The sequence below is a fragment of the Gavia stellata genome, chromosome 4, assembly GCF_030936135.1.
Source record: "Gavia stellata isolate bGavSte3 chromosome 4, bGavSte3.hap2, whole genome shotgun sequence".
Taxonomy (NCBI): domain Eukaryota; kingdom Metazoa; phylum Chordata; class Aves; order Gaviiformes; family Gaviidae; genus Gavia; species Gavia stellata.
Genome location: NC_082597.1, coordinates 41,113,804 through 41,185,508, shown reverse-complemented (window position 1 = coordinate 41,185,508; position 71,705 = coordinate 41,113,804). Strand labels below are relative to the sequence as shown.

Genomic DNA, 71,705 nt, shown 5'->3' with positions numbered 1-71,705 from the left:
GGCTAGTCCTAGAAACATGCAAAGGAAACTAGGAACACTTAAAAAATTAAACTTATTTCAGCAAGCCACTGGGTTCCCAAAATAATGTTTTTTAATAAAGAACAATATATGCTATCCATTTTTGTATTTAAGGAAAGGTAGCCACATGACGTGCGAGTCGGCTGTTATACAGTCTGCTTTCCACCTGAATATTTATCCTCAAGCAAGCCTGAAGTTATGTAGTGCAGTTTTCCTTGTCCTGTCTGTTTCTCTAATCTACAGAAAATTTGGCTTAGCTGAGAATCACAGATGATTTAGACTTCTTATTCTTTACTTTGCATAGCCACTCTCGACCGCAAACACACGCACACCCTCTTCCCAACCTGGCAGCAGTATAGACAACTAACTGCACACTTCGGTCTGGAGTGTTGCAGAGACTTGTTGAAAAGCAAGCTGCATGCAACAATTTCATGTCTTGTAGTATGTATTTACTGTCAGAAATTTTTTCTTCTCTGAGGATTTTCTAGACTAATTCTTTTCCGCTTCTATGTTCCACTGCCTTCCCTGTTATTTTTTCTCAATTTTATTTAGAACAGCACAATCAAACAGATTTAGCGTCAAGAGAGTTTCTTTTCACTTGTACAACATGTTCGCATGAGAAATATTTTCTTTGTGGCATGGTATATTCAGCACAGACTGAAAACAGGTATTTAAGCTAGGAGATACCTTTCTTTTTCTGTGAAGTAATGTGCTGCACATAATGGGGGAATCCTTTTCACCGATTTTTTTCTCTGACAGCAGCTGCAACTGAATTGCCATATTACTTAAGTCCCTCCTTGTGATTTCTCATCAGTATCGATTAACAAGACAGCTCTGAGCTTCCTCTTTACTTTGTCTACTAGTCAAGATAATTTAATCAAACTGAGTTTCCTGTGTTACAGCTATTCAAATATTTGATTGTAGGTTATTGGCTTTCTCACAGAGCTAACAATACATTGCATGGTTTAAATCGATGGATTCCTTGCTTTCATATGAAAGCAATTCTACATAATCAAAGCTTCTGTATTTGGAAAGTATACTGCTTTTCGGGAACTGAAGAGAAATAAATTATTTCAGGTCTAGTATTAACATCTATACAGAAATGGCTCACCTGTTATCCTCCTTGTTACACAGAAAAAAACCCCAACTTAGAATGTTTTGAAGTATTTAACTGGAAATTAGTCAAACCCAAAACTTTTTACAAGAAAGGATTGCTTTTAAATGATATTCTTTGCTCACAATTATTAAATTTGAACTGCCAAGACAGACCACTTGAACAACTCCCAAACAAAAAAATGCTAGTTTTCAAAACTCTAAATGCTTTACTTTTAAAAACAAAACTGAATAGAAAAAAATCAAGCTATTTTCTCATCAAAGTATCTACAGAGCTTTCTAAAAAGTATTTTCTTGAGTTCCCAGTTTGTTCCCTCTGCTTAGTCATTCAAGTCACTATGATCTGAATTTAAACAAGCTTGCAGAACAGGAAAACAATATCCCCCTCAGCTGTCATAATTCCACACTATTCCACAAAGCACTAGTGTCCATAGCAACTTATCTTCTAAGGAGACAATTTATGAATGTCCTAAACATATTTGTTTTCTTCTAAAACTGCAGAACATTTACTAAAATAAAAGCAGTTGTTGAAGTTAATAAAGGAGTTGTTATTGTTCAGTTAAAAGGTATAGTATTTTAATCATAAAACTGACTCAATAAATTATCGCAGTAGAACTCTTACAACCTTTATATTCTATCACCTCATTTTGACTTTAAATTGTAAGACACAAACTTCATTGCAATAGATGCCAAAAGTACATCTTAGAGAATACTGAAGTTTAGAAGTCTGAGAAGAAATTGTTCCTTAATACTACAGTTTAAAAGTCTTCCATTTTGCAGTCAGAGAGAAAAGAAAGCTATTGATTATATCCTGAACTACACTACTTTGAGAGAATTTCACTACCAGAAAAAATGACAAGCCAGTCTACTAGGTGAAAGTGGCATGACCACATTCTAAAAAAATCAGCCCTTCCAACCCTTTTGAACTTGATGTAAGGCTCTCAAAAAAATACTTTTAAGTTGATGACCATCTCAGTAAGTAGTCAAGCGACAGTTTTTGTTAAAAAAACCCTACAAACTTTTAAAAAGTAAATCTAATTGTTAATGTAGCTTTTGAGCGAAAAAATACAAATTCATGAGAAGTTATTTATCACATCTGCTACACAAGTGTAACAGATCACATGCCTAGAATTAAAGTAGGTTTCAAACTCATAGACGACAGATTTCACATAGGCACAGCAGCTTGTGTTGCTGGAAAGGTAAATGTGATGGTTTTCACTGAAAACTTTTGCGTCAGCAGTACCTAGAGCTTTGCAGATATACAGGCTCCCCGTTACAAAGTAGGGCAAACACATTTCACAGTAAGCCACTTGTCATTGCAAGCACAAAGATTCACAAGATGAAAACTTTTCTTCAGTGTACTAAAAAGCCCCAATGCTGCAGAAGGTGTGCAAGGGAGTCTTGCAGCCAAGAGTTGACTCAAAAACTCAGAAGACAAGCACCGGCTGTGTATGAAGAGATCTCCAGTGCTCTACTCTGGTATCGCTAATCACAAACCAAGAAGGTTCTTGATATTAACTTGACTGTGACCAGTACCAGAACACAAAGGGGTTCTTTTTGGTTGTTTAACAAACAGAATTTTCATCTTTTTAAGGTCATTTTTAAGCTGACCTTTTTCTATTTCCTTTGGGGGGGGAAGAAAAGTATCGGTACTAAATTACTACTAAATGTAAGCAGTTAAGACTAAGAACACGTTCATCAGTTTGTTATGGATTCTTCAACACTCCCATTTTATCAACATTTTGGTCACTGTTTGGTGCTTAAGCATTACTATGAACTATAAACTATAAATTAATAAAATGTATGTTTGTAGATTTTTATATTTATGGTTAAGGACTGTGAATTTCATCGCTTTTATGGGCTGAACTTAAGTTATCATTCCCACTTCATTAAGCCCACTCCTACTATACACTTCATTCACTTCCTCAAGCCAAGGTCTTTCCACAGTCTCAGGCAAACGGACAAAAGTTGTTATGTCCTTCTTGTTCCACAGTCATTCTCCACAAAAAAAAGAATTTGTCTGCTGCCTCCTCCTTTGTATCAGTCCCTATCCTGATTCACCTGATACCAGGTCTCTCCACTCTATGCTGTCAATTCTCAATCACATTAGATAGCAAGGAGCAGAATACCCTAATCATAGGCAAAACTCAGAGAGCTATACCTATGGAGAGCAGACATGCACAAATGAAGTTGCGCGTTTCAATCCAACTTGGCTAGCTCTAAATGACACAAACAAAACCTGTTTGTGAAGCCTGCTTCTGCATACCTTCTCTGCCTCTGGCATCTCACTGCACGCCAAAGTAGAAGTGTCCAGACAACACAGATTTAATGCTGTATCAGGATTAATATTCCATCCTAAAACCTGAAGCACTGAAAAACACTGAGCACAGACATCCAACTGCCACTGCAAAAGCCAGCTTATACTGGTGGGATATTTATTCTAGCTTCTTCTGGATCCAGGATGACACTAAGCAGTTGAGGGTGTTCATACTGCATCCCTAGGCACTCTCAGCAGCACTGCAATGACACTGGAGCTCTTCCTGCATGAAATTAGCTGAGGTCTTAAGGACAGGTCTTTACCTGACCTGGGAAAGCAGTTAAACTCTTCTAGGCTTGAACTGATGCTGGAGGCAGTACTGCTGCTTTTGCACACTGCTGTAAAAATGGTCCGAGAACTGAAATGATAGACCACAGAAGTACTAGTGTCCCTGCAACTACACACAACTAACCCACAGCTTGCCTGAGTTGCCTGAACAGAACACTAGGCTGACTGTATACACCCATGCCAGAGACTCTATGCATACATCCCTCTCTTTTTGTACCATTTCCCCTGTTTCTTTGTTCCTCGACGAAGGAACGCTTCTTGCGTGCCCTGTTCAAAGGCTGCGTGTGCATTCCTAAAACTGTTTTGAAGGCTAGCACACTCCTCCCATGCTGTCACTAAATCCCCTGATAGAGAAAGACATCTATCAGCTCGCTCTTTCTTTTCACTTTTTCATTTTTATCTTATTTGGTTTATTTTAGGGAGATAAATCACAAAGGATACCAACATTTTAAATACAACGGGTTCCCCAGGCAGAGCTGCGAAGAAGGGTACAGTGGCTGTTAACACCTCCTAAACCCTTATCAGCTACTGTCAGGACGGAGGTTTTCAGCTCCACTGACGATGGAAGGGGCTGTGCACACCCCTCTTCCAATCCTCCATCCCCACCAGCCTGCAGGGGCTGGAGGGGAGGGCGGTGGGGGGCGGGAGTTTCGGCTCGCCCCTCGCCCTGCCCTGCCCTGCCGACCTCTCCCCAGCCCCCGGCCTTTGGACTCACCGTAGTACGTACTTGCAGTTATGGACACGATCCAGAAAGCCAGAGAAATACAAATGAGCAAGTTCAGGACGACAATATTCGCCATCATCTTGAGGCACTCTTTGAAGAAGTCCTCCTGGGAATAGGACATAGGAAGCCAGAGGGAGAACACCTGGCGAGGAAGCACAAGGCGCAGCGCATCAGCGACACCGCTACCTCCTCCTCCTCCTCCTGCCCGGCTAAAGCCTTAGCCCAGCCCAGCCCAGCCCAGCCCGGCCCGGCCCGGCCCGGCCCGGCCCGGCCCGCATCGCCCCCGCGGCCGCCTCTCGCCCCCGGCGCCTCGGGGCGCTGCGAGGCGACACCAAGGCGGACTGAGGCCACCCCCCGCCCGCTCGGGACTGGGCTAAGCTGCGCGGCGCTCGGTGGCTGGAGGCCCCCGCACTGTCTCCCCTCCCTATACCGCCCGCCTCCGCCATCGACCTGCTGCCCCGACCCGCCGCCGCCGCCACCATCTCGGCCCGCCGCCGCTCCGCGCATGCTCCGCTGGCCGCCGCGCGAGCGCCTGCCCCCGCCTGCGTCTCCGTCGGCGGGGAGGGAGAAGGCACCCTGCGTCGCGCGACGGTACGGCGGGGCCCTGCCCGCGCTGCGGCCGCGTCGAGGCAGTGCCCTCCCCTCCCCGCCGCGGAGGCGCTCTGGCGTCCCGTCCATCGCGCGTGGGCGCTGTTTTCCCTTCAGTGGAGACTTCTCCCCTGCTAGCCCTGGCGTGGGGCCGCCTCCCTCCGCCAGACGCTACCGCCCTCCCGGCAGCGGCCCGTCGCTTGCCCCTCTGCGGGGAGAGGCGGCTGCTCCGCTGCCCGGCGCGGCTGTTGCAAGCGAAAGGAGCCAGCCGGCCTCCCCAGCAGACAGAGCCGTGTCTCCCGCCCCGAGCCGCGGCGCTGCCGAGGGCCACCCCACCCCTCTGATCCGGCCTCTGCCCGCAGGCCGCCCGCCGGAGAGCCAGGCTGACGCCCGGGCCTGCAAGCGCATCACCCCTCCACAGGCCTCGGTACAGAACTGGGGCTGCTCTCCCCCACCCGGAGCCCTTCGCAGCCGCGGGTGGGCCCCCTGGTAATAGTCCTCAGCGCGACCAGGATCTGGCCTTTGCAAAACCCCATGCTGTAAGCGTGCCTCCTCTGCGGCAAGCGACCATCCCTGCGCTGGCCATCTCCCCACCGCCGGGCTCCTGGGCCCGTGCAGGTCCTCTATGCCACAGTGTTTAGTTCTTTACGTGGCGGGCTCAAATAGCAACAATTAATGTACATGCCAAAGGACGAAACACTGGTTAAATATAACGCCAATTTGCCTGTTTGTGAAATGAAAACAGGAATGACACCACTGTTAAAAGTATGAGGTCGGTTGATAATTAGTGATACTGATGAGCACTTGGATAGAAATGTGTTGGAACATTGCGAAGTTCATTAACACTAGAAGAAAGAGACTTGAAACATTTCCTAAAGTTAACTTGGGATGAAAACAAGCCAAACCTGCCTGGTAGCTTTCCGATGGGCATGCCGGGCATACCAATATTGCTCCCAAAACACTCGACTACAAATGAAGCTCACATGAGTTACTAGAAGGACTGCACAGCTCCCACTTCCACACATCAGAAGCTTTGTCAACAAAGCACAGAAAGACGTGAAGCGACACAACTTTTCAAAAACGCTCCCTTCATTTTGAGGCAGCTGCCTATGAAATAAGACTTTAGGCATGACAGAAGATAATTTTGAGGTAGCATTTATATATTCAACATTTGTTCAGTAGAAGGTACACCAAAAACCTTCAAGTTTACAAACAGTGGTACAGATGAGTCACTTCATGAACATCAATAACCTCAGGTGCTTGTTTTCATGGACTTGAAGCAGCAGCAGAATAGAATATTTATTTAAGGATTCAGTGAGAGGCTGAGTAATAGGAAAATGTGAATTAAAAGATCTTCTACATATAATAGAAGTAGTTTTTAAGCTCGAAAATTCAAGTGAATAATCTTGGTGTAAAAGTTGATAATTTCTCTACTGAATTTAAGACTATTTCTGGCTTCTTGACACCCATTCATCTTTGAGGCACATTCCGTTATTTTTCATTCAGCATCTGGAGTAAGTAACAGGATGTGAACACAGTCCAGGTTGTGGATTCTTTTGGAACAGAAACTTAGATATATTTTTGTATTATTGTGGAAGAAATACTCAGTTATCACTCAGAGCTGCTTCTTCAGATGTTGTCTAAACTAGGGACCATATTCTGCAAAGATTTACAGATACTTGGTTTTAGCTGAAGACAGTAGGCCTATTCCAGAGGTTAAAGTTAACACTTGGGTGTTTACAATGTATTGGCTCCAGGCATTTACAGCCGAAATTTGGACTAGGTGCCTTAGACAAGGGTATACAGGCTTTATCTTATTTTCTGCTATATTTATTGATAATAAAGACTGGGAACACCCAAATTTTCTCTGAACTAGAGATCCCCAAAACATTAATACTAAAGTAGCTTGACGGACTTTGGTATATCTGGTCTTCCTTCTTACCTCCCAAATTTTCATTAAACCTCCATCTGAGATCTGGATTTGAAATCTAAAAATCAGGGACTCAGTAGCTGGGCTGCTTTGTAAGAGTAGGACACCTTTTGAAGGATAACACAGTACGACATCGCTTAGATGCTCCTGCCAAAATCTAAGTAACCAAATTTTTCAACCAGAAAAAGATCAACTCTACTTAGACTGGTGGCTGAACAAGTAGCTGCTTGTTTAGGTGTAACCAACTCCCATATATTTGTTCATTCAAACACACCCTTAACTGCAATAAATTGCTTTGTTAAATTTATTGCTTGCTTTTTGTTTTCTAAACTGTAACAGACTGATACGGGAAATTTCTGGTGGAGAAACAGAGGTTCCTGCAGGAATCATACAGCCCTGGCTGATATCTGTGGGACTGTACAACCGTGGGACCATGATTAATGGTAAGACACAAGCTGGTGTGAAGAGGGGGCAGGTTTGCGGAGCTTTAAAGGACCCTTCAGCTTCCTTCATAGATCCCATACCTGGGTTAAGTAGCACTTGCACTGATTTAGAGAGACATGCCAGACTATTGCACTGGCTTATCCACAGGCCTTGCTTGCATCTTGGCTTAAAGCCACAGATGCTGCTGCTGCTGGAGTTTACGTGAGGAAGAGAAACAAAAGAGAGTACTGCTGTCACTGCCTGGTGTGAGAGAGGTGGTTCTAGTCATGAAATCTGTAACAACACATGAATAACGTTGGCTTTGACTCCTCTTTCAGCTCTTGAGACTTTTGTTAGTGTGGCTTCATACATTCCTCTTCCACTGTTTTCGATTATATGAAACCAACAAATTTTCCTGCAGTTGCTTGGTACACATTAAATGTTAGAAATAGTTTAGAAAATGAAAATAAAGGAACTGAAGTTAGACTTCTTTCTACATTTAGAAACCGAAAGAAGTAGCCACATTTTTGAAAGTAATGTCTACAGCACTTACTGTCATTGGCCCGAATACTGTGTTTAAACTCCTCTTTTCTAGATGTTGCCCTTTGTTTTTACCAGGTCCTGCAATTAAAAAAAAAATTAGAGCATTTTTTAATGGGCAAAAGTTTTTTTTTAAATTTAAATGTCCATCTAGATGTTTACAATATTGTGAATTTAGAATTTACGTACTTAAAATGCCACCTTATTATGCATATTTAATACATGCAAAACATACACTTCATAAACAATTTTTACTTATAAAAACCACATAACCTCATTCACACTTAATAATATTGCTAAGCTTGATAATTAAAAAAATGGCAAGTAACAGTTTCTTGAGACAAATAGACCTGAAAGCTTTTCCCCACACTTCCCCATACCAATACATACTTGAAATAAGGAAAATCTGAGCAGTGTAAATAAAAAAAGTCAGAATTATAAGATGGCCAATATTTAGAAGAGTTTCTTCTTACCTTTTACCTAGATCTATATGATGCAAAGCACGACCAGTGCATAGTCTCGAAGTGAAAATAACTATGATTTAACAGGAGACAGGAATGCGAGATGATTAAAGGCAGCATGACAAACTGAAGATAAAGCATGTTACTGTACATAGCATGCTAATCACTCTTTTACAGTAATTCTTTTCCTAGGAATACATTAGAATTTAGTAGATTCACCATAATATAGCATAAAATTTCCAAATTTTCATGAAGATTTTAGAAGTAGAATTTCTGCTTTGCTTTTCTGGCTCTTTTTTTTTTGTATCTCTCAGGTAGTACTCCCCATTTCTCTTCACTGTTTAAAATATTATTCATGTTTGTGAGGGCTCTGTTTTCGTTATGCTATTGTTTTTTCTTAGTGGTATAACGTGAATAGGAAATGCTGATCTGATCATGGAATAATCCATTTCACCTCCCTCAGTAGTCTTTTTCACAGGATAACAAATGTTGTTTATAGTAGAGGCAAGAAGAAAGATAAAGGGAGCGGTCATTGGTTTTTAAAAGCTGAACAGATGACATTATTAAAATTCTGTTTGGAGACAAGTATTGTTTGTGTTACAGCTAATACGGCAACGAAAGAAGAAAAACCCCTTTGATGATCTTGATTTTTACTTTCTTTTACTTAGTTATTACAGGATAAAACACCATACTTGGACTTGAACTTTTATGCTCTACTTTCCTTGTTACACTCCACAAGAATTTTTATATATACATACATTTACTTAAGGGAATATTGCTGCTTTTTATCAGTTGCCTTTATAGTTTTTGTGCTTGATAGAATGTGTTATGAATAATATAGCTTGAAACTTAAATAATAATTTAAGCATTTTTTTAATTCTTCTTTGTCAAACATGTCTTTATTATTTCAAAAGCAGACTTACAGTGAGAATTGCTTTTTATTAAAGAAGAGATTGGTTTTCAAACACCACTTAAATGCATTTATTTTCTTGCCTCTACTTTTTTGCTGCTTGTTCCTTATTAAATTTCCACTTGACAATTTTTCTTTTAATTGCTTCTGAGAAATAAGTGGAGGTGGTATTTTTTATTAGTGACAAATGTTTTCAGAGTAAATCACAAGATGCCTGGGTTTGGGTTACCTCTAAGTTGTGGATATATCTCCTTTAAATGAGTGGAGGAATTATGCTTAGGTACTTACTAGACAGCAAAGCTATGGGCTACAAAGCCAGCTTTTGCTGAGCTGATAAAGACAGATGACAGCGAAGAACAGATGACAAAGGCACTGCCCCTGCTAGTATATTTTGCTTTAGTTGCCTGAGCCATTACAGTTTGGACTGATATTAGATGCATGGATGAAAGTGATACAATTCGTATTTCCAGTGATAAGTGTGTTCATTTCAGTTGAATCATATGATGAATACTGATGTGCTCCTGGTGGTTCTGAGAGAAGAAATAAAGTAGTCATCAATTCACTTCATCCATTGTTGAATGTAGTCTTCATTTGTATTTGTTTCAGTTGATTAAGATTAGAGGTACAATAGAGTTTACAGCATATGTAATAAATTCAGGTCTGAATAGGGAATTATAGAAAAATAGCTTTCACAACTCTCTTCTGCAGTTATATATTCTTAGCTTAAATTTATATTCCATAATATAAAATCTAGTAAAGCATGTAAAATGCCTCTTAAATCAACTTCAAAGCAACTTTATTTCACTTTTTTTAGATTACTAAAAGTATGGGATAGATGAAAGTGAAGTATCAAAAGCAATCTGAATTTTAAATGAATGAATTATAGTATGAAGGAACTATTAGTGTAACATGATAGCTGGATGTTAGATGCATCTGAGAGGCAGGAGCATCAATTATGAAGACACAGCTTAAGTACTGAGAGTATTCTGTCTCTCTGAATTAGTAACACATACTTTGTATTTCTATAGCCATTCAATTGTAAGAGGTTAAAAAATTTTACAAACATTACCTTTTGGCACAGTTTGAGGGAGGGAAATAATATTGGTAAACGTCTTGTTCCAGACCACATGGGAAACTTAAGACCAACATAAAACCAGATGATCTGCCAGTTCTTTCATACACAATGAAATGTTACATTAAACATTTTATTAAACATTTGTAAAAGATCCTGTAAGCCCTAAGCAGAGTCTCTGGATCCTGTAATAAAATGAATTATAAAATCATCCTTCAAAGCTTACCTCAATAACTACCAAAGAAACTGTAAGGAAAGTTCATGTAGGAATTATCCAGCTGAGGGCTGTACCCGGATTCAAATCTGCAGTACTAAGGGACCTTCCACACATTTCATACATTGTAGAAGCCTTGTCTTGATTTGGTCTCAGGACACAGAAGACCCTACACATTAGTAGTAGCCTATTAAAAACTACTGCAGACAGCAATGGTGTCTGATGTGTTTTTAAAGAGGGTTATTTTTCTTACCTGCACTGCAGCATTATTATAAAGATATAAAGTTTATAATATACATTAAAACCCATAATTCTTAGATTTCTAGTAGATTCTAAATATGTACTTGTAAGGTTGTACCTGAAAAATTATATGTTGTGTAGTACCTGGACAGATGTTCAGTTTTCTGTTAAACCAGATAAATATTATTTCCTTGGAGACATATATATAACACACTTGTTAAACGCATACAGATTTAGCTACATTTTGCAGATAGATGAAAGCAGCAAGTTCTCTGTGGCCAACCAACTGGATTTCAGGAGATTTGCTTTTTAATAAAGAACAATTTTTGTATCATTAAATACTTTACTCATGCAAATACAATACTTTTGATTTTGGCAATACAGAATTTTAGTCCTGGTTCACCCAGGACAAACACCTGCACATCTAACTTCAAACACTGCTAGGGACCTGAAGACTTTTTCACTTTAGAAACTGTAAGAAATTTATGTGAGAAATGTGAAGATGCTCTGGAAAACTAAAACTACAGAGTAAGGAAGGAAAGTTTTACCTAAAAGATATGGCTATAACAATGTGCGCTCAAAAGTTAAGCAGAAATATCCCTTACCTTTCAAGACTTCTGTTCAGTCCAAATTCAGTAGAACTGGTGCAGAAAAAGTATTTCAAAAGCAAGATGAGTTTAAGTCCTATGACGAAGAATTGAAGATTCACAACATTTTCAGCAACTGAAGTTTCTCATCAGAAGGAACAGTTAGCTGCCTATTCTGCTGCTTTGCCATGATCATTTATTCCCATTCTTTCAGTCACAAACAGTACAGTGATGCCACGGCAAATCATCCTGTCATGAAGCAGATGAAAAATGGAGAAATCAAGATGCTAACAAACAGGGTGGAGCCCAATCCACTCTTCTCATGCCAAGACAGTGTCAATTAAAGATTTCTTTTCTTGTTCTCCTGACTTCAGAAATCCACCCAGTGTCATAAATTGGTATTGAAGTTGCAGAGCGCCCTATCACTGTACACAACACTCTAAAGTACCACTGTTTTAATCTCAGAAAAGATTGTCATTTTGACTAGTTGTGGGGAAAAAAAAAAAAATGCATTCTTAATCTGTGAAAGAAGTCTGTATTTATTCCCTAGCATGGTCATAACAAAAATAAACAAAACTTGGTGCTCTGCTTTTCCGCATAAATCTGAGATACTTCAGTTTTGGGAAGTCTAGGACATCACTATAACAACCAGAGGTTATCTCACGGCTGCCAAGTCTTGCTACATTTGATATTTTTACTTGATGACATAGACATTGGGTAATGTGAATGCAGAAAGGAGAATAACTTGAATTCAAACAAATTCTTCTCAGGAGATACCTGAAGACATAAATAAAATGAGTATTTTTAACATCCATGATTACTTTAGAAGAATGGATCCTGATTTTTTGATATATTTTGCATTCTTCTGTCTCAAGACTTCACCTAGCCTATTTTTATGTTAATTATTTGAGCCTCCCACTTTTAAGTCTGTTCAACTGTCTGGAATTCATCTTAGAAGTTTAATTTCTCATATGTCAGCCACTGATTTAATTGTAAGCCTTACGGAAGCTGGAGCTGTTCGAGTCTTTGTGAGCAAAGAACTTGTATTAAAAAACCCCTTTTTTTGGCCTAAAAATTCAAACTTCTGTCAAAGGCTTTAGATTTCTCTCTTGCAAATGAGGAACTTGAGAACTCTTCCAGAGTCAGTACTGCCACACAGAAGAGCTTCTGAATTATTTTTTTTTCTGAAAACTGATCTTATGGTTTCACTAGAAAATGTTCAGATCCAAAAGATAACTAGTAATGAAAAGTTCTGAGCTTTCCTGAAGATAGTGTAAAGAAAAGATGTTTGGAGCTGGACAAAACACTGCAAATTCTTTAATTTTCCTACATATTCATAGTTCAGATTAGGCTGAAGGATAACAGTAAAGTGCTGCAAGAAAAGCTGAAAAAATTGTCCTGGCACTGAGAGTCATGTAACACCTCTTTATATATTGGTTTAATTCTCCAGGACTGCAATCTCAACACTTCTCACAGCTACCAACTGAGAAGTAACATGCAAACTCTTTTTTTTAAATATAACTTTTACAAGGCATTCATTTTGGAAAGTCTGGCTCCCTTGTTAATATGTTTAATAGTATAAATACCCAGGTAACCTGGTGGCCCAGGTCTAATGTGGTGTCTTTTTCAGCTGGTATGAAAAGCCATCCAATGGAAAAAACGAAATCCCAAACAAAAGATACCACAGAAAGTCACTGCTGCTGGTTTTTTGATTGAAAAAACCCATGGATTCTTTGGTCCTGGGTCACCCACTAACTGTTGCTGTTCCCCACCCTGTTGCAGCTTTCCTTTTAAAAGGGAAAACCCATCATATTTCCAACTCGCACAAAGACATTTTCCAACAAAACCAACTCCTGTCAGCAGCCAACATTTCTCTTGCTGTTCTGTCCTTAACCCTGCCCTTAACCCTGCAGCATTACATCCTGCCCTTGCTGATGGAGACCGCCATGACTGTCTTTCTGTCACAGAACAACCTCTGCCACCCCTCCATGACCTCGGAGATGTTCCCCTACAGAAGCCAGACATAATCTTTTTTGTAGATGGGTCCTGTCCCCATGGCTCCACTGGGCATCCAGCTGCAGGGTGCGCTGTCTGTACTTCCACCAATGGTCTAGAAGCTTATTAATTCCCAACAAATTGCACTTGTCCTGACTCATGCCTCTGTACTTGCACAAGGGCAATCAGCCACTGTTTATACCAATTCCCCATATGCCTTTGGGGTTGTGCACAACTGTGGGCAACTTGAAACACAACTCAGCTTCTTAACACAGTCTGGCACTCCGAAACAACTGCTATGTTGAAGCTCGTCTGCTGGTGTTACTATTACCCTCTCTTTTAGCAACAGTAAAATGCTAAACTCATGTTTTCCCTCATGATGATACCACACAAGAAAATGCCTTAACTGATCAATCAGCAAGGACAGTGGGCCTTTCTGGCCGACACACTCCTAAACATGCTCTCAGCAGCCTTTCCACAGAGCAGTCCCCGCCTACTTCTCTTTCAGAACTGTCTTACTTTACAGGACCCAGCCCTGGGAGAGGAAAACGCTGTCTGGCTGCGCCAGGGCTGCCAGTTACACCTCAATTCCTTGTGGCGCTCCCCGGATGGCCACCTCGTTGCACCTCAGGTTCTCCTCCCTTACCTTGCTGGTGTGACCCAGCTGGCGGCTCTCACTGGCAAATGGGGGGCGATTGCAGCAGTACAACGAGATTGGTTGGCTCCAAATTTCTATGTAAGAGCACAACAATATTGCAGCACTTGTCCTGTTTGTTTGGTTCCTAACATCAGACAAAGGGTCAAAACCAAAGTTGCAGCACGCCCAAAACCATGGGGTTCCTTTGTAAATTTACAAATGGATTTTATACAGATGCCCAAATGCTGTAACTACAAATCCATTCTGGTAATCATAATCATGTTCTCAGGATGGGTAGAGGTCTACCCATGGAGACATGCAGATGCTACTACTGTCACCAAGAAACTCTTCAGAGAACGCCTTGTTTTGGAATATCCCTTGTACTACACAGCAAGCAGGGGACTCATTTCACAGGACAAGTTGTCCAGGTGTCCAGGTGGTCGGTAAAGCCTTAGGAATCCAACAGCATTTACGCTGTGGAGCTGTTGAAAGGAAGAATTTTGTTTTAAAACTAGCCTGGCCAAAATGTGTGAAGAAACTGGCCTTAAATGGCCAAACACTTTACCATTGGCCCTAATACACATCAAGAGCACTGTGAATAAAAACCACGCACTATCCCTGTATGAAATTGTAATGAGTAAACCCGTAAGGTTACTGCATACCACACGGAAGCCACCTCATAGATCCCCGCTACACATGACTGATGATATGTTGAATTATTGCAAGGCTTTAATGAAATGTGTGAGGACTATTCACTCACGGGTAAAAGAAGCCCTTCCAGAACCCTTCTCTGAACGTGCCACTCTTGGGAATCTGGAGACTTGGGTCTACACTGAGGTAACACACAGACGACTCAAGATCAACAGAATGGAACCCATAAAGATGCCCTATGCTCCAAGAGTTGAAAGTCTTTATATCATCACATAAACTATTAAAATACCTTTCTTCAGTTGGCCTACCATTATGCTTATGTATGTTTCATATATATATGTTTCATATGACTTTTATGTTTCAAAATGTTGGGTCTTTTCCCATATCCTTCATCACTCTAGTGAAGGTGTCACCATGCTTCCTATAGCATGGAATTCATCAGTAAAAAGACCAGTCCGGAACCCCCAGAGGACAGAAATTCCTTGTCCAAGATCATCCCCACTGACAATAAATGGGAACTGATCCAAGATGATCTAATACAGGTGTGCATGAAGCTCCAACTCCTACCCACCACGTAGGATTAGTTGCCCCTGGGAGCACTTCTTACTTGAAAGCAAATGCAACATGCTACATGAAACAGAGTAATTGTACCCAAACTATTAATTGTCAGAATGATAATACACGTTTATTAGATAACTTACAAAACTGTGAGTTGACATCACCTTCTATACATACTTCTCTGAGAGCCTGTTTCATTCGTGGTGTATTAGCATATCTGTGGCTCCCATGGGACTGGTTTGGATCATGTTATATCGGGTACATAACCCCAGCTGTTAAAGACTTGTTGTCTCTCCCCTCTGAATATTCTTAGAAAAGGCAAGCTATCTCAGAGCCTGAAAAATATGGGACTATTATTCTTCCCATGTATGAGGTGGCAAGAACTATTAAAAAATTATTAGCAAATTGGTAATAACACTGCAGATTCTTCTTACCAAATTACGACTGAAATGACCACTATTGGTGCAGTCCCCCTTCAAAACAGGTTAACACCTGACTTTATGCTGGCTCATAAGGGCCAGCAAAAAAAAAAAAAAGTCTCATGTGATGTTAATGTGAGGTTTATTTTTTTCTGTTCTTTCTCCTTCCAATGTTCTGTGTGTGACCCAACCCATGGCAGTCATTACCTGTCAAATACAAAAGGTACAATTGCTTATATTATTGTAAACCATGCTAATTTGAGCCCTTAGTTTCAGATTTTCTGTTTTAATGAATATTTGAAGTATTTAAAAAGCATTTAGGAAAAACATGAAAATACCAAAATAATGGAAATTGTTGCACTTAATCATCTACGTATGTACTTGCATACCTATTAAAGGGTAAAAAATGACCACAGACATTTGATCTGTTAAATGTCTCTAACATGAAACTGGCTGTAGCATCCACATACTATAAATGACTCTCTTAATCTTTTATCTGAAGAGGAATTAAACTACAAGATGTTTTTGATTAGTAAAAATACATGCATATGGTAGAATGGGAAATGAAAGGAAAACACTCCCATATATTTCTAGTTCTTTATTTTGATCAACCATGTACAAAATTTGAAGAATTAGGGAACACTAATCATCCCATCAAAAGGCAAAAAAAGAATTACACACTCACCACAGTCTTTGGGGTTAATCTTGGGCTAGAGGTACCAGTACAAGTACAATACAAGTGCAAGCTTCAAGTACAATACAAACTCAACAGAAAAAGCCTACAGTTTTCTTTGCCTTAAAGAGGGCACGAGTTCAATGGTTCAGTTTCTGACCTTGCTTGCTTACTTCTCCTCAATGTGCCATTCATTTCTATGAGTCCTTACAGAGAGGCTTGTGTAGAGTCTCAAGTACCAATACAGGATCCTCGGCTGTAGATCTCAGGGGATAAAGGAAAGGGTGCTGAGGTTCCGTAGCGGAAACTGTCATTCTTTTTAGCAACATCTAACATGAGGAAGTTAACTGCTACTTGAGTAAGTGTGTTCCATCTGAAGTTATCTGCAGTGATTATTTTATGTTCCTAAAAATAAAGCCTCTTCCAAAAGAAAAAAGCTTCTTGTATGCACTGTGGGAAAGACTGAACTCACAGAACCAGCTCTTACATCAGACACTATTATTACCTGTGGTGAGAACCTAAAATCACAGTTTAACATCTTCCAGATTTTAAAGAAGTCTTCATTAGTAACTGAAAGGTACTGAATAATTAAACAGCCACAAAAAGGAGATTTTTCTCATCACTGAGTGAATGTCTGAGAACGTATCAATGTGACTGATTCCTATTTTAACATTAACTCAGCATAATTACCAAAGTAAAGATTGCAGACTACTTTTTGATTTTAAAAGCTTTTCTAAATAGTCTTCTGCAAAAGATCTCATTTTAATCTCATAAACATATCATATTTTTATCTTGTATTTTTAACTCATCCAAGGGAAGACTCCTTAAGGCATTTAATATAATTTGCTCAGATATATCTCTTGGTGAAGTATTATTTGATTTTAAGCTTCTGATGAGGCAAGTATTTCAATTTATCATTGTGCAGTTCTGCCTGCTGTTAGAATGTGATTCTTCATTCTTTTTATCAATCTTACTATGTCCTCTAATTTTTACTTCTTTTTACTTTCACATGTCTTTTGAAGGCATTAACTGTGTTCAGTAAGAACTTGTTTACACTTAATGTTTATTTTGAAGTTGGATGTTCCTTCTTGGATATAAACATCTTTCTTCTTAGGAAGATTTCACACAGGTTTCTGTTAAAAAAAAAAAAAAAAAAGATGAAAACCAGAAGAAATCAGGTAGGAAACAGAAAAACGAAGTGATGTGAAATTGTGTAACTTGCATAGTGTCAAATTATGGATTAACTGAACATAATTCTCAGAAATTCAAATACAATCTATACAGTGTTCAACTATTTCTGTAGAATGCCTTCATCATAACATTTGACTCCCCCAGAACCTATGAAGAAGCATTTCACAGTCACATACTTTGTCCTCACCATCTCCCCACATTCAATTTTTAACCACTTCATGTTTGCTTGATTAGGAAAAAAAAAAACCTCATTATTTAGAGTCCATTGTATTTAAAATTATAATTGTTTGAATACCAAGAAGAAAACAAACAAATAAAGAATCAAGCAAAAGGCACTGAAGTCTTTTAGTTCCAGAAAGGTTTATTGTAGACTCTCATAAAAGATATTGCAGTTCAACCTGTCAGAAGTTTGGGTGGGAAAAATCGGTGAGTATGAATAAGCACTAAGCAGCAACACATATATACACTGGGCATATAGTTTACGTATCCAGCTGTGCTTGGTTGGCCCTTGCCAGCAGCTAAGCACCCACACAGCCGCTTGCTCACTTCCCCCCACCAGCATGATGGTAGGGTTAAGAGGAAGAACAAAAGCGAGAAAACTTATGGATTGAGATAAAAACCAGTTTAATAGCTGTGGTAAAGAGAAAAAAACCCAAGCATCGCAAAGGGAATCACTTGCCACCTCCCACAAGCAGACTGACACCTAGCCAGTCTTTCAGCAATGGTCAGCTTGGAAGGCAACTCCCCCACCATCCTTCTTCTTCCTCTACTGGTTTTTATTGCCAAGCACGAGGTTACAGGGACTGGAATATCCCTTTGGCTGGTTTGAGTCACTTGTCCTGGCTGTGTCCCCTCCCCATCTCCTGCCCACCCCCAGCATACTCGTGGGGGCAGGGGCAGAGAGGAAAGAAGAGCAGAGCCTTGAAGCTGTGCAGGCAGGATTCAGCAACAGCCAAAACACTGGTTTGTTATCTACACTGGTAGCCACAAACCCAAAATACAGCACCGTACGGGCTGCGATGAAGAAACTCCACCCCAGCCAGACCAAATACACCAAGTTTCAATTGAATATAAAGTGAATTCAGCTTAAACTTGGCTAGATTAAATCTTGTGCTGGTTTTGGCTGGGATAGAGTTAATTTTCTTCATAGTAGCTAGTATAGGGCTGTGTTTTGGATTTGTGACCAAAACAGTGTTGATACACAGGGATGTTTTAGTTACTGCTGAGCAGTGCTTACACAGAGTCAAGGCCTTTTCTGCTCCTCACCACCAGCGAGTAGGCTGGGGGTGCACAAGAAGTTGGGAGGGGATACAGCCGGGACAGCTGACCCCAACTGACCAAAGGGATATTCCATACCATATGACATCATGCTCAGCATATAAACCAGGGGGAAAGCTGGCCAGGGGACCGCTGCTTGGGCTGGGCGTCGGTCAGAGGGTGGTGAGCAATTGTTTTCATTTGCATCACTTGCCTTTCTGGTTTGTTGTTGTTCCTTTTCATTACAATTTTTATTATTATTATAATTATTATTATTATTATTTTATTTTATTTCATTTCACTTATTAAACTGTTCTTATCTCAAGCCACAAGCTTTCTCACTTTTACTTTTCCGATTCTCTCCCCCATCCCACTGGGGCAGGGGGTTAGTGAGCGAGGGGCTGTGTGGTGCTTAGTTGCCAGCTGGGCTTAAACCACGACAGTCCTTTTTGGCGCCCAACATGGGGCTTGAAGGGTTTGAGATAATAACAGATTCAACAGAGCATATTAGAAGGGATTTCTATCTGTTAAAAGTTACAGGTCACAATATTGATATAACTGTTCTCGACATTAGTTTATTTGATCCGCACCATGCTCTTTTTTTTTGCTGTACCTGTTAAAGATTGGTGTTGGCTTTTTCAGTTTGCTGTGCTCTGTAGTGATTAGTGATGTTTTGCCTGGGACATTCGTTATTAAAACACTGATCTTGAGCTTAATCTGGTATTTGGTCTCAGTACTGAAGCCATTACTGTACTTCGGGTACCATCTCATGGAGACAACTAACAATTATACTTCTTCCTCTGAGTGTTTTTTTGTGGAGGAAATACAGAATGGCACCCTTGCTACCTTCTTCTGTGATGTTGTCTCCCTCGTTACAATAACTTCTCAGTATCTTGCACATCCTTGGGTAGTTACAATACTTCTGTTGGTATTTCTTAGAAATATTGCTTGAGTTTTGTCTCAGGTTAACAAGCAATTTAGGAATATGACCCAGGTTCCACGAGAGTATGGTCATGGGTGTCACGGCATGTGCGAGAATATGGGAAGGTATCTAGAGAACTTCTCCCCTCCAATGGTCTGGAACTTCACTCCCGAACAACTATCAGACAATTGTAATTGACACTTACAACGCAGGGAGGGAACAAAAATAATCATATAATTAGCCTCAGTCAAACATTATAGTACCAAAAGATACCAAACTTCTTTTATATTCTGAAATGTGGCCCAGTCCTTAAAGATTGAGTTTCTGAAAAACAAGATTTCACTTTACTTGTAGTCATTTAATTTATGTGGTAAACATGTTACTAATTTTCTGCCTCAAACTTTGAAAATTTAAAAATTTTTTTTTTTTAATGTTTTGTGGACCAGAAATGAGGTCACTTAAAGCAAAAACGTCATTGAGACCACTAACTCTAGTATTGTTTTTCAGCTCTGGATAAAGAGCTTGAGACACATATCATGAGAAAATGAGAATATGGTAAATTTTTATATCAGGGATATTTAAAACTTTAACAGAAATAATACTGCTAGGATTAGGATAGCTGCGCTAATGGTCATAATTCACATTTGTAAAATATGCAAATGAGTCTTACTTGCATTAAAGCTGTGTAACCATCCTGTGACCTTTGATATTTAACTTTAAATACAGAACTTGTTACCAACTGCAGGAGCTGAGTCGCAAGAAAAGATCTGAAGATATCTTTTAATTCAGTGAGTCTTAGCTGCTTATGTACACAAATTTCAGTAATTCAACTCCATCTTCACAAACATGCTATTTCTCCAGTGCTTTTTTGCCCATGTCTAGAGGTGCAGATAATATTCAGCAAAAGTGATAAAGAATAAATCAAATTCTGTGTTCCAGTATTAAGACATATGCCTTCCTATATTTTAAATAATTCCATTTGTATTTTACTGAAAACATATTCAGTATTTAACACAAAAATCTGTGCTCCAGCAGCAATATCAGGTCTCTTTCAAAGAGAAATGAAGTCAAATGCAGCTAAGATAAAATCTCTTTACTTCGGATTTTGTCTTAAATTTACAAATTGCAGTGAAACCTCACAAAAAAATTCTTCATCTATTACCCATGCTCTGAGATGCCCAAGTAAGCAAACGTCTGCTGGGAGGGAAATTGCTGCAGCTTAGATGTAGTGATATTGAAACTTCTTTGTAACTACAGATCAGATTTCAGATGCGGGCATAGGCACCCAGCACTGTTTAAGAAACCTGCCTGATGTCCACCTGCTACTTAGAAAGTTTTCAGTAGGTCCTGTGTCATACCTGCCAGCCCTTTGCAGATGTTTTTAGTATTGTGGGATATGTAAAATAGTATAAGCCACCAATGAAGCATGATTTCTAGAGGTAACATCTATTTGAACAGAAAAACTGATAAAAAGAACACACTACTGTAGTATGATGGATACCTGAAAAAAAAAAAAGGCTTTTAACTTGTTTCATTCTTCCTTGTAAATATCTTAATAGAATCCACAGTTTTAAATAGAAGAAATAAGAGAAATTTATGACATGATATACACATTCCATTACTCTACCCTAAGTTTTGTATGAGGTCAAGTCACTGGAATGGTATCTATTCTAAGTCATGTAGTTTGTCCAGTTAGGCCAAAACACGAGGATGCAAAGTGTTTTGAGCAAAGAAACGTAAGTTTGTTTGGCACAACATTTTGGACTTTACAAAGCATATGCATTATGCACTTGAAACAACAAAGTCGGTACCGACCCCATGATCGGGACGGTTTTCCGAGATGAGTAACTCAATAACAACTAGTTTGTTATTAAGCAGGCATTCTTTAATACAGCGCGGGGCAGCACTGGGGATTCGTCCACCACGATTGCTCCAACGGGTTAGCAAAGCACCTCAGTTCATATACAGAAAAATCATGCATATTAATCAGAATTCTAAAAAGGGTGGTCTTATGTGGATGAGTTCCCGGAATTCATTTGCATAGTCCAAGCATGCGCAGTCGTTCATAGTCTTCCTCACACCGTCCGCTAATTGAACTTCGGGCTTCCTTTGTCCATACATGGTCATGGAATTAGTTCATCCATCCTTTGGCCTCGGAATGTTACAAAAGGGTCAGTTTGAACTAGTTCTTTAGCACTTATCTTGACACAAACGTCTCGAGTCCCTGTTATCAATGATATATTCAGGAGGCATAACGAGCTACCTCAAGGCCCATTTGATCTTGTCAGGAAGGGAGTTACACATCTTGAAACATCCTATTATCAACTCTGCTCAGCAAATAACTAAAACTATGCAAGTAAAGCTTTTATGTATCACAGTAGGGTCTCAGCCAGGGACCGTCAGTGATTTAACCCTTCATTCACACTCTCTTGTTCTTGTTGGATCTAAAAAAAACCTAGAGAGAAAGGCAAAGAAGAAACATAAATAGTAACATGATACTGAATTTTATTTTTGGTACTTGTGCTTTCGTAGCACATTATTCACTGAAAAAAACACCTCTTCATAATTCACCCTCAGGAAAAGCACAAAAAGGCAGCAGTCATTCTCCAGGTTTTAGAACCATGGTAAGTCTGCACAGACATTTAGCATGCATTATCATTACAAAGAAATTCTCAGGGACTATGCCAGAAATTTTAAAAGTCAAGTTTTGTGAGTTTTCCAGGAGACACCAATTTGACTCAAAAAGGCTGAAAGGCTTATTTAAAATAAAGTTTCTCCTTCTACCCAAGCAAGCCATCACTGCTCGCCTGACAACACCCTGGTAGGAGGCCCAGTCCCTGGAACATAAGAGGAGGTAGCACCAGAATACACAAAAAAGTGAAATTAAAACAAATTATTTAAGGAGTTTATGTAATTGCTTTACCCTCTCCGATGCTTACTTTTCATTCCTGTCACAGAAGCCATTAAGGCCAATCTGAACTTCAAAGCAATTACAGGTCAGGAGAGCTTCCCAGACACTTCCCTCTCAAGAATTTTTACAGCAGTTTAGCTACTGGGGGAAGCCTGGCGGGTTAACAATGCCTACCAGGGTGCTGGGCACTGACAGGACACCCGGTGCTTTTCTTTCTTTCAAAGCCTGTGCACCGTTTGGGGGGAGGCAGGACATGGGCCCCACCGAAGGAGAAAGGGTCTGTGGCTCGGAGGAACAAGCACCCACGAGCACCCAGGAGGACCCGTGCCCTAGAAGGGCCATGGTTGGTGCTGCCCCGGATGGTGCTAAGGGAAGTTGCCCTTGACACTCTTGTGGTAGAGAGCAGCACAGCCGGCCGCCATCCAGCCGCTCAACATCGTTTCGCACCCTCCTTCTCCAGACAAGTCACTTCTCTTCAACAAGATGGCGGCCTTCCCATTCGCCTCCTTTACCAACATGGCGGGTCGAATCCCCATTGGCGTCCGCCACCGCCCCGCTATAGGCTGAGCCACCGGCTTTCCCCGCCCCCTGCCTTACACGGCTTCGCCCCCCGTTGGGAACTACATTACCCAGGATACACCACGCTCCCTTACGTAACGCACCACCCTTCCCTCCCGGGCAAGCGGGCCTGGGGCGCGGTCTCGCGAGAGTTCGCGCGGGCCGGGGCTGAGCCGGGCGGGCGGCGGGGAGGGGGCGAGGCGAGGCGTGGGGCCGCCCTGCGCAGGAAACGAAACCGCCCGTGCGGCTGGGAGGGCCGCGCTCTGCCTTGCCGAGACCCTTGGCCTGGGCCCCATGGCGGCCGCGGAGGCGGCGGCCGCGCCCGCGGAGGCGGCGCTGGATCCTAGCGGGCTCTCTCCGAAGGAAGAAGGGGAGCTGGAAGACGGTGAAATCAGCGACGATGACAACAACGGCTTCGGGCCCTGTGGCGGCGGCGGTGGCTCCGAGCCCGGCGGCGGCCTCGTCAGCAGCAGGCCCTACTCGAGGCGCAGGCCGCCTCCCGGCCTCCGCGGGGGCATCTCCCTCTCCTCCTCCGGTCGACGCTTCCCCCGCTCGCGGCACCAGCCCCCGCCGGAAATGGGGCACTTGCACGGCCACGGCGGGTACCGGCCCAAGGACTCGTTCCGCTCCCATCCGCCGCCCATGCCGGCGCCGCGGATGCCATCGGGGTCGCACTCCGAGACGGGCCCCCGGCTCTCCTTCTGGGAGCGCAGCCACAATGCCCTGGACCGATTCCGCTTCCGAGGCCGGCCGTACAGGGGCGGCGGGCGCTGGGGTAGGAGCCGAGGCAGCGGCGATCGGGGAGGCAACCCTCCGGGGAGGCCGCCCGGAGGGGGAGGCGGTGCCGGATTCAGCAGCAGCCAGGGCTGGAGGGAGCCCTCGCCTCGAAAGTGTATCCTTGAGACGTGAGAGGGAGCGGAGGCGGGGAGGCTGTGCTGCTGGGGTGGGCCTGGCTGTGTCAGTGCCGCGTTACGTGGCCGAAAGCCCTGGGAAGGGATGCTTTTTCCTCCCAGTGCCAGGGGCTGGCTGAGGCAGCGGGCCCTGCTTCTCAAGTAGAGGCTGCTGGGAAGCCGGATTACTGCCGTGACCTGGCTTGCAACCTGGCCGATCAGTCCCATGTAGGGAAAAAGAAAAACGGTAGCCTGAAACAAAGCCTTGGTCGATTGGTGGCTGCTTTTCTAGCCTGAAGTGCGAGTATTGTGAAGCGGGGTCAGTCTTTGGTGCGGCAGCTTTAATGTATGTAATTAAAGTGTCACAGTTGTAAAGCTAAAACCCTAAGCTTGTTAATTTCCCTTATTGAGCAACGAAGGATCCACTGTTTTTTTTCATTTTCGCTTTCAGCCCTTCAGAGGCTGTTACACATAGCTAAAGCTAACTTTAAAGCTAAGCCTAAGTCGAACTGGGACTGTATGCATAGAATGTGGTTTATATGGGAGTTTGGGTAGCATAGGAATGCTCTATTTCTCTATAAAGCCATACCCAGCATTCCTTGTAGGATGTTCTCCACTGATTGCTTTTAGAGTTGGTTAGGTGGCTTTTAATAGAGTTCTAATATTCCATCCTTTTAGGAATAGGTACTGTGAAAGTGATGGAAAAAGCTCTTCTAATTTTCCAGGTTTGCTTTAGAAAAAAACCATAAAGAACAGACGCCACGTGTAACTTAGGGGCAGCCTGGTACTGAAACTTGATGTAACTGCATTGTTGCCTAACTGAAAATGTAGACAAGTGTAAAAAAACGCTGAGCAAGAGAACTAGTGGTTAAAACCTACCCTTCAGAATCTTACAGTGTTTTATTGTCCTCTGTACCAATAATCAAAGGATGTGCGTTGTTTGCTTGACTGTGCTGGTTGATCCTAGGAACAGGAATTTTTCCTGCTTGTGCCAGGACTTAAGGCTTTGAAAGCTACTCATTGGGTCCATGTGTTATTTTAGATACAAGATTATTTATCCATGTAATTAATTTTTTTTTTAGTGTGGATGGACTATGTAAACTAGTGATAAAGAGATGCTTTTATTTAATCTCATCTGGTAAAGTTACAGCATTACTGAAGTCTTCACAAGAACTCTTCATTCAAGATTCTTACTTCGAGGCAGCGAGTGAAGATGTGATTTGCCCAAGGTCACACAGTAAGATGGTTCTAGTGCTGAAAATAGATTTTAAGTCTCTTAATTTGCAGTGTTGCTTTGAGTACCAGAAAACGGTTCCTTTCTGTGTAATGAGGAATTTGCAGGGCAAATGTACTGATCATCCTAAACAGACCTTGCAGTGCTTGTTAATACTGATATAGAGTCTTCTCCCTTTTAATAAAAAGAGCATTCAGAAACCAGTAATTCCATTTTCAAACCAAAAGCAGAAAATGAGGAAGTCTTCCCCGCCCCCCCCCCCCCCCCGATACTTAACATGCACTCTTCTGTTTAAACATAATAGAGAAGGTTCTAATACTATTGCTTTTTAAGTGACATTAGTTGTTTATGGATCATATAGTTAAGGAAGGCCCATGATTTTCTCTCCATGTAAGTTCTTTTCTCTATTTTTCATATCCTTGCCACTTAAAGGAACCAATATTACAGTATTCCTAAATATTAAGGTACCTCCATGTTGCTAGTATTAATGGATTAGGGGCATAGTTCATGGGCATGTGACTTCCACAGAGGCCTTCACATCAACAGCTACAAGGACACTTGTGTCCTGGAGTGGTATTTAGAATTCCCCCAGCGAAGTGAAATGTTTAAGTGTCTTCTAAGAAAGAGATGTCTTTTTTCTTTATCCTTGGAACTAGTACTTTGCACAGTGCTTTGCAGAAGTATATGTCTAGGTGGAGTAAATGACACGGTGGAGCACTTCCAGAATTCTTGTTACTTTTCTTTGGGTATTACCTTTTAATAGGCTTTTCTCTTTTAATTCCTAGCAACTTTAACGTGAAGCTGTTGCGATAGTCATTCTGCAGAAATTCTTGCATGGAGAATTGTGGAATTTTGAGTCTGAAATATTGGGCCAAAATGTGACTTTCTGTTTCCGTTGAATTCTGAACTCTTCACAGTGTACATTTTTCTTCACTTCTAACACCCCGGTTTCTTCAGTTGGTCTCTTTTTTTGATTGTAGGATGAAGTTTCTCTTCAGTTTATTGAAGAATCACTGTTGTATTAATGTATATGTGCCTGTCTGACTTTCATAGTGCCCCATGTAGTCTTGCATTCTGGGTGTAGAACCACATATAAAAAAAAAATTTCTACTTATGTGAAACACAGAATTTCTGATTGGTACCATTGTGGAAGCTCTAGCAATTGTATTATCCTGAGCACAAAAAACATCTCAAAGCTTTATCTTGTTACCCAACTCTAGATGACTCTAGAAGCTATTGAAGTATTTCAATATCAAGTAATATCACAGACTGATAGGGGTTGGAAGGGACCTCTGGACATCATCTTGTCTAAGCCCCCTGCCAGAGCAGGTTCACCTAGAGCAGATTGCACAGGAATGCATCCAGGCGAGTTTTGAGTATCTCCAGAGAAGGAGACCCCACAACCTCTCTGGGCAGCATGTTCCAGTGCTCTGCCACCCTCAAAGTAAAGAAGGTCCTCCTCATGTTTAGATGGAACTTCCTGTGACCAAGTTTGTGCCCGTTACCTCTCCTTCTGTCACTGGGCACCACTGGCCCCATCCTCCTGGCACCTGCCCCTCAAGTATTTATAAGCATTAAGAAGATCCCCCCTCAGTCTTCTCTTCTCCAGACTAAAAAGACCCAAGCCCCTCAGCCTTTCCTCATAAGAAAGATGTTCCAGTCCCCTAATCATCTTCGTAGCCCTTTGCTGTACCCTCTCCAGCAGCTCCCTGTCCTTCTTGAACCGGGGAGCCCAGAACTGGACACAGTCCTCCAGATGCGGCCTCACCGGGGCAGAGTAGAGGGGGAGGATAACCTCCCTCCACCTGCTAGCCACACTCTTCTTGATGCACCCCAGGATGCCATTGGCCTTCTTGGCCACAAGGGCACATTGCTGGCTCATGGTCATCCTGTTGTCCACCAGGACTCCCAGGTCCCTTTCCACAGAGCTGCTCTCCAGCAGGTCAGCCCCTGACCTGTACTGATGCATGGGGTTATTCCGCCCCAGGTGCAGTACCCTGCACTTGCCTTTGTTGAATTTCGTAAAGTTAATAGTTAAGGTTTTCATAAGGTTCATGGTTAGACTTATTTTTATAAATTATGTTAAATCACTTAATTAGCTCCAGACTTCCCTGTGACTCACAAAATCACTAATGTAGTTGTCTTTTTGAAAGTAGAAGTGTGTTGGAAGTGAATTTGGCAAATACGCTTACTACATAATTTGGTGTTATACTGCAACACAGCTCTTAGTATTTTCATCATATTTATAGACTGTTTGATTGCCTTCTGGATTTTATGTAGCTTATCTTTACTAGTTCCTGGGTTTTGTGTTGAAGCTTAAGAAAGCATTGTATAGCAAAAGATTTCCTGATATTACAGAAGTTGTTTCTGTAGGATACATACCAAGATTCTTCATACTTACGTTAGAAATTCACATAGCGAAATGTCCAAGTTGTTGATGGATGTTGTGAGCAGAAGACAAATATGAAGTTACCTTCCTCTGGATTCAGTATGTCTGCATTCAGAGGACACCTATTTTAGCTTTTAGTTTTACTCCATTTGTTGTTTTTAAAAGATGACATTGATGAAAAGCATTTTGCATTACTGGGTGTGAGTCAGCTGTTACCGCAGCAGGGTTAGTACTGCAAGTCGAATGAGTCAAGCCTGACTTGGTATCCTAAAAGGTTTCCCCTTGAGCATGATTATTTACAGGATAGTTCAGCTTTTCAAGTGTCAAGATAAGATAAGAGGAAGTGAACGTCTTAATAGTGAGAACTTTTATTCTGGATGCAGTTGCCTAATATTTCCATTGCCTGCCTTGGGCAACATGTTGTCAAGAAAATCTATCCCTTGGGCATTCATAGACAACCTTTTCTGAGTAATTAGTAATTCCCAATCCTCTTTTAGCATTTTTTGAATGTTTTGATTGCAAGTCTTTAGCCACCTTTTTTTTTATTCACTTCAGTTGTTGATTATTTTGTGCCTTACCTCATTTGGTGAGCTACAGTTACTGCATTGTATAATTGTGCAGTGGCTAGACTTAGCATTTTATGAAAGGATAAAATGAGTGAGAATGAATTTGACGTGTCTTTTTCAGAATGTCAGATGGGGAGTTAATACTTGAGTTACGAACTCTGGAAGTCTGACAATCTTTGTGATAGGGAACCTTCTCAGCATTACAGCTGTTGTTTCTGTGAAGATGGTGTGAGCAAGAGACAAAGACTTCTCAGCAATTTATGAAATTCTTGTCATAAGTAGGATATTTTAAATGGTTGGTTTGAGAAAATACTTATTTAAGCTGTCAATATATAATAACAGATATATCTTGTGCATGCTTTTCATATTTATAAGGGATATTTTTCAAGCTAGCCTTAAGGTAAAATTAAAATATATGAGAATGATCTGAAGTTCTGCTTTGTCATAATTTAGTCTTCAGCAGTAATATCGTCACCGTTTTAAGGTTATACATGTTCTTGTCTTAGTTTTCTTGACCAGTAATTCAGCGAAAACTTTTGGAAGGTCCCCATCTAGAAAGCAGAACTACTCTTCTAAAAATGAAAACTCTGTGGAAGAAAGTTTTGAGGATCTGCTCTTGAAGTATAAGCAGATACAGTTAGAGCTTGAATACATTAATAAAGATGAAAGACTGGCTTTGAGCAACAGGGAAGAAAATGAACAGCAAGATGATGATAAAACAGTGGACACTGAGGACCAAATAACTGTGGAAAATGACAGTATTACAATGGATGCTATAAAAGAAGTATCTCCTGAGGAGAAAAATCCGGTTATAGCCTTTCAGGCATTTGAACTGAAACCTCTCAGGCAAAAACTGCCTACTCCAGCTGAGAGGAGCAGATTAAAAAAAGGCAAAGAAGGAATGAAACAGTCATCACAAAAATCTGAAGTCACAGAATCCGTCCAAGGTAAATACTTGTGAAGTTGTTTTAGCTTGTGAAGTTCTTTTTGCTTGTCATTATCTATCATATTTATTAGGTGTTGGGGAAAATTTTACCTTAATTAAAATACTAATTTTAATTAAAATGTTTTACGTTATATAGTTAATGTATTTCTGTTTGAATGTAATTCAAGGAATTACATAAACATGCTTGGAAGCATGTTTTTGATTTGTGTTTTTTTAAGTAATGTGATTTCTTAGACTAACTGATAGTTTGGCAGAAAGCAGGAGGATGAAATTTGAAGGTTTTAATTGCTGTTCACAGCAGAAATCATTGGCTTTCACTGAAAGTTTTCCTTCTGAAAAAAAACCCAAGGGAAAAACAGAAGCAAAATGTAGTTATTTTTTTAGCTGAAAAGGTAACAGTTAGAGACATGTTTTTCGGCATTTCATATGTTACGTGTTTTCTTCAGTGTAACAAGCCTTTATGAGATACTTTCACCAGAATGATTTTAGTCATTACTGATATTCACAAATAGTGATGAAATCATGGGACCAGACGTAGAAGGGATTTGTAGAAGAAATGTAGCTGAAGGGTAGAATAATTATCTTGTCCAGGTAGTTCTGGACTACAGGCCAAAGAGCATAATTGCTCAGATGCATGAACCAGCTAGTGAGAAACAAGTTATCGTGTCCAGCTGACCTGTGGTAAAAGTCCGTGAGCTTAATTTTAAGTCTGCAGCAAAATAGGCCGCTGGCTCAAACTGCCTATACTGAGGCTTCATCTAGTTCTAATAAGTGTTTGCTGAGGTTGAGGGTGTGCTTGTGGATATCACTTGTCATCTTATGTTAGCTAATTTGTCAACGCATGTAAACTACCAATTTGAGTGGGAAGAGACAAAGTAGTAAATGGATGGATTAAGAATACAGGTGAGTAATTAGTAGGAATATGAGGAAAGGTAGGACTAGAGCATTGAAAGTCAGAATGACTTATACAAAACTTCAGAATGAGAATTTAGAAGACAAAGCCTGTAAAGAACCCAAAAGAGAAAACTGATAATTAGTAGTCAAACCACCTCATTCTAGGTATTTTTTCCCCTTGTGTCTTTCCCATTAATAAAAAAAAAAGTTCTGGTATTCTTTAAGAGGTAATGTAGTTTTTAATGGGAGACATGAGGAAAACCAACAGATCTTGACCATAGAAGAAAAACCGTAGCCTGTAGGAAAAGAACATAGCAAGGCAGGACTACAAGAGCTATTTAAAAAGAAAAACAGTCTCAAAAAAAAAAATCCAACTTCAAAGTTTAGAAGCACTGAAATTGAAAATACAGTTCATGTGACAGTGAAAATAGATGCTATAGTATGGACAGTAAGAGCATCTTAATTTTTGCACACCACTCAAATGTATGACATAATGATATGAAAGCAGACAGATTATGTATGAGAGTGACCGTTTATGACAATGTAATACAGGCTTCCAAAGTAGAAAAACCCAGCTCATTTGAGTTATTGCAGATTCATGTGTATTAAGTGAATGCATACTACTTGATTATGCATATATTAGGAAATTAGCAAAATTTGTTTTTATCATTATATTTATTTTTAAATGGTATACTGAGTGTTTCTCCAGACCTGTTCAAGTTGCAGAACTTGTCTTAAAACTCAGGGAAGTTTGTGTGTCTTTCTACAATTAATTCTCTGCGTTTCAACTGCTCTGACAGAGGCTTTACAGTATTCCCTGCTTTCCTTCCCTTGCTGCCCATTAGTCTGTTCTGCCTCTTGTCCCCTTCTGGTTTGAAAGAGCATTTTAGTTTCTGCATGTGTCTCCATCACAGGAACTACTGTACCATCAGTGTTGCCCTACTTCCATCCTGTGGACTGAATGGTTAGGATCTTTGCTTAGTGTAATAACTTCTTAAAATTTTCTTTTAGAATCCATATGGGTATTAGATATTATTTTTCTTCCTCTTGTATGTGTGCTCTTAAAAAATGTATGCATGTGCATGCAGGAAGACCTTCGGCATTTGCTACATACCATTTTTGTTTAGGTATAAGCTCTTGATATATTTTAAACAATGCCTTTCTGAATGTGACTTTTCATAAAATGCTAGGAAGAGTAAAAGCTGTACAGAGTGCAAACTTACTTTTTACCAATTTGAATTGTGGGAAGGAATCTCTTTGAAGAAAGGCTAATATAGGAAAAGATCTCCAAGCTTCTCTCTAAATGTTTATTTCCTTCCCCTGATGCAGATAAACATATATGTGTGGTTATATGTAAATTATATAATTATGTAACAACAATTTAGCTATCAATTATATTAATTTAATGATTAGAGCTATTAACTGTTATGTAATGTATAGTATACAGCATTATGTATATTATATATAAAATATAATATGCTAATGTGTATATATAGACTACATAATAATCACATGGATATATGGCTTTTGGGCAGTCTAACAAATTAATACGTCACTATCTTAATGTTTAGCTATTTACTATTCCTTTCCATAAAATAACTCTTTTCTGTTTTCGTTTGGTATGAAATAGAGCAAGTCTGTTCTTACTGCAGCTTTGGGCCTTTGTATTTAATTCTGCAAAAGACTGACCAGTTACTCAAAATAGCCGCCAGTGGAATCTGAGATGCTCAGGACAGCAGAGATGGTAGCATAAAACAGATGGCAAGAAGTCTTCTTTTCCCCATGACTCCAAATCTATTTTCTGTGCTTCTTAGGGACGTACGTTTCAAGCTGAAGACAGAGAATTATTAAAAAATGACAAATTTTGCCTTAGGCTGATGGCATTGTGATGATGTGGATTTCATCAGACATGCCAAGTTTATATTAACGTTTGTCAATGTAATCTTTACATACAACTGCTATTCTGTTTTACACTATGTACCAATGATACTGATAAATATGTTGGTATGGATTAAATTCTGCACATCATTTTAATGTAGCTCTGTCTCATGAGAAACAGCTCACTCAAAAATATGGTATTTCTCTTTTGGAAGGTACAGAAGACAAAGAACAAACATCAGTGCGAAAGCTTAGCAGTTCAGATGTTACATCTGAAAAGGTAAGAAAGTATTCCTCCATAGATGAGGCATAATTTCATTATGATGCTCTGATGGCTTTTTCCAAACTGAAGTCCAGAAATGTTTCAGTAATAGAAACAGTCCATTCTTAAGGAATGACACTTACCAGTATAGTAGGATTTTTAAGCTTTCTCTTGGTAAAAATTTGGGACAGACTTCAAAAGGCTTTTTCAAAAAAGATTTAGTTATTAAATGATGTTTCTTGACTTTTTGTCTTATCCTTTCTTCTCTTTTCTTCTTAAGAAGCTGCTTGATGATGAGGAGGAGATGTCTGAATTGCAACTTAGGCTTCTTGCACTTCAGTCTGCTAGTAAAAAATGGCAGCAAAAAGAACAACAGGTGATGAAGGAAAGCAAGGAAAAATTAACAAAAACGAAAAGTGTAACACAGAAAGTCAAAACCAGTACAAAAGCGCATTCAACAAAAAAAACTAGTGCTACAGGTAATAAATTTAATGTTACTGAAATGGCTATCAATGGCATCGTCACTGAAATAAAAAAACCATAGTATGTTATGTGAAACATTGGGCAACGAGCCTTTAATCCTTCTAAAACCTCAGAGCTCTTGAATAATCTAGGATTAGGGGGAACTATTTAGGTAAGGTGGAGTTAATCACATATCTTTTTATTTAAAGCCAAGCAAGCTTTGAGGAAACAACAGACCAAGACATCAAAGAAGATGCAGCAGCAAAAGGAACAAGACAGGCGTCAGAAAGAGGAAGACCAGAGGAAACAAGAAGAGGAAGAAGAGAGAAGAAAGAGAGAAGAAGAAATCAGAAAAATTAGGGACCTCTCAAATCAAGAAGAGCAGTACAATCGATTTATGAAGCTAGTTGGAGGAAAAAGGAGATCGAGAAGCAGGGTAACAAATTTGTTATATGGTGTTCAGGTGTTATAATTGGGATTCATGAATGATGTCTGCCTTGCCTCTCCTGGTTCTTCGTCCCTCCTTCCCCCCGCCCCCCTATCCCTGGCCTTAAAAAAAAGAAAAGCTCAAAATATTTCAGAGTTTACAGTATTTTAATCCTGTGCTAGACAGGCATTCCCTTGGTGTTTGGCAAGATCAGTTTTGTGTGAGTTGTACCTTTGCAAGTCAGTGGTAAAACATTTCCTCCTAAAGATATTTTGAACATTGTGATCAAAAAGCAGTCTGTACTTTAACACAAACCAATCAAACAAACTTTCTTGGGTTTCTTCTCTTGGGTTGCAGTTTTTTCTTCACATTTTCAATCTTTTTGTGTCTATACGACTTCAGTGGCCTGCTTCTTTCAAAATGTCATCTGAGGTTTGGTTTCTTTGAAGTATTTTTTAATTTGTCAAGGTACAAAATATGCCCAGACACAAAAGATAATTTCTTCAGCCTCATTACAGGATGACAAAGTATCAAATTTATGAAGTAATAGAGTTACTGCAGTGGTCATTATGCTGCACTTGTAGGCTGTCTTCATTCTCTCATCTTGAGATTAGCAAAAGGCACTTGAATCACTCATGTTCTGTCTCTGAAATATTGGTACATTGCAGAAAAAAATAACTGTTCCTTCAGCATTAATTTGTTCATTATGGAAGCAGTACAACTGCTGCAGCTAGATGCTTCAAGTGCTTGGAGCTATCGATGCTGTAATAAGAAATGAAACTGCAACTAAAGGAATTTTGGGACGCCCTATTTGAGGTCATGTTATAGAAGAGTCCCATTTATAATAATAATGAGTGGAAAATTGAGGCTAAAAGTGCTTAGCTGTAAACAGTAGAAATTCTAAAACCTACCAAAATATCTACTGTATGCCTCTGAAAGATATAAATCGAGATGTCTAGGAAGTCATACTTACCTGTTCTGCATATTTTCAGTGTTCACTGAACATTGATTGGCATCCATATGGTGTTAGGCATTCTTTAAATAATCTGATTTATTAGTTGACAGTCTTTGGGCATGTTTCAGTGTGGTATGTGGCTCCTTCTGGGACAATAAAAGGACTTTTCACCTGAGACATCAATCTTAAAACAATCAGAAAATGTTTCACCTAAACACACAACCTTTGTCATAGTGAAGATGATCCTTGTGCAATTTTATGTTGTTTCTAATAAGGGTAGTTCAAGCACTCTTGGTAATTGCCATGACAGATTAACACAAGTAATAAAGCATTTAATTCTCTTTCAGTGTTTCAGAAATATATAACAATGCCAATTTACCAGATACGTAATGACCTAATAAGTATTTAAAAATTGCCTTTATGTATCATGACACCCCTCCACCCCCCAACCCCTCCCCCAAAGAGATCCAGTTTTAAAACTGCCTGTTAATTTGTCAAGTCTCTACCTGCAATGGATTTGATTAAAAGGTAATCTTCAGTTTGCTCTTCTTGTACAAGCTAAGTAAATTGTATTTATAAAGCAATTAGAAGACAAAATTATAAGGGCCTGTTTATAAAATTTACTTTTAATTGGTTTGCTCTAAAAGAGTAACAGAAGACCAGCTCAATAAAATACACTTTTTTGTGTGTTTAGTCTTCAGATACAGACTTGAGATGGTCTTTGGATAAGCAGTCTACAGATAGTGCAGGAGGCATATATCAGTATGATAATTATGATGAAGTTGCTATGGATACAGATAGTGAAACTAACTCTCCAGGTAAGACCTATTTACAGTTTTCTTATATGATGATTGGTGAAAATAGTTGAAGTAGGAAATGAGCTCTCATTTTAGAAGGGAAGTCTTTCTTTTGAGATGTGGCAGGTACGGAACTAACATTTTAAGGTGAACTAATTCTGTCTTGTTTTAATGCTGACTCTCCTTTCCTGGAGGTTATACTGTTCTCATTGCAGTACTGCACAGTTTATTCTTTTACGTTCCCAAGCAGCTGTGTAGGAAGTAAGGGTGCCAGGGTGTTGACTGGGTAGACAGCAGCTTTGCAAAAAGGGGCCTGGGGGTCCCAATGGACATTAAGTGAAATGTGAGTCAGCAGTGTGGCTTTGGGTGATAAAGGCAAACTGCAGCCTGGGTTGTAGTGCTGTGACTATAATGGGTGGGTGGTTGGAGGGGGCTGTTAAACACTGACAAGACTGCGTCAGTTTTCTGGTTTCACAGTAGGAGAAAGATAGTGACATACTAGGAGTCTAGCAAAGGAGTTTTTTGACTAAGGGAAAGTGTTTCAGGCCTGTTTTTCATAAAGTTCACTGGGGACTGGAGCCCTTGATTTATGGAAAGAAACTGGGAGAGCTGAGTTTGTGTTGAGAAGAGAAGGCTAAGGAAGGCATTTGTTGCTGTCTTCAATTACCTAGTGAGCAGTTATAGAGAAGACAGCCAAACTCTTCTGTAGAGTGTGCAACAGAAGGACAGAAGGACAAGGGGCAACAGTTAAATTGTAGCAAAATAAATTCTGATTAGACGTAAGGGAAAACTTTCACAAAGGATGGTCAAACACTAGAACAGGCTAACTGTAAACATTGTGGAATATCCATCCTCAAATGTACTTGGAACTTGACTGGACAAGGCCCTTAGCAACCTGACTTTGGGGGCAGCCCTGCTTTGAGCGCTTGTGCTGGGGCATGTGCCTTCCAGAGGTCTCTTCCAGCCTAAATCATTTATTGACTCTGAGTTTGAGGTGCATTTAAGGTATTCAGGTTTCCTTGTTCCATCTCAACTTGTGGAATGTTGAGAGGGCTTCATTAAGCGTACTACTTTATTGGCCATTTTTATTCTCTTGCTTTTCATCTTCCTTTCCTTTTTTGTTCTTTTTGTCTCCTTTCTTGTCAGCCTTCCTTATACTAAAATATTTTGCTAAAATATTGCACTTGCTGTTTTGGACATGTAAGCTACATTAATCTTTTCCTGATGAAGCATCTCAAGCTCTAGTTTTATGTTTCAGAATTCAGTATCAGCTGTGCATTTGGTCTGCTTCTGTCCCAGTTTGTATTGTATTTTTGGTAGCCAGTAATCAGGAGGCTCCGTGGTGAGATACCTAGTTTAAGAAGGTAGATTCTTGCAAATTAAATTGAATATGAGGGCTGAATCATTCTGAATCGTGACCTTAGTAGTACTGTTTGGCTGTACTTGCGTTTCATATGTAAAATAGAAAAAGGATAAGTAACTACTCTTTTTATATACGTTTATGTAAGAAATAAATGCACTGTGCTGTGTCTGGTGTTACCTTTCAAATTGGTGCATAGTAAAAACATTTGTCTCTTCCTTCTGCTGTGTGAAATCAGTTGAAGTATAAGCATGAGTTGGTGTTTAGTAATTACCTGCCAGATTTCTTACACTTGATATTTTTTTTTAATTACAGCTTCTTCTCCAGTGCAGCCTCCTTTCTTTGAGTGTCCAATAGGATATTTTCCACCTCCAGTACCACCAATTTCCTTGCCACTGCCACCTCCAATTCAAGTAAGTAACCTTGAAAGAAGTGCGTTTCTGAAAAGGTTGATAATTCTCATTTTGTATCTTATTTTTAATGCTAAAGTTAGGATTAAATTTAGATTCTGTTTTTGATACAGTTCTCTATTTGGTGATTCCCTTGAACTATCTGATAGGCTTGTGGTTGATTTTTTTTTTTTAAAGCTCTTTATTTCAGCTGTTTCTTGGCTGATCCAATTCCTGTGTAATGGAAGTTCTCCCTATTGAACTCAAGTTTTCTCTTCATTGTTAGAGCTATGCTGTTTCATAACAGAAAGTAAAAATTGCCTGAAGCAAATAAGGAAAAATAATGAATTGGAATTGTTAGTGCAAGGCAACTTTGCCTCTTATTTCTAGGCCATGTATGTAGATATGCTTATTCTCTGACTTGTTACCTAGGGGGGAAAAAAAACCCCACCAAAAATGTAGCTCATCACAGTCCTTCTTTCAAACTTTGTGCGTTTTGACTATATGCTGTCTGTCTTCTCACCTAAGAGTCCACATGGAAATTGAATTAGTGTGGTTTTTTCCCACCGCTTTTCTTCATTGAATGATTGTTACCCTTCTTAGTAAAGCAGTAGAAAGTTGCCATTCCCTGCCATGACAGCTTCTGAATTTTTGACTAAAGGAAATTGTAATTTTATTAGCTAAGACAAATTCATAAAACTGTTTAAGGAGTGTTTTTTCAAGCAGTGTGAACGTATCTGGTCTGCCATATTTCTGTGGCTAGGCTATTTCTGGTTCTGAATTCTCATTTACGTTTAGTTTGTATGTCTGCACAGCTTTACTGTCCAAATGTAACCTTGTTGTTTCCATTATCTTTGAGTAATTACTAACTGTTTAGCAGCAGCCTTGGACAGTGATCTAAATCCACTGCAGTTTGAATGAGTTTTAAACCGTGAAAGAATTTAGGCCTCAACCTCTGCTAAATAATCATAAAGTAGTAGTAATTGTCATGTTTCAAACCCTTGTTTTCCTTTTTATCTCAGCCTGTACCATCTTTGAGCCAACTTTACGTGGAGGGTATTTCCTGTGTTTCTCTTGAGCCACCTCCACCTCTTCCACCTCTTCCCCCTGAAGAGCCTGAACAGCCACCAAAACCTCCATTTGCTGATGAGGAAGAGGAAGAGGAGATGCTCTTAAGAGAAGAATTACTCAAGTCTCTAGCCAACAAACGAGCTTTCAGATCTGAGGTACTCCATTGATTTTTGAATGTAAACCTCTAGATGGCAATCTTACCCAAAACTTAAATGTGACCTGCTAAATGAGGATTGCAGGCTTTTTTTATGCTGCCTTTCTGATGACTTTAAAAAAAAGAAAAAAAAATTAAAATTCTCTGAATTTCCATCATCCTCTACCCCCCAAAAGAAACTGAAACAAAAGCTACACCGGAACACCCTTTGAATTGTAGATTGCAGCTTGTTTTTGTTTCTGAAGGAATTATGAAGCTTCAAGGTACTGAAAATTGAGTATGTTCAGGGGAATGGGGATTCTATTTTCTGCAAAAAAAGTTTATTATTTATCAGCTGTCAGTTAGAAAACAAGACACTTAACTTTGTTTCAACCTTCTAGCAAAAGTAGTTAGGAGAGAACAGTTTTTTGGTTTGTTGTTTTGGTTTTTTTTGGAGTGAGAAACAAAGTTTGTGGTTTTGAGAGTTTAGATTGTTTTTGACTTCATTAAAAGGTCGCGGATCTTTTGCAGTTGACCTGTGAATAACTGGCATGCTCTTGTGTGCCTTTTTGATATTATTGTAAAATTGCAAGATTTGTCTAACATGTTTGGATAGTCTGCCTAAATCACAATTCCAAATTCCAAGACATGTATGGAAGGATCTCATTTATGCTTATGTCTTTTAAAATAGCTGTGTATAGTGTGTATTTTTATGACCATATTTTTGTTTTATTTTATTAGGAAACTTCAAGTAACAGTGGTCCACCTTCCCCTCCTGTTCCAGATAATTTGCAGTCTGTGCCAAGAAGCAATCTGTCTGCTGTCAGTATTAATACTGTGTCTCAGCCACGAGTACAAAATACAAAGTTTGTTAGAGTACCGAGGCCTCCACGAGCAGTGATCACAGTAAGGAAATACTGGTGCTTTCTATTAATAAGACTAGGAGCTGAAGTTGTCTTCAGTTCAAGTGAACAGTAGACTTAAGGTTTTCTAATAATACAGCATAGAACAGTGGAGCTTCAGTTAAACATTTTAATTATTAGTAACTTTGGTAATACATATGCTCTTCTAGAAAGAATTTGACACTGAAGTAAGAATTTACAGCTTCAGAGAACATCAAAACACGCCAGCACTCATCTGAACTAAAAGAAACTCTAAATATAGTTCAATTAATTTCTTTTCCAGATTAGCACAGAGTAAAGGGTGCTGTTCAGTGGTAGCTGAGCCAATCTAATCTCTGTTTCCAAAAAAGAGGTGATCTTGCTCTTCCTCCTGCTCCTGGCCAAATGGTGTCTCCGTTTTAAACTGGGGTCTGGAGCATCAGTCCTGTTGCTTAACTTATTTAACATGCTAAACTGGCTAGAAAACTAACCTTGGGGGGGGGGGGGGGGGGGGAAGTGCTTTTTTTTTTTCTAGGGGGAGTTGAATTTTTTCAGTGAACAGTGTGTGAGCATCAGAACTAGCACAAAAGCAGTGACAGATGGCATGTCTGTGGGTGCGGGTGGAAGACAGAGGAGAGAGTATTCTCTTCAGGCAGCGTTGACTTCGTTACATTAGCTCAAGCAATATTCTGTAATTTGACCTTAATTTGAATGGTCATGGGAGGTACGTGCAGCTAGCATTTGATTTGTGATGTCTGCTATCTCCTTGGATTGTTGGAAATGTGTTATAAAAACATACTGGCTTGCGTTATGCTAGACTGGAAGCCCATGTCATCTACTGTTCTATTTATGGCAGTGAACCATATGTAGTCGATAGTTTGCAATTATTTTAACACATCTTACAAAGCTTGGTTTGTTGTAGCTCTTTTCCATGCAGATTCTCTAATGAATAGCATGATTGAGTCCATGCCTTTGCCTTTCTGTCAGTGGATGGTGTCTCCAATAAACTAATTTTTTTAAACTAAATTTGGAGATACAAATATCATAGAATCATAGGGTGGTTTGGGTTGGAAGGGACCTTAAGGATCATCTAGTTCCAAGGCCCCTGCCATGGGCAGGGACACCTTCCACTGGACCAGGTTGCTCAAAGCCCCGTCAACCTGGCCTTGAACACTTCCAGGGTTGGGGGATCCACAACTTCTCTGGGCCACCTGTTCCAGTGCCTCACCACCCTCATGGTGAAAAATTTTGTCCTAATATCTAATCTAAATCTACCCTCTTTCAGCTTAAAGCCATTACCCCTTGTCCTATCACTACATGCCCTTGTAAACAGTTCCTCTCTAGCTTTCTTGTAGGCTCCCTTTCAGGTGCTGGAAGGTCTCCCTGGAGCCTTCTCTTCTCCAGGCTGAACAACCCCAACTCTCTCAGCCTGTCCTCATAGGAGAGGTGCTCCAGCCCTCTGATCATCTTTGTGGCCCTCCTCTGGACTCGCTCCAATGTGGATACTATGTATAAATATAGTCTCTTTGAGACTATTATATCACTATCAAAATCTAGCTGTAGCTGGCCAATAGCTTTCTTGCTCATAAATACAGACTGTATGATCACTTGGTCACCTGATGCCATAATGGGGGGAAAAAAAAAAGCTTAAGATGGTAGAGACCTGAATGTTCTTTTTTTGGTCATTCTGAGGCCTACTTTCCTTTCTGTAGGAAAATTGTGCTTTTAAGCTCAAAGTGGATAGGATCTTTATGTGTGTGTACCCATCTTCGCAATCTACTTTAAATTCTAGATATAACTAGAGTAATTGTTCAATTTAGGCATGGTTATATCCTTTCTGTAATCATTTCACATTTACGTTTTTAAGTGTTCTTATGTTTGAATACTAAATCTATTCTGAAAAAACCCTTATATTACCGCATATTCCATTGTCCTGAGACTTCATTAACTGCTGTTGCATAAATAAGGGAGAACACGTGTTACTGGGGAGCTGATGGTTTGTTTTAGTAACATAATAAATGTCTCTTATCAGCTGTGCAGTTGAATTACAGAATCACTAAGGTTGGAAAAGACCTGTAAGATCATCATTACAAAAAAAAAACAAACCACACATGCACACAAAAAAACCCCACACCACACCACACACCATGCCCATCAATCCATGTCCCACAATGCCATGTCCACATGCTCTTTGAATACCTCCAGGGAGGGTGACTCCACTACCTCCCTGGGCAGTCTATTCCATTGTGTTACCACTCTCTCAGTAAAGAAGTTTTTCCTAATATCCAGCCTGAACCTCCCCTGGCGCAACTTGAGGCCATTTCCTCTTGTCCTGTCACTCATCACTTGGGAGAGGAGGCCAACACCCACCTCTCTGCAGCCCCCTTTCAGGTAATTGTAGAGAGCGATGAGGTCTCCCCTCAGCCTCCTCTTCTCCAGACTGAACATCCCCAGTTCCCTCAGCCGCCCCTCATAAGGCTTGTGCTCCAGACCCCTCACCAGCTTCGTCGCCCTTCTCTGGACGCGCTCCCACACCTCAATGTCCTTCTTGTAGTGAGGGGCCCAAAACTGAACACGGTATTCGAGGTGCGGCATTATGAAAGGCATTGAAAGGCATTATGTAAATGTTAAAAACCGTCCAACTGAAATTCAGTGCCGGTTGCTAGTGATGGTTAGCCTAGTTAAAGCTGACAGATTAATACCTTGTATTTGAATCAGCTAGCTTGGCTAGTGTCTTTTTTATGAAAATGATTATAGTAAGAAAGCATTTTGCATTTGTTAATATTTTTTAAATAGCTTTAGAATATTGATATATAGAATAGATGTATGTTTTAAAGAACTTACAGCCAAATATTGTTCACAGGAGACTAGTCACAAGGTATTTTTGTCCTCTGTGAAAACAGTTTGATATGAAAACAGTATCAATTACTCCTGTTAGTTTAAGCTTTTAGAAACAATTTGCATTGAATGCTTATTTTTTTAACTTCTGTAGTATTTGGTATTTCTTACTAGACCCTAGAAGAAGTGAACTCATGAGAATTTAATTTTGACCTTAAAAACTAATAGTTTTTCTGTGAGCATTGTTTGCTATATCCAGAAATTTAAAAATCACAAAGGTATAGAAAATGCGAATTCTTCAGGTTTTTGAAATCTAATTTCATAGTTTTGGGGGTGTGGTAGCTTTTGAATGTTTGAGTATGCTGTACCATATTTCAAAGAGGTTTTAAATTTACAAACCTTGGGATTTCTTCTGTGGAGTTGAGGACCTCTGCATAGTGAAATAGCCTACAGATGTTGGTTTGCTTTTTCAATGACATCTTGTAACCCTTTTTCAAAGTAGTCATGGAAAATATATCTTGGAACATTATGGAGAGATCCTGCGTTACAGCTGAGGCTGTGGTTCCCCTGCAGTAGAAGCTGATCTTACTGAAGGCAATGTGATGGTAGTTGCCTGGTGTTACTTCACTGATTGTTAAACATTTTGCTGAACCACATAAAAAAATAACACCTGGGAAAAAACACCTGGAGAAAAGTGGACTTTGACCTTCCCCACTATCAGCTTTTCCCTTAGAAGAAAAATGGGGAAGGCAGTTAGAGGCGTTTACACAACTGTGCCAAAAGCAGCTTGGCAGCTTTGGTCTTCTAATACCAAGAGCCAGTGACAGGGAAGGGTTGTATTGGGCATCTGAAGGTGAGGAGAAGGGTGGAGTGCCTTGCCTGGTTAATTTGCGTTTCCATGGAGCTACAGCAAGAGAATATTTGTGAGGAGAGGAGCGGTGCCTTGTTCTGTTTTCCTGCACCAATATAAATTGGAATTTCACCTACCCATGCTATAGTGGTGCAAAAATGATGTAGCTGTAGTATATTCGGAAGTAGTAGATACCATCCTTATTTTAAGAACTGTCCAGAATGAGAATATCAAAAAGAAATTACTATGAAAACTGGGGTTTTTTCACTTTAAACAGTAGGATTTTTTGTGGGGTGTGTGCTTTAAAAGACACTTAAAGCTTTAAAGAGGTCCTGTCCTGAGGTAAAGGTTAAATGTGTAACTGTAATTGTCCAGACCTGCACTGGGAGATGGGAAGAGCAGTCCTGGAAGTGTGAACTAACTTGCTTCTTTTCAAGCTGTAACTGCAGAGCATTTGAGGTTAATCTAAATTGTTTGCTTGTTTCTGCTTCTTTCTTTGTACTAGAATTGGCCGTCGTCTGATCTTCAGTGAGCTGTTTCAGATAGTGATGTTGGCAAAAAGTGCTTAATCTTGTTTCATTTGTTCTTTATGTACTGTTGGTGTTCTGCCAATTTAATTGCTTGAGTGGCTCACTGTAAGGTCAGCTAAGTATAACTGTGGGACAAGAGGCATGACAGCTGTGTGGTGGAAAGATGAGGGAGTTCTGCTATGTCTGCCACAGCATTTCTAATGCAGACTTGATTGATTGTTATCTTTCAGTTACTTAAAAAAATTTGCATGCAAATGGCGGATGATAATTTTCATTACAATTGAAATAATTAATGAAGTATGGGAGTCAGAGGTTTGAGATATGTATGCTATGACCATGGACCTGTAAATATGCTGCAGATACTTGGGAATAGGTTGAAAATGTTGAAGTACCTTTCATGTTACAGTATCAAGAATGGGTACAGTATCTCTATCTTGTAGTGGAAATGCACAAATGCTTAGGTTTTTTTCTTACAATGTGGAATTGGTGTGGCATGATAACAAAAGGAGCTAACATCCTTTTTCTCTTCTAGAAAATATATGCTGAGTTGTATCTGTCTCTAACTTTTTCTTCTTGCTATAAAACTTTTTTCATTCTCCCCACAGCTTCCAAAACACAAGTCTGTTGTTGTTACATTAAATGACTCGGATGATAGCGAGTCTGATGGAGAGCCATCTAACTCAACTAACAGTGTGTTTGGAGGACTAGAATCTATGATAAAAGAAGCAAGGAGAAATGTTGAGGTAAATGCTATCAGCATTTTATAGGTCTATTTTGTGATGATTTTGCTTTGTATATGGAATTTAAGCTTCAGAATTTGGTCAAGAAGTATTGGATTACATCAGAAATGGGCTCCTGTCTGGACCATTACATTGTAATTTGGATTGCACAAGCTAATTAAAATGATATTTTGGTTAAGATGGCCTCCTGAAGATAGAATTTGTAATACATTTTGCTTTCATTTTTTCAATTAAAATCCAATGCATCTTTAATTACTAGCAAAAAAATATTGGCTTAAAAGGTCTTGTTAGCCTTGAACAGCTTTAAGTTTGTGCCGAAATGCCTCTTAAAAATAGTAGTTAATAGCTGGATTTTAAATTAGTGTGACTAGTATTGACTTGAACCTCCTTGTAACAGGCCTCAAAAATCAAAGCCCCTCCAAAATCAGAAAAAGAAAATGATCCAATGAGAACTCCAGAGGCTCTACCAGAAGATAAGAAGATAGAATACAGACTCTTAAAAGAAGAGATTGCCAGGTACAACTGAGTTTAATTGTTAATGTAAAATATATATTCTTTGTAGTCCTTTACTAGTCTGTTTTTCGTAACTGGAAGGAAAATCTGAGTTTGAAAACCTTGCCATTACCTCCAGGTTTTTCCCCCGCTCAATTTTTAGTAAGACAACATAGGAGTCTAAAGAAAGTCTTTGGATTTGAGCTGACTTACAGTAGTTGATTGCAGTTGTGGAAAGTCCTTTTTCTTTTAACTTGAAATCTTGTCCTGCTACTTTTCTGAAGATGCTAGAACTATTGGGAGTACACATCAAAGTGAATGTTGAAGCTACTGAATATCTTTGCTTCCAATATCTCTGTTTTAGTCGTGAGAAGCAACGCTTGATTAAGTCTGATCCACTGAGGAACAATTCATCCCCTGCAAATTCTGATGGTGAAGTTGATGGAATTGGTAGAATAGCGGTAGTGACTAAACAAGTCACAGAAGCAGAAGCAAAGCTTAAGAAAAACAGGTACGTATTTCACTGTCATGAGTCCTAACTTGTTTGCTTAGCAGGATGAAAATTGTAAATGATCTCTTTGAATGTGTAGCATTTGAAGTACAGCAAATGATTGGTTTTCTGTTGTCTTGAACTATTCAGTCTTGAACTATTCAGCTTTGAATACTATTGCTGTACAAAAGGAATTGTGTTATAGTGTCAGTGTTTGGTAACTTCTAAGTATGATTTGTCATGCTAACTGTTTTCAGCTGTGTTTACATTCGGTGACTAGAACATCATCTGTGCCACTGAATAACTCTGAAATATGAAAAAATGAGTCTGCTTTTCACTACTTGGTACACTTTGAGGGTAGCATGTTTCAATGGGGTATGCCTGATACATAAAAATGAATGAGTGTTTCTGCAGAATAGGTATGCTGTTTGAAGTTTTTCCTGTACGCCTTTTCTCTTTTAGCATGTCTCTTCCATGTTTCTCACCCTTCTTCCAAGTTGCTGTGGAAAATAGAAGTGCTTTGCATCCTTCTTCTCTGCTTCCATTGCCACTTGATCATTTCTGTGTGATCTTGTGAACAAACTGGTTCCTGGTCAGACGTAAATTGAAGGACATTCTTCCGCCCTGCCTTTATTCACACCTATCTATCTTAGTCTTTATCTTGCTTCCTTTAATGCATAGCTTTTTATATTTAATTACTCTGCTATTGTGCCATAATACTACGGCTTGTAATCTCCTAATGTGTGTATGTGCCCTGAGGAAGAATTGGGTTGTTACTTGACAGAAAGTAACGACATGTGTTTTGGATGTTTTAATGTTAAAAACAGTATTAAACCACTTGCTTACCTTCCCCCATCCTCATAGCTAGAATGTTTTCATCTGCTTTATACTGATATGCTGAATTTGGGATACTGAAATCTGCTGTATGTACTACCAATATTTAATGTCTCATGGACGTTAGGACTATCTGGAGAAACTTAAAATGTTGTTTGTTAAGTGAGAAAGAGCTGGGTTCTTAAATAATTAGGGCTTCAGAGGAGCAGTGATTGCTCTGAGAAACTTCCCTTTCGAAACAGTTTTCTTACATGGCTTTTCTACTTTTAGACTTCTGTTGATGAAGGATGAATCTGTCTTGAAACATTTGTTGCAACAAGAGGCCAAGAAGAGAGAGAATGTTCGAATTGCTGAAAATAAGATTAACAAACTGGCTGAACAGCTACAAGCCACAGAGAAGATCTTGAATGCTAATAAGATGTTTCTCAAGAAGCTTCAGGAACAAGTAACTTTAATTTTGAAATGTTTCTGTTTCCTAGAGCTGGAAATCTTGAAATGGGAAGCCTGATTTTTGGAGGCATAGGCTTTCTTCGAATTAATCATTAATTAATTCCCATGTCTCTTCTGATTATATTTTATTATGTGGTCGTATCTGAAAATTTGCATCTTACTGTAGTGTTTTTTTTCTTCAGATTCATAAAGTTCAACAACGAGTTACAGTCAAAAAAGCTCTGGCATTAAAATATGGGGAAGAACTTGCTCGAGCAAAAGCAGTAGCAAGTAAGGAAATTGGGAAACGAAAACTGGAGCAAGATCATCTTGGAGTAAGTCTGTTGCATGCTTTTAAGCCATGCTGTACTTGAAAAGCAGTAGCAATTTTGATTAGGAAACTTAGTTCAAATGGGAGTTCAGGAAAATAGGAAAACATTTCAAAAGCACTGTAGGAGTCTTCCTATTTTTTCCTATATTTTTGAGAATTCAACAGAAAAAGCATTAGGCATTTAAATAAGAAAACTGTTCAAAGCATACATTTCTGTGCCAGGGGAGTGTCATTAATAGATAAATAATAAGAGCTGTATGCCTGTGAAGGAAGGAAGAAAATACTTTAATGTCTGTAGACATCAGTGATCTTGTTAAAACTATCTAGCAAAGATGCTGAAGTGGGGATCTGATCTTGTTCGTTTTGAAAACAAAATACAGAAAACCAAGGCTAAAATATTTTTGTAAATTTTTCTTTTTGTGTTTCTACCGCCACCCTCAACTGTGTATACTTGTTTTATAGCTCACCTTTTAAATGTGGCCAGAACTTCTGTTGAAGCCCCATCCATGATGTAGGGTAATTCTTACTGAAAAACCTGTAAACATGCCAGTTAAATTGTGGAAAACTCTTTTGTAGTTTTCCTGTTTGTTGAAATTTTCTGGTAAGAGTTTAAAATATGTTTTATATAAACTCTGAATGAAATATCTTGCCCGTGTTTCATTTACATCCCGTTGATAGATCGGTAAATGTGAAAATGAAATAAAGGGAATTTTCTTCTTTTCAGCCAAGCAAAATGTTGAAATTGGAGAACTCCCCTGCATCAAGTCCAAAAAAGCATTCAGCAGAATTGATTGCACTAGAGAAAAAACGACTACAGCAACTAGAGTATGAATATGCTCTGAAGATTCAGAAATTGAAAGAGGCTCGCGCACTTCAAACCAAGGAACAAGCAAATATTGCACCTCATGCAGAAGAGGAATCTGAATTTGCATTACCTCAGCCATCACTTCATGATCTTACACAGGATAAATTGTCTTTAGACAGTGAAGAAAACTACTTTGATGATGAAGTTCTGTCTAATTCAAACCGAGAACGAAGGAGATCTTTCAGAGAATCTAATTCTTTCACTAAACCAAATCTTAAACACCTGGACACTCCAAAACAAGAAACTATAAACAAACTTTCTAAAAAGGCATCAGAGGAGCCTGAGCTGTTCCTTGGGTTGAATGTTGATGAACTGAAAAAACTTTATGCTAAAGCTGACAGCTTGAAAGAGCTGCTGGTGAAAAGTACTGCCTTTACAGTACCTAAGGAAGATCTGTTGTGTGGTCAGGTAAATGCTTTAAAACTAAATAAGAAGGCTGTGTTTATTAGGTGGTATTGTGATTGATATATATCTGTTTGTCTGTTTCCTAGGAAATTTCAGTGGACATGGATTTTGTTACATCACAAAATAAACAAACTGAAGTGAAACCATTTCCGTTTGGACCGTATCATAGTCCTCTTCTAGTATTTAAATCCTACAGGTATGAAGACTGTAGCAGCTGTTTGACTTCTGTGTATATGTGTTCTTGTTCAAGTATTCTTCACTGCTTTTCCTTGATACCCAGGCATGTACAGAAAGACAAGCTGCGGTGAGAAGCTTGACTATCCTGAAACAATTTTGTCTCATTTAGGGAACCTAATGATTTTAGTTACTTTTTCTGGTATGCAGGAGTCCGTTGCATTTGTGCAGTATGCTGCTTTTACATTGTATTGCATACTGTTCCCTGCAGCTGGATTATTGTTTGATATAACTAAATTAAAAAATAATAGTTAAGCGTTTGAAAACAGGATTTTTATATCCAACATGAAGCAATCTAAAATCCAGGAAAAAATTAACAGAAACATTTCAGTTATACAGCCTTTAAACTTGGCTAGGCTTTACATTGTCTGAGTTAAGAGAGCCAATCACCTATTTTTGGATTCCTGCTCAGTGAAAAGAGGCATGACCTCAGTGATTCATCTTGACTTAAAGCAGGCACCTGCAAGTGTAATCAATTTGACACATCTGTCTCTTGATTAGAGATCTCTGTTCCTACACATTAAATTCTAGACTTTTGTTTTATAAAAGTTAAACTAGAGCAGTTGAATCCTACCACGTGCTTCAGGTTATTTACTTCTGTATTCTTAAGTAGCAAAAGACAGAGGATGCATCATAAAGGAGTATTAATTTTATTTTCTTGTAGGTTACGGCTTCAATTCCTTAAGGAGCTAGAAATCCCAAAATTGACATAGTCAGACTTTAGCTAAAGATTTAAAACAAGTATTACTCTGCTTAGCTCAGACTGTTTTTTGTTTGTTTACACGTTCTAGAATCTGATGTGGATTTTTTCACTGTTTTTTCAGGTTAATCTTTAATGGTTAGCTTTCTACTTCCATTTGACATTGATATTATGCTGACTAGAGCATGAGTGCAGTTTTTCTAGAACTAAACTAAAATTCAGTTTCAGTAGTTTGCTTTCCCTGCTGGATGATTACTACACTTTCTGTTTTTATATGAATGAAGTTCTGCACCTAAGGGAGAAGAGAATGCTAGAGCGTAATCTGTTTAGATTGAGAAGTACTGTTTTGTCCCGTCCCTTTTTTCACTGTTCTCACCTTCCTCTTAACTCATAGGTCAGCATTGCTTTTGGTTAGGAGTAGGGTTTTGGAAATAATGAGACTTAATACAGAAAAAGTGATTTTATTTTTTTTTTTTAAATACTTTGTTTAGTAAAACTGATGTCCTACCTTGTAAGCTTTGTCACAATAATTCACTCTTTCATTTTAGGTTTAGTCCATACTTTCGAACCAAGGAAAAGCTGTACCTCAGTTCAGTAACGTATAGCAATATGATTGAGCCAAAACAGTGTTTCTGCCGTTTTGATTTAACAGGCACATGTAATGATGATGACTGTCAGTGGTGAGTTCTTCATAATTTTGTTCATTTGAATTAAACCTCTCTTCTAGATGTCTGACTCAAGACCAAATTAGGCATGTTTTTAATTTCTTTAAAAGGTCTGGATTCATGATCCTATACACAAGTTCTAGAAAAGAAAGTTATTTTTAATACCCTATTGCAGATACTTGGTTGGCAGGAAAAAACCCCTTTCATCTAAGCCATGAAGAAAGGAGGCTCTTTAGATGTAAATTTAGAAAAGTAGTATGCACTGTTAGAGAATATTTCACCTTTTGGTTGCCTTGTAATTCAAACAGGACTCCTCTTGCTTTATAGCTTCAGCGTAACTTCAGACCATCATGGAACCTCAGTAGTGGTTGATTCTGTTAAGCACACTAGAGATGTATCATGCTGTTAACCAAAATAAAGCATACACCAAATATTATGTGGTTATGTAAAAAAAATACTATTGTAGTAGTGAAATTCTAGTTTTCTGGGAAAATACTGGCTAAGTTCATTTCTTTGAAGCCTGGTGTTAAATTATATTAAAAATAGTTTGTTAAACAGTGTTGCACAGTATATTTAAAAAGTTGGTACAAGAGCAAATGGATATTAATTGGTCAGGAATAAGCTTAATTTAGAAACTTCTGACAACTGGAAAAATACGATAGGAGTGGACTTTAGCTCTTTTTTTTTTATCCTTTTCGGTGGCAGACACCTTCTTGGATCAGCTTTTAGCTGTTACCACCAAACCATAGTTTAATACAAAGTGATACCTAATTCTTATAATGACCTTGTTTGAACGGGAAAGATTTAAATTCTGTGGTTTTGTCTTAGTGCGAAGTGAGTGTGTAGAGTTTGATTTTAAAGAGTAAGGCTACAGTGAAATAATGAAGAGACTAGGATTAATTTACTGATGCAGGCTTAAGCTGGGAGAAGACCCAGACATATTTAACAGACATTTCAAAGCAGACTATAGTGTTTTCTGTGGGTATCATTTTCTTTATGACTCACCCTAGCATGTACTGAAACCAACTTTCTAGTTACAAGCCTTATTAAATTGCTGCTGTGATAAATATATTGATTGCTTATTTGTTTGGTTTTAGGCAGCACATGAAAGACTGCACTCTTAGCCGTAAGCAGCTGTTTCAGGATATTCTGTCTTACAATTTAGAACTGATTGGCTGTTCAGAAAAAAGCACTGATGAGGAAATCAGCACTGCCACAGGTTTTTAAGAGTCTTTTTGTTCACTTTTGTATAGAAGGATTAATTTTTGAAGGGAATGACATTCATTAAAAGCTCTGTATGCAAGGACTTCGATGTAAAGCAACGTATAAGATACAGATATATGAAAAAATAGGTTTCTGCAGTTGCCCAGTTCAGTCCTTTGTAGTTACCTTGGTGTCTTTACAGAAGGAAAAAAATCAGTGATCTGTGGAACATTTCACTCAAAAAAAATAAAGTATTGCTGGGATTCAGGGGATTGGGGAGCAGTGAGCATAGAATCTTTCCCTCTCCCCTTCCTCACTTCTTTTTGTAACTACTGGACTGGTTTGTTTCAGTGGAGCTGGAATTTTCTAACACCACTGTTGCCATATAGGCAAGTTGCCGAACAGAACTTTATCAGTTTTTAATTTCTTTGTTCTATTGTGTTAAATTACCATAGCTCTTGAAGCAGTCATATTTTCTGAATTCAGCATAGGTTGTGCTGAATTGCTGTTAAGTTACCTATCCATTTTCATTTATGTGTTTACCTAAGATACAAATATTCTTGTTTCAGAAAAATATGTTGAAAAACTTTTTGGTATAAACAGAGACCGTGTGTCAGTGGATCAGATGGCTGTTCTTCTGGCCAGCAACGTCAATGAGAGTAAAAGTCACAGTAAGTAACTTGGTAGATTAAATACAATATAAACTTTTTAATTATATAAGTACCTTGGTGATTTTGTAAACCAAGAATATTTTTTTTGTTGCTGCTTAGTTTATTTTTCTCAGTATTATAAATTCTGTTTATGGTAAATTAAAGGCAGCAGAGTTTGTTTTAAGGCAATAATATAATACTTTTGGAGTCCAATTTGGAAAAGTGACTTATGCACTTGAGCACAATATATTTTAAATAAGTAGTGTTGAAACTTACACTTGTGTTGCACTCACAGAATTTTTTTATCTAAAATCTTTACTAGCAAAGATGTTTTCATCTTGAATACGTAGAAGTAAAAGAATTTCTGCTACTTTGCTTGTTTACAGCACCTCCATTTACAACATGGAAAGATAAAAGGAAATGGCGACCAAAGTACTGGCGAAAACCTCTGTTAGATAGTAGCAGCAGTGAAGAGGAACAGTTCGTTGGACCTATTAAATATGGTAATCTGGATGTGTGGCATCCATTTAAAAACAAGTACTGGGGGAAAAAATATACCAACCTCTTCCCAACACCTAATTTTTAAAGTGGTTCTTAAGAAAACCAGTGCTTTTAATAGCTCTCTTGACTTTGTATTTCCTGCATGCACACTTTATTTTGCATAAATTTTTGGGTAAAGGTTGACCTGAATTTGTTGTATTTAAGGAAAAAAAATCTGGTATAATGTGTGACTGGAAGTTAAGGTGGAATTTCTACTTACCTGTTCTTAAAAGGAACGTAAGGAACTGTTTCCCTAGAATGTTTCAGCTTTGCCCATAGACCATTAGGATTTTTATCTAATTTTCATTTTTCCCTCCCAGAACTGTAAGTAGTAAAACTTCACGTGTTCGCTTATGTTATTTGTACAGAGTTAGTATTTGGTGTTGAGGTCAGGAGTTTAAAAAAAGGTGCTGTTAAACAGCATTTGAGACTTGGAAGCTTGCTAGAGTGTAAGTACTCCGACAGTGTTTCACATGTGACTCATGCAAGTGGGAGCTTTAGGATTTGGTAGCAAATCCTGTAAAAAGGATTTTTAGAGACTCAGAATTGAGATAAATTTTTCATTGTCAGATGTGTCTGTTTCCTAATGCTCACTAATGAACTGCCTTAATTGGTGTCTTCTGATCAAAGCAGCCTTTTACTGCTATTTATTTATTGCTTTCTCATTTGAAATACAACCAGTTTTCTACAGACTACACAGTTCTAAGTTTCAGAGGATGTTGAAATCGCCATATTTTGCTCTGGTCAATGGCTATACTTGAAATATATAAATGCCACCCCTTGTGTGAGTTCTAATCTTACAGGTCACTTCTGTTTTGAAAAGAAAAGTTTTGTAATTATTTTTTTTTTATTTGCAGCCCATCCCACAGAACATAAAAAAAGAGTTCCGGCTCTTGATGCCGTGGTGACTCCAGATGATGTCCGGTATTTTACAAGTGAGACTGATGACATATCCAACTTGGAGGCAAGTGTCCAAGAAAACCCCTGTGATGTCCAGCTTTGGATTAAACTTGCATACAAATACTTGAATCAAAATGAAGGGTAAGTCTGCTACATTATAGATATGATTTTGCGCTTTACCCATGCTGCTATGATCAAGTTTCCTTTCCGATGTTAAGGAACTTTCTTCAACAATGCCACAAATAATTTATTACTTAAAAGTAGGTTAAAAAATAGATTAGATTTCGTACTGTATGCAGTATAGTATGTGAGTAATAAATTACATTGATGGTTTATCTTTAGGGAGGTTCTGATTCAGAACGGAAGTTGATGGGAAGTGTTGTGGGAGAAATAATTGTTTGTGTTTGAAAAGTGCACAACCTAATGTATTCCCAAGATTACAGTGGAATGTTGTACTTCCAGTGATAGTGGACCAATAAACTCAAATCAGTTTCCAAATGGTTGGAATAATGTTTGAAATGACTTTTCATCAGAAAGCTTTCTTATAAGAACAGTTCTGCTATATGGCTTTATCCCTGTAGAAATGGTCCAGTTCAGCACTCAGTTTCTTATTTTGTAATTTTCTAACTTTTGAATTTCTAAGTTTGTCTAGTTTCTATTTCTTTAAATTATTCTGCAGGGTACCATGTTTTTATTGGCAATCAGATAATTTCAGTAGGAATTCTGTCATGATGGTTTCATTGTAGAGATTAACTTTGATTTTAATAGTGAGGTACTGGCGTAAGCAGCTGCAGCAGAGAGGAAAGGGAATGGAGAGGAGCAGCTCTCTTAAAAGCTTTGTGTAAACTGTAGATAATGGAAAATGTAGCAAAAGATCAGTTTAGCTGTATCAATAGCTGCATGAACGCTAGAAGGGATAGAACTGGAAAGGCCAGTACTCAAAGAAAATACTACCGGCAGGGTGAGAAGAGCACACTTTCTAAATATAAGCATACTTGGAAAAAGACCAAGAAAAGAAGGGAGAAAACCTAGTGGAAGACAATGCACCCTTTTCTTAAAACAGCCGCCTCCCCCATTTTCCCCCCTGCCTCAGTACTCTGAAGAAACTGAGTGGTATAGTAGGTGACAGTGCTGATAGAAAGGGTTGGGAAGGCTTCAGACTTACACTTGTTTAACTGTGTTTAGTTTTATTTTGGGACATGTGTTTTTCCTCTCATAAATGTCTATGCAGAGTAATTTCTAAAGATGCTTTCAGAATAAATGTGACCTCAGAAGCTTTCTGTGGCTTTATGGAAGTTTGTTTATGAATTAAAGCACAGCTCTGTGGTTTGCAATATAGTCAGTTATTTGAGCTAATCTTGTATTACTTTGCTGGTATCATATCACGTTAGTTATTTGAAAAAGTAGAATCTGGGGTTTTTTAATGGTTTAGAGGCAGAGAACCTGCATGACGTGTACATGTGTAGAAACCTTAAATAAAGGCTTATATTTGATGACTGTAGAAAGCAAATTAAATATGTAACAAAATTTCTTACATTTACTAAGCCTTTGATATTTCTATTTAAGTTCTTAAGTCTGTATGATATAAATGCATTTTTATGTTTGCAGCTTGAGACTTCTGCTTACAGCGAATCTTACCCATTTTCAATTAAATTGGGCTTTTATTTGAATTGGCACTCTCTTCCTAGGAAACTTATTTTTCCATGCACTATGATAATTGCACCTAATAATAACCTTTGAAGGATGAAAACTTACTGAAACTTTGAAACTTTCATAGTAAAGACAGGACGTATTGAAAAAGATGTCTGTGTGTCACTTTCATTCTAATTATAAGCATCCATTTTCATATTTGGTATTGTGTAAGTGATAATGCTAGCACAGTTGATATGAGTGCTTTTTTAATTTTTACAGTTCATCGTCTGAGTGTTTAGATTCTACTTTAAATGTGTTGGCTCGAGCACTTGAGAACAACAAAGAAAATCCTGAAATCTGGTGTCATTACCTCAGACTCTTCTCAAAAAGAGGAACCAAGGAGGAGATACAGGAAATGTGTGAAACAGCAGTGGAATATGCTCCATCTTATCAAATTTGGTGGACAGTAAGTAAAAAAAATAGTATACGTGAAATGTTTGTGTAAGTGTGCATTTTCTACTGTAGAAAACCAGTACGTATGACAGGGAAAGTATGAAACGAAAAACACTATAGCTTTTTGAAAACTCAAAATTGCTCAGAAAATGAAGTGATTCAAAGTTCTGTTTGCAGGATATTTGTAGAAGTCATCACTTTTCCTCAGGTAATGAAAGTTATTTAAAATCAAGGTGTTAGATTTCTTATTTTTTGTTACTTAAGCTTGCAAAATTTAACTTTGACTATTTGATCTTTAATATTAAAACAGTATTTTTTGAGGTTTAATGTGAAAAATTGGTGTGAGGGAGGGAAATAATGGTTTTATAAGGCGGTGAAAGACATCTGAAGTTTGTGATTCATGTGATTTTAAACTTTAACCTAGAAGCTTTACTATTATTATTATGAATTATTTCTCTCTAGTTTTTGAATTTGGAGAATTCCTTTGATGGAAAAGACTATGTATGTGGGAGGATGCTACAGTTCCTAATGGAAGTGACAGAGGGAGAAGAAAACCCAAATCTCGTGTCCTTTCAGCTGCTGGAGACTCTCCTGTACAGGGTTCACTTAAGCCTATTTACAGGAAGACATCAGAATGCTCTTGTTCTGCTGCAGGTAACTTCCAGGTTACCACCCCAGGAATTGTCTTCATACCTTCACCTTTTTAATGCCTCGGACTCTGATAGTGTCAACTGTAGAAGAATTGTTCCTTCCTTTATTTGCTGAACGAGTTCTCCTAGAGACTTTGGTTTTGAGATATGGTGCCATTGTAAAATTTGGATATACATTTGGGGGTTTTGTTACCTATTTTGCTTTGCTTGTGTAGCTAATAGCCTAGACCAAAATAATTCCCAGGGGATTGCTTTGCTTCTTGATTTCTGGTAAGCTGTAGAACAATTTTCTGCACTGAAGGGCCTCTGAATAATGTTTTGTCTCAGGTACTCAAACGTTGATTGCTACAGAAATTATCAAACCAGTAGTTCTTGGGAAAGAACATAGTATGATGTTATCTAACAGAATTGCCCTGCTCCAAAATTTGCAGACTGTTAAATCAGACTTTATTGATCCCATGAACTCCAAAGTCACGGAGTTATCTCAGGCTTTTATTTCTACTTTAGAAGGAATTTAGGTCACTGTTACTGTTCTGTAGACAATAGAAGTGGTGGCTGAAGGTGAGAAACCGAGTGCTGACATCAGCTCCCACTAAAAGCGGGAGCTACTGTAGTTTCAATAGCAAGTTTTTTTCATTCCTACCAGCAGGTGGCACCTGTTGCTTGCTACACCCTAAAACATTTTTTTCAGTTGTGTGGTTTAAGGCTGTAATGCTTTCTTCTAGCTCCAGTTTAAATAGAAAAGTGTAATGCTGTGTTGACTTTCTCTAGAAGCTTTTCTAAACACAGCAGTGCTGATAAATGTAACTCTGAATGTTTGACTGAATGAACAAAAAGAACAGAGGGAGAAAAACCCCTCGGTTAGTGTCAGATTGACATGGAAATCCAGTATAAATGGGAGAATAACATAGGTTGGTCTCCCTTACTTTTCCCCAAAGCATCATCATGAAACCAAACATCTTTTTGGTTTTTTATATTCATCTGAAACGTGTAGTTGAAAAGCATGTCTTGGGGAGACATTATTTAACCATATTTAAGAAAAGATCATTTTTAAGTAAATGCTACATCAGAGTAAGTAGCAATGTGTCTCTTTGAAAACTTGAAAGCAAATTTCCTGAAGTAAATAATTTGAAGGGTGAATGAGTGAAATGTTTTTGAAACTTCAGTTTCGCCTGTTACAAGACAAGTGTCCTGCTGAATTTTGCCTAAATTTACAAGTACTTTCATTCTCTTGAAAGTGCATTGTTTGATTGTACTGCATTTATCCAGAAAAATGTTGGCACATCACTAGTTATGAGATTCTGTTCTGTTTTAGGAAAAGTTGTGTTTAGACTTTGTCTAATTGTATGCTCTAATGATGTTATTTGGGATCTGTCTATTTAACTGGGCTATTCTAGTTTTGCACATGACTGGTAGGAAAATTTGAAGCAGTACCCTTGTTCTCATAATGTTTCCAGCACATTTTTTTAAACAATATGTCTAGAGATGGTGGTGCTTTCAGTAGACTTGGATAGCTGTAACTTAGTAGCTGTATAACTAGAACTTAATAAAAAAATCAAAACCCAACATACAAGCAAAAAAAACCCCAAACCACAAAACCCAGTAGGATATAGCAAGCTGAATCCAACTTGTAGATGAGTTGTTTTTAGAGCTAATGTATTACTTATATGCAACTGGAAGTAATTGTCCGAGAATTAAACAGAAAAATGGAACACATGTTGGGAGATGCATGTTTTCAAAGTCTGTCTCTATTCACTTTTCAAAATAACAGTCTTCTACAGTTTTTCTAAACCTATTACTAGAAATTATGCATACAATTTGAATACAGTCACACGTTCGCATAAGCCAAATATAATCATGATGGACGTGAAGAATTAGTTCTTGTCTTTTCCATAGAAAAGATTTGAGAATATTAAAACTTATTCTTCCTGTTTGCTTTTATCATTCTTGGATCTTAAAGACTTTTATGGTTGAAATATAATGTATTTCTTTTAACCTTTACAGAATGCTTTAAAATCAGCAAATGAAAAGATAGTATCAGAACGCCTTACTGTAAGTGACCGTTGCTTGGCTTGGCTGGCTTACATACATCTAACCGAATTCGGCATTCTCCCAGTCAAGTTCTATGACCCAGCTAATGTCAGTCCTTCAAGGATCATGAACAAAGAGCCTTTTTTAATACCATGGCAAACAGTTCAAGATGTGAAGACCGATCCTGATATGCTGTTAGCTATGTTTGAAGGTAAGATTAAGGAGGTAAACTACTTAACAAGTGAGTAATGTATTGTAAATCAAGAAATAGTATCCAACTTCTGGAATTTCAAGGCAGTGCAGTATTGCTGATGACTGTGTTTGGGCTTTGATTTGAACAGAGCAGTGAGGAAAGTCCATGTTCCTGGATACTTAATACACACTAAGTTTTTGGTTCTGTGGTTCAAAGCCGTATCTTTTTCTCTGAAGTATGGTATTCTATCAAGATAAAGACCAGGGGCTTGTGACAGTATGACATTGCTAGTTTTCTTGGGCTTTTGCAAGCATAAAACCAAGCTTCTGTTGTTCTCTTTCTCACCCTCCTTCCCCTCAGTGGGATGTGTCTATTGGAGGGTTACTTTCCTGGAAGATTAGTGTGTTTCCTTAGAAGAGGCAGAGCAATGCATGTGTTTGTCTTCATTCAAAGTTTAAGTAAACTGAATAAATTTAAGGATGTAAAATAAAGATACTATAAGAAATTGAATTCTTGACTTGTGGTGCTGCCAGAGGTAGACTTTATAGTAGGATTGTATAAATGTCAGTACTTAGCGTGTTAGCCAGCAGCAATATTGAATTGCCACTGAGGATACATCTATGCTGCAGGTGGTAATGTAGTGTGGAAATACTCAAGGATAGCTTGAGTAGCCCAGCTGTGGGAGTGAAGGCAGTCTAGCCTTGATAATGGGGTGTTCATTGTTGGGTAACTTTCTATTATGCTGAGAAGAAAAATAATATCCTATATTAGCTTTTGTCTCAATAGCTTTCAGCAGCTATGCTGGAAAACCTGGAATGTAGTTTTAAATATAATGATGCACATCTGTAATGTGGCTTTAACATTTCATTGGTAGCACGTTTCCTGTTTTGTAAATGAACGAGGGATGAAACTTCTGAAAGACTTCTGTCTTTGCACTGTGGTGATGAGTGTTAAGAAAGCTTTTCCAAAGATGGTCATCTTCCTTTTTTTTAATAATTTGCAGAAATAGCACTCTCAGAAATACCTTTCCACACTTACGTATTTTCATTATGTTAAATGAGGCTTTTTATTATGTTAAGGCTTCAAATAACTTTGACATTGCTTGAGGTCTAAAGGCTTAATTTTATACTTTTGTTTTGAAGATGCGGTCAAAACATGTACTGATGAAAGCCTTGAGGCTGACAAAAGAATTGCTGTCTGCTTTCCTCTCTACAGAAACATGATAGCTTTGCTGAAACTTCTTGAAAGGTAAGTTGTTTCAAGACATTTTTAATTGGAGTACTCAACTCTGTTTTTTTGAAAACTTACCTTTACTTTTCTTTAAGGTGGGAGTCTGCTGCAGAACTTTGTAGATCTTTATTGGAGCTCTGCCCTAACAACTGTCAGCTTTTGGAGAGTTTGGCCACCTTGTATTTGCAGATGGAGCAGAGTGACAATGCCTACAAAGTGTGGATTGGAGCTTTTGAGAAGAATCCTCAGAATGCAGAAATTTTTTATCACTTGTGTAAATTCCTTGTTTCACAGGTAATATTCCACTCCAAAACTCATTTTGTTGGTCTGCTGTCTTTATAAAGTTTGGGTTTTGCGTGTTGTTTCAAACAGTTATGAAACTGATTAATCCTCGTGATATTTTTATAATGTCTAGTACCCCTTTCTATAGATGGGGAAAATAGAATTGGCAAGATTAGTGACATGATTAAAGATAATCAAAGGAATTGCATAAAATCATAAATTTAGAGTTTGGATTGTTCTAATCCAGTGTTAATATCCTTCAGCAAGAATAATATACATTAACAGTAAATCCTGTAATATGTCTTCAGTTTTTTTCTGCTACTTGCTGACTGACCCAGTTAGACTTCATTCTTGAGAGAATGAAGACAATGGAGCATTGCAGAGATAGACACACTGCAACACACTGCTTGTTATTTATTGTGCTTAAATTGTTCTTGTAATTTTCAGGTTGATGTCTGATTTTATTTTTTTTATTTTTAAAAAATAAAACCCCAAAACAGGAGAGGTCAAGCAGTATTCTTCCGCTGTTGCAAGATTTTGTGGCAGCTTTCTTTGAGAATACATGCCAACAGCATGGTCCCATGGATCTCTTAAGGTACACTTAGAATATTTTTTTTCTATTTAAATTTTGGTAATATTAGCATTTTTTTGAAAAACAAGACAGTCTAGAACTTTTAAACGTCTCTATTTTAGCAAAACGTGCCAAGCTAAAAACTTCAGTAAATTATGGTTTGGTAGTTTACAAACTTGTTGTTTGTGCATATACACTAAACTGTAAAACCACAAGCACTCAAAGATGAAACAGCCAGCAAGTTAATATCTGGATTTGGGGAATGAACATCAATCACATGTATGCCAGAGCTGTGGGGTGTTTTTTGCAAAGCCAGAAGCCTAAAATTCCATATCTAAAATACTGTATTTAGGCACTTGAAAAAGACCTCAATCTAGAGGTCCAGCATGCTGTTAATCAGCAGATTATTATTGCTGAAAAGGCACAGGTTCTTATCTGGCCTGCTGATTTTCCACTTGAATTTTAGCACCTAATTGAGAGACTTACTGATATTTTGAAATATGCAAGTTCCCTATAGTCAAAATAGATGCATCTGAAGGCTTTCAAAGGAAGACCTTCTGTGCTAAAGCTTATGCAAATGAGGCTTTGAAATGTTTTTATTTCCAAGTTAGATGTTAGATTTGATTCCTGCTTACATTTGTTTACATTTAATTTAGTACTGGCAATGCAGCTTAGCTGTCTGTATGTAGATGATTATACCTTACTTGATGTATTTTATGTGGGGAGGGGGAAGTCTGAAATATAAAGCAACATTTAACTTTGTACGTAATGAGGGAGTAAATGCTTTCTATATTAACTATTTCTATATTTCAGTGTAATGCTTTCTGTAGAAATTCTATCTGGATAGAGTGAAACTAAAATCTAGGAAAAGTGCATTTTTTTAATATGTCCTATGAACTGGATTTTGGAACTAAATGTTACATCCACCTAGGACTTTCCCATGTAGAGGGATATGCTCATTTAATACTGCTTTTTTCTCTGTAGATACCTCTTGAATTTTCCAATGCCCATTGACTTTACATCACCTCTCTATAGAGAACATCTTACAGATGATGTTGTAAACCAGCAAATCCCGTATCTGTGGCAGATCTACTGGTGAGACTTTGTAAAATATTTCTGAGAAACAGCTATTGGGTCTGAGTAATTTGCATTTTCAAAAGCAGAACAATCATTATTTGCTTAAGGGTATATCACTTTGGGTTCTTTCAATAAATGGTCTGCCAGTCCTCAGAGAACCTACCTGCCTGCTGCACAACAGAGACAATTTTATGGAACTATGAATTGCACATCAACTTTAATTCTCCACTTGAGAAATCTTTCAGAAATTCTGCCCTATGGGAACAGTAAAAGGTGTGTTCATATCACAAAATTAATTTTTTGTTTTACTTGGTTTAGGTTGCTACTGCTAGTAGTGTTGTTCTTCTGTCTTTCAGTTGTCTCCCTTTTATTTTACAATAGCTTCCCCCCCTCTGTTTAACTTCATTTAGCCCTGGTCTCCCCACCCACTGTTTCAGCTGTTTATGGAGCTACTATCAACAGACTATAGAAGTTGGAACTAGACACAGATGCCCCTCCGTAGCAAAGTAATACAGCAAAGTGAGCTTTTCCTCTGCATGAGATTGTAAAGGTGACAGGTCTTTGTTGTGTATACACAGTCTTCTTTTTTGGGTGGTTTTTTTTTTGTTCCTTCCACCATTTCTTTCAATAGCAGCAATATCCAGGATTGGCAAGCACCAAAGTATTAGCCATCTATAAGTTATAGTAGTATAACTGTGGTTACGGAGATGTTGACTTAAGCTGTGTGGGAGGTTTACCACTTCATGGTCTGGGTTTGTCAAGCTTCACAAGTAGCTATTGGGCTTTTCAGATAAGTAAAGGGGCAAAGATGATGCTTCAGATGCTGAGTGAGACCTCCTCAGTACACCTTCAGCACTGTTGCTTATAGTTTTAATTGGTGGACAACTTACATTATATCTGTTTGTATGGTTTTCAACAAAATCTTATATAAGGTTTAGATTAAGTTATCTTAACGTTTCCTTTTTATATTGTCCACTAATACCAATTTAAATAAATATTTTTTTATAAAATACCTCTTCACAAGTTCAATTTGAAGTTTGGTACTTGCACAGCAGAAACATTGTTAGAAGGACACTTGAGGTCACTGTTTAGTCTAGTCATTAGGGACCTTTATCTTAAGCTGAGATGCTCCTGTATTTTAGCACCTGCTTCTAAGAGGAAAATTAGCGCTCTTCAAATAAGTGCTGAAATGACTTTCTGAGCTAATAATTGAGTGTTTCTGTGGTTGGGTTTTGCTACAGTGAGTGCCTAGGTATTTGGGCCTGTGTATCTGTCGTTCCTTTTTTCAGGTACAGAGGACAAAAGACATAAAAGTTCCCTTTTACCAAGTGAAAATAGACACACTGAAATCAGCAAAGCCCCAAAGCTTAAGGAATAATGTTTTACTTGGAAAGATCATTGTGTGTGTACACACATGTGTATGTGTGCGCACAAATACACTTTTTTAGAAAGAGTAGCAAATTGGTGATTTCGTTTGTAGTTCTTGAAAGAGTAGAATCAGGCGCTCTGATTATGTAACCCTAGTCAGGAGGGTTTTGTAGCAAGGTGACAACATCAGCCCTATCTTATTTTGCATTTCTGTAGTCTTCCTATTAATGAGGTATTTTTTTCCTTTTATGACTTACTGAAAGTCTTACCTTTTTTTCCCACTGTTACTTTACACTTTGAAATAAGGATTGTTCACTGAATCTTGGTCAAAAAATGTGTCTACTTCTGTCTTTGAGATCCTATATGTTCGTCTGACTGTATGTTTCTTTGAGGAGCTGTGGAACAAAATTAAGGGTGTTTTTGACTATTCTTGTCAGGTTTTTTTTTCCTGACGTGATCAGCATAATTCTACCCCAGGTCCCCAGTAGTATTTGTTTCAGAACACAAATTTTGTTGCCACAGTCTGATACCATTTCTCAAGTGGTTTTAATCTGACTTTGAAATGTATTGTTCTGGAGCTGTCCAGATGGAAATTTAAGACTTGTCTCCATTCTGTAGCAGTCAGAGCATCCCTATTAAAAGGATTGGTAAAAGGGTACTCCACAGGAGTAGAAGACGATTAATAATATTTCATTTCTATTTAAGTTGAGTATCATTTTAAACAGCATGGTTTCTGTATTATTCCTTATTATCTGCAGTTGAGACTTACCCATTTTAATAAGTTGACTGATAAATTAGTCCATAATGCTACTAAACTGAAAACATTGGGAAGTTCTTCATTGTCCTTACATATTAAGAGTAAGAAACATGCATTGTTTATGACATACAATACTTTTTAATATAAACAGCTTATGCCAGTCTCTTCACGCAAGTGTTGGTGAAGCACTGGATGCTTATGAAGCAGCTCTGGGGGCAGTGATGCAGCAGGAAACTGTTCAGAACATCTGGCTGGAGTAAGTTCTTAAGGGAAGAAAGTAAATTAATCTCAAAACCATTAAGTGGAGGCTACCAGAACCAGCTTTTTTCTTTTTTTTTCTTTCTTCCAGTTACCTTGTTTTTATCAATAGCAAAGTTGTTGGATCCAACAACAAAGTTCAAGAATTCAAGCTTTTTACCGACCTAGTGAACAGATGTCTGGTTACAGTCCCCACACGATACCCAATTCCTTTTAGTACTGCTGATTATTGGACCAATTATGAGTTTCATAATAAGGTAAAAATGTGTCTGTGGGCAGTTTTAATTAAACAAAGAAACTGATGACCTTTTAGCAGGTACCTGTAACTTGTTCAAATACAGCACCAGTAGCATATCAACACTGAGAGCTAGGAATTAGTAGAAAAAGAAACAAGTATCTGAGTAGAGTGGTGTTCTGAGCACGAGACTATCTAGTAGTGACTTTTTGGCTAAACGGTGTGTTCGGCAAAGAGAAACTTTATTATGGCATGCTTTAATACTGTGAATACAGCTGTTAATGGCAAACTATTCTTTCCTAGAGAAATGAGAAAATGTGTAAAGGAGAGAAGAGAGGGTTGAGCAAGAGGGATCTGCAGAGCTGTAACGCTAGCAGATGGAAATAGTATTTAAGCTGTCAGTTTTGATCATAGAAATTACAGTGGTTGAGAAACAGAAGAAATAAAGTAGAAGTAAGAGGAAAAACAAGTTGAGCACTTACACGGACAGAATAAAGCTCACAAATCCTGGGTCCCATTTTGCTAACATCCAGTGCTTTTCTCTTTACTCACTAAATGCAGGCTAGAAGGACTAAAATATGTGGTGTTAGCAACTTGACATTTTTTTATTACACAAATCGATTTCTGTACCCTTGAGGGATAAGTTTTGTAGTTGATAAGGCTTGTAGGTGGTAACTCACTTTAGTCGTAATGTTCATAGTTTGTCATTCCATTATTCTTAGCAAAATTAGACAGCTATAAAGTAGATTAATGCTTATAATTCAAATTCTACAGGTAATTCTTTTTTATCTGAGCTGCATTCCAAAATCTCAACATTCCAAAGCCTTGGAACGGTTTTGTTCTACCATGCCTGCTAATGCTGGACTTGCACTGAGGTATGTAAAAATACTTGTAATCAAGACAAATGGCTGGTTAACATAACTGTTTTTTGTGCAAGACGTGCATGATTTGCTTTCTACTACAAAAGTAAAACTCTATTATTGCATGTTGCTTGAGGCATATTGTGCCTTCTGACATCATCTCAATTTTACTTGTATTTGACAGGGTTCTGTTCTATCTACAGAAAGGTTATAATTATACAGGAATTAACTCTGCATTGTACATGATGAGTACAAATGGTCAAAATTTCAAGTGTGTGGAGAAGTGTCAGATACATACTAAAATCTTGTTGTTACTTAATGATCTATTAAAAGTATAGTTCTAGCATAGAACAAAACAATGGATACACCAGTGTATAACAGTGCTACCTTAAGGTTTAACTTGACATTTATTTAGCAAAGAGAAACCATTCTTAATTTTGAAAAAATTCTTACAGGAAATAGAAACAGTTAATGTAAGCAGCGCACTGATTCTTACTTGAACAGTATTTCAAAATGTACTCTTCCAGGATTAGAGCGTCCATGTTTTCGCTGTTCATGAGTTCACTGCAGCTGAATATTTGATTGAATAATTTTGAAAAGTCTCCAGACACTTCCTGTTAATCTTTAACAGTGACCCCAAAGAATTCAAAGCAAGTCTTGAAATAAGTGTGTGGTTGGGGGTGTGGGGAGAGTATGACACCCCTGCCTTTGGCACACGAAGTTGAATGGCTGCATTTTAAACCAAGTTGCAATTCCATCTAGGTGGAACTTGCAGCCTCATTAGACAATGTTGATACTACATGAAATGGGTGAGCAGAACTGACTGAACTGTATTTTCTAGTCACATGACTAGAAAACTAATTAGTTTCCTTTCAAATATACAGTTACCTTGTGCATGCTAAAAATGGATCTTGTAATGTGCCAGGGTCATATTTTCTCTCTGATTTCACACTTCTTAGTTATTCTCTGAAAAGTTATCTTCTTTCTTTTGTTTTGTTCTGAGACCATGTTCAGTCAGTATTGTATATGGTGGCTTGGGTTTTTTTCCTACTTGCAACTCTTGGTTCGGTTAGGTATAATACATTTTGTGTAATGTGTTTGTATCTTTGGATTGCTTTTCTGTTCCCCGTGATTAGAGCAGTGTTCCTCTCTCATGAATGCCTTTTACAGACTGCTTCTGCGATACTGGGAGGAGAGCAATGTTCAAATTCTGAAACTGCAAGCCAAGATGTTTACATATAATATCCCAACATGCCTGGCCATCTGGAAAATGTAATGCAACAGTCATACATCTGTTTTCATAGATATTGCTTTTGTTTATAAGGTTTACATCACAAAGGTAAATCTGAAACGTCCTTCCAATTGGGCTTGTACTGGAAGTCTCTTTCATTAGCTTATTATTTAAACAGTAACTGTTTGTTACAACAGACAGAGGTACTGTCACTACTTTAAAATGAGAAATGGAATTTTCCTCTTGGGGAAACTTATGTGAATGGATATTATGCAGATAAATATGAATGATGTATTTACAAGTTGCCTTTTTAATACAACTATTGACTTCTGTCTCCCCCTCTCTACCCTCCCCTTTATATATCACAATAGCAGTAATCTCCATTATCCAGTGATGCTGAACTGATCTTTTTCTTCAGTGTTTGTTCATAATGGGGAACCACTGAAATGTCTTGCTCATGTAAGGTTGTTTTTAAAAAATGGCTATTTTTATCTTTTCACTGTAGATTAACATCATTGGAAGTTAGTCAGTTTCTTCTCAAGGAATTTGTAATTCCATTCCACAGTCAGTATTCTGCCACTAATGGCATTTAAAACCATTCAAGAATAAATATTTTTATATATTTCTTTTCCTCAGAGCCATTGCTGCCGAATGCTTTCTAATGGGACAAAGAGAAGTAAGTCAACACAGCTTACTAAAATGAGTAATTACAAAATTCTGTAAAACTTTTCGTATCTTTGCTTCATCCAAAGCAACGGTCAGTCATCTGTTAAACCCAAGATTTCTAAATAGTTGAAATACTCTATGCGTAAACACCGAAACATTTGCCTCAAATGTGAGAAATATCTTTGGCAATCAAGGTAGAATGGATTATATCATGAGTACTTGTGCATACTATTTGTATCTTTCCCTTACCAAGGGGTGGGGCTGTAGTATTCTCCCACTTTTGGTTTGTGTGTGTTTTTTTTTTTTACCTGGAGGAGATTGCTAGCACTTAAAATACAGTAGAGGGTAGGAAGGGTGGTTGTGCTGGAAGGTGCTAATGACTATCTTGACAAGTAGTTGGAAGGGTGGGTCTGCCCAGCCAATGTATGTAGAGAGTTTGAGTAGTTCCCAACCCCACCAAAGATACCAGTTCTTTTTCTTCAAAAACAAGTTTACTCATTGGTACTTCAGGGAGGGAAATATTTTTGTCACCCTGTATACAAATACAAGAGATTTTTGGCACAGCAACTGAGTAATTTTTTAGTTCAAACAGAATGGATCTTCCTGGTATTGTTGCTGTCACCTTCAAAATATTCTTCTGCCTGTGGAAAGATGATGTATATTGGGGGGATCATGAAGCCCTGGGTTTGTGACTCACCACTTGCTTGTGGTGTTTCTGACCTACTTCTCTGCTGTATCGTGTTTTGTGTCATTCTTGTAGTGGCTGATTCTCAGCATCCGTTTTTTCCTGTCAGTAGTCTTTCTCTTGAAACAGTGTTAAACCTTTAACTGATCCATAATGGGTAGCATGGCTATTGTTAGACTCACATATGAAATCTTTTTTCCTTTTTTACTGTCTCCTAGAATGTTTAAAAAGAACCCCCCCCCGCAAGCAGACAGTTATTTGGTTTGTAAGATCAAATAGTTCAAAGTCAGGAGATATCAAAGGCATGGTTGCCTATTCAACCTTAATTCTGTCTATGCGTTGATGGTTTGGTGTAATCTGTAATTAGTCACAGATCCCTGCTTCAGTCATTGTATTAGATGGACTACATTTTAAGGCACTGCCTATAGTGAGGCTGTTGACTTAAAAGATCCCTGCTTTGTTTGGTTAGAAAGTTAGGAAAATATATTTCAAATTAATCAAAAAGAAGGTCCTTAAAGAAAATGAAACAATTAGATTGAAGGCATATTTAAAACATTGTAACTGGATTGCACCCAGAAGAAATCTTGCGGGTTTCTTCTGCAACCACCTGACTAACTATGGTGTGGAGTAAAGTCACTTAAGTAGGCACACATAGTGCAGTTGGGTTTTTTTTTGGTGGGGGCTTAGTTTGGGATGTAGTGAGCACTTAGAACTATTTGCGCAAACCTGTAACTGTTCCAGATAACTGGATTTTTGTAGTAAACGAGTAGGATATTGTTTTAAAATTGAATTGTGATTCAGATTCTGGATTTCCTGTTCCTGGAGAACCTGTCATTCCCTTCGGAGCTCATGTAAAGGTTTACTAAAAGAATGTAAAAATGGGCACGAGTATTTAAAATGCCAACAAGTACCTCCCCTAATGACTCTCTGATTAAAGTTGGCACTTCAGATACCCGTAGTTGAAGGAGACTTGAGTAAATACTTGCATTAAACATTTTGGTCCTCTATTTCCAACCATAAAATTGTAAAACTATTTTTTCTTTTTAGAGAGTTGCAAAGACACATACTGATTGTTAAAGCATAGATAGATGCCGAAGGAAAAAAGCCTATGAAACAGTTATTTTCATTGCAGGGTTGGGATGGTATGCAATAAGCAAGACCTTGAGACTACATACTGAGTGGTGAAAGAGAAATACTCAGTAAGCCGCTTCATTCCCTGAGCGTGTTCCATCCTGTGCAATGAATGAGGCAAGAGTCTTGTGAAGAAAAATAGAATGTCCTCATGTAATTAATCATGTGCATACAAGGGTCAGAATTAAGGTCAGACCTAAACTTGCCTTTGCTTTTAGTAGCAATTTAATGCTTGACTTTGAAACTTTTTTAAAAACAGATTTTAAAAATGATTGCAAGAGATTTTTGTGCTTCAAATCACTCATTTTGAGTGCACGAAATTGTGCTGACTTTTAATACTCGGTTTTTATTTTACAGGTCCATCATTTATATCAGAGAGCCCTTCAGAAGTTACCTCTATGTGCAACACTGTGGAAAGATGTAATGTTTTCTCCTTATGATTCAGTTTGAGGTTTCATATAAATTTTCTGCATATCCCATATCCATAGATGTGGTGATGCTCATGCTCTGGCTAAATCTTATATCTGCTTCCCCATCTCTTACAGCAACTCTTGTTTGAAGCATCAGGAGGAGGTAAAACTGATAACCTGAGAAAACTAGTTTCCAAGTGCCAAGAGGTTGGAGTCAGCCTAGATGAGCTTTTAAATTTAAACACTTACAGAACAGAAAGCAAGAATCACTGAACACTGGGTACAGTCAGCCATAAGTCCTATTAAATGCCAAAATCAGTTGAATGATTCTTCAGGCTGATCCATGCCTAAGATCTGTGTAAGGCAGATGAGTATTGCTGAGCATATCGAGTCTCCAATCTGCTTTCCTTGAACCTGGAAACAATTAACATGACCCTCCTCTGGAAAAATGAACTCCCTGTCTGGCCTTGCTTCTGGGCCCTGCCAGATTCTCATAACGTCATCTACGTAAGTATAGTTAATCAAAATGACAGACATTATTTTTTTATGTTTTCTTTTTATTTTCTGTTTTCTTTGTTTTGCTGTTCCTGATTCACTTGACACTCTCACTGATGCCTGAGAGATCTGTGTTTGGGATTAATTTACTGGGCTGTGTTTACAGTAAAAAGCAAGTAGTCCATTTTGGGTTTTTCCTTTTTTAAACCTTTTTTGAGACTTTTTCATTACAGGATTTAAAACAAAAGCAGCCGCTCTTAAGGAAAGTGTAACTGCCGTGGCCACAAGTATGCTTCTTGCACTTGAAGGCTCTAAGAGGGTTGCTTACTGCCCTTTTCTGCATTGGACTCACGGCAGAGACTATTAAACTTGAAGATTAAAGAAACTATTGCAAATGCCAGTGCATCAGAACCTAAGAGTGGTCAATTATGTGCAATTTTTTGTAAAGAAATTTTAATTTATAATAAAGTTTAACAGTTTAAAGAAAGTTAATATTGATCTGTTTTGTATTGGTACTGCCTTGTAGCATTACAGGTGTTTTTTACAGAGATATTTTCAATACAAGCTGACCTTTAAATAAAAAAAAAGATGTTGTCTTTTGTTACTTTGATCAAAAGGTAGGCGAATGTGGTTGAGCTACCTGTTGTGGATGTAGAATAACTACATCTCACTGGGTTTTTTCCTCCTCTTGCCTCAGGTGCACAGATGTTTGTCCCGTAACAACTATTCCTGTCAATAATGCCACTTCACTAATGGAAAGTACATTTTGTATTTTGTCCTTTTCACCTTTAATGAAATGAGGCTCACTTTCCAAAGTCACCACATGTACATTGCAGAGAGATACTGTCAGCCCACTGAACCAGAGATGGGGCTGTTCACATCATGTTGGCTTGCCCCCTGTTTTTGCGTCTGTGCCAAATCACATCAAAAGATGGTTGTAGTACCTTTTGCATAGGTGATTTATGAAGATGTCATGAAGACAGTGAATGAGTGATCATCTTTGAGGCCAAGTGGTTTGTGACATACAACTTCCAGTAATTTTTAAAACGCTTACTTTATCTGAAGTTACACATGAAGCAGCTCTCTTAAAGGAGAGAAAAGTGGGAAATACTGGTTTTCGTCTAGGGCAATGGAGGGTCATTCTGCACCTTAAGTCCTTTTAGACAACTCTTATATTTAAGCATGAATTTTAAAATAAGTAAAACTGCAAATACCTACTTTAATGGCCAGGTTTTCCTGTAGACAGCACCAGTATTAGAAAAGCTTACTCAAACCCATTCTTCATTGTAGTGGAGTGGTATCCCAATTTCTTCAAACTTCTTATGTGGTACAGCTCAGAATGAAAAATATGTAGACCATGAAAGTGCAGTATTTAATTTCTTTATTAAAAAACCCCTCAAGTGTGGTAAACGCTGGCTTACACATGTTGCTTAAATACTTTTTCAAAATTTATCTTAAAACTTTGCTGATAAACAATTGATAATTTTATGCAGCAACATGTAAACACCTGCAGTATTTATTTTAGTGGTATACCATTTTACCTATACTGCTGTTAAACAATGAAAAGCTTAACACTGTCAAGGGTTACAGCACTTCTAATGCTGTCTTACGCATGCCCTAGCTTAGGCTTGTCTTACACTTAGGACTGTTACTTTGTTACCTTTCTTGCCTTGTTGTACAGTGACTTTATAACAAAGGGCCTAGTGTCTCTTTCTAAGGAGACCTTAAGCTTTAAATTTTCATCAAGGATTAATCATAGGTACTCTGCCTTAATGGCTTCTCACATACTTGGAGATAAGGGGAGGGGGAACCAAAAATCCACAGTGTTCTGTCTTCTGCTGATCTTAATCCATATTGTTTTAATTAAAATACTCCTGGTTTATATGTGGCCTTTTAACCCAATTTTGCTTGGCTTGATGGTATGTGAAAGTGGCTAATCATAATGGGAATTTTTCATTTTAGAGCTGGAATGAAGAAGTATGAGGAAGCTGTATAGTCTTTAGAGCAGCGTAAGCACTTTTTTCACCAGGCAAGAAACAAAATGCACTGCTGGGTAATACAGAACTGCCAGGAAGGACATAGTGCTTCCACAGGTCTGCAGTTACCATTGAACCCTCTCCATGTCCTGGTGTTCTGGTAGTTACAAAGAGGGCATTCCCTTTAAGAAACAAACAAGGTGGTTTCTTTCTGTCATGTGCAAAATTTCATTAATTCATCACCAGGAAGAATGAAATTTAACCAAGGGTATTAATCTAATCTACATATTAGTCTTTTAAATTAGTGATCTCTCCTGAGGATTTCTGTTCTACCAGAAATAAATTTCAGATGGTGGGCAATAGTGGTGACTAACTGGGATAACTCCAGTCAGTCAAACAAAATACTAGCTGCTTAAAAGGAAAAATAGCAGGAAAGCACAGTAATTCTTGACATGAAACTATGCTGCTACTTGTGGCTCAGAGTGGCTGTTTTATGAATAGTGGTCTGATTATTTGGCCTGTAGTTTAAGTCTGTCTGGAAACAAAGTCTAGGTCTTTAATAGTACCGCACCAAGCTACTACCACTAGAGTATTTTTCATTTCCTGGCTATTGCAAAGACAACAATATGAACAAAACATTCAGCTGCATTTATTAGGAAGAAAAACAAATGGAAACTTCATTGTTTTGTTTAGTATGTTCAGTGAAGACCTACATGAAGATAATCTCTTTGAGTATTAGTCATTTTAGTGCTCATCAAGACAATGATCAATTTATGGGATGGCATGCTGTTTACTTTTCACAAAAGTTCAGTTTTAACTTAGCTTTGCTATAGATGTGCTCTCCACAACTACAAGGTGAAAGCATGTTGGAAAGTAAGTGCAGAAGGAAGCTATAAGGAGAGGTATGCAGAAATGTTTTAAAGAATTTTTTAGGTAAGAAATTTAGATAGAAAGGCTTAAGGTAGTCTTAACCTTTCTGAGATAACTGAGACTTGTCTTTTCCTATATTTTTTTTTTAAAGTTTTGGGATAAGTAGTATTTTTCTGCAAGATACATCCTCTTTTCACTGGGTTCAAGGATGAGCCTA

At 38.4% G+C, this 71,705-nt stretch overlaps 3 protein-coding genes across 6 annotated transcripts in view; 1 reads left to right on the top strand and 2 right to left on the bottom strand.

The window, feature by feature from the left end:
- The window catches only part of TMEM19 (transmembrane protein 19), a 15,509-nt gene extending 10,569 nt beyond the window's left edge, over positions 1-4,940 (bottom strand). The window contains exons 1-2 of one of the 2 annotated variants that reach the window (XM_059816570.1): positions 4,911-4,940; positions 4,452-4,602 (exon numbers count right to left, since the gene is read on the bottom strand). In XM_059816570.1, the coding sequence (XP_059672553.1) occupies positions 4,452-4,581 (130 nt within the window). In that variant the 5' untranslated portion in view covers positions 4,582-4,602; positions 4,911-4,940. Of the gene's footprint in view, positions 1-4,451; positions 4,603-4,910 lie in introns of those variants that run through there. The other variant, XM_059816569.1, reaches the window with a different exon arrangement.
- A 12,186-nt stretch (positions 4,941-17,126) lies between these two features.
- Positions 17,127-21,511, bottom strand: THAP2 (THAP domain containing 2). The gene is given in 3 exon segments (XM_059816144.1): positions 17,127-17,263; positions 17,266-17,371; positions 21,383-21,511. Coding segments are annotated over 3 exon segments (372 nt in total).
- Positions 21,512-23,491: 1,980 nt separating this feature from the next.
- Positions 23,492-69,123, top strand: ZFC3H1 (zinc finger C3H1-type containing). 3 transcript variants are annotated; one of them, XM_059816097.1, is made up of 35 exons: positions 23,492-24,089; positions 28,804-29,223; positions 32,210-32,274; positions 32,537-32,735; positions 32,928-33,154; positions 34,795-34,918; positions 36,573-36,670; positions 37,669-37,872; positions 38,592-38,756; positions 43,555-43,692; positions 44,087-44,205; positions 44,546-44,692; positions 45,776-45,950; positions 46,138-46,269; positions 46,990-47,538; positions 47,622-47,731; positions 49,018-49,149; positions 50,232-50,353; positions 50,907-51,008; positions 51,374-51,490; positions 52,385-52,568; positions 54,339-54,525; positions 54,975-55,166; positions 57,167-57,404; positions 58,529-58,634; positions 58,712-58,910; positions 59,399-59,493; positions 60,454-60,564; positions 62,823-62,927; positions 63,021-63,186; positions 63,939-64,039; positions 65,195-65,296; positions 65,892-65,931; positions 68,095-68,157; positions 68,283-69,123. In XM_059816097.1, exons 1-35 carry the CDS (start codon positions 23,492-23,494, stop codon positions 68,418-68,420), a joined length of 5,970 nt encoding a protein of 1,989 aa, XP_059672080.1. In that variant the 3' UTR covers positions 68,421-69,123. The 3 variants fall into 3 exon arrangements, with proteins under 3 accessions (XP_059672080.1, XP_059672082.1, XP_059672081.1); XM_059816099.1 differs by lacking the exon at positions 23,492-24,089 and having other exon boundaries at positions 28,991-29,223; positions 32,216-32,274; XM_059816098.1 differs by lacking the exon at positions 23,492-24,089 and having other exon boundaries at positions 28,991-29,223; positions 32,540-32,735.
- Positions 69,124-71,705: the final 2,582 nt, after the last annotated feature.

What these genes read in the sequence shown, in the direction of transcription:
- ZFC3H1 (XM_059816097.1), top strand. Translation starts at nt 23,492, where the DNA reads ATGGCGGCCGCGGAGGCGGCGGCCGCGCCCGCGGAGGCGGCGCTGGAT. An exon ending in GCTGTTAGCTATGTTTGAAG is followed by an intron (nt 57,405 to 58,528) that starts GTAAGATTAAGG and finishes TTTGTTTTGAAG; the next exon opens with ATGCGGTCAAAACATGTACT. An exon ending in TGCCTGGCCATCTGGAAAAT is followed by an intron (nt 65,297 to 65,891) that starts GTAATGCAACAG and finishes TCTTTTCCTCAG; the next exon opens with AGCCATTGCTGCCGAATGCT.